The sequence below is a fragment of the Tursiops truncatus genome, chromosome 8 (assembly GCF_011762595.2).
Source record: "Tursiops truncatus isolate mTurTru1 chromosome 8, mTurTru1.mat.Y, whole genome shotgun sequence".
In the NCBI taxonomy this organism is placed as follows: Eukaryota; Metazoa; Chordata; class Mammalia; order Artiodactyla; family Delphinidae; genus Tursiops; species Tursiops truncatus.
This window is the reverse complement of record NC_047041.1, coordinates 103,986,887-104,046,276: the sequence shown is the minus strand read 5'-3', so window position 1 is coordinate 104,046,276 and position 59,390 is coordinate 103,986,887. Positions and strand designations below refer to the sequence as shown.

The 59,390-nt window shown below is 52.3% G+C and overlaps 2 protein-coding genes and 1 long non-coding RNA gene across 12 annotated transcripts; all 3 read left to right on the top strand.

Moving 5' to 3' along the window:
* The first annotated feature begins 20,124 nt into the window (after window positions 1-20,124).
* Window positions 20,125-26,725, top strand: LOC141279421 (uncharacterized). Of its 3 annotated transcripts, XR_012333637.1 has the most exons (4): window positions 20,125-20,341; window positions 24,027-24,376; window positions 24,571-24,665; window positions 25,041-26,725. It is a non-coding gene; the product is annotated as an uncharacterized lncRNA (long non-coding RNA). The 3 variants fall into 3 exon arrangements; XR_012333636.1 differs by having other exon boundaries at window positions 20,125-24,376; XR_012333638.1 differs by having other exon boundaries at window positions 20,125-24,376; window positions 24,571-24,803.
* Window positions 26,726-27,196: 471 nt separating this feature from the next.
* Window positions 27,197-35,366, top strand: MRGPRF (MAS related GPR family member F). Of its 8 annotated transcripts, none has more exons than XM_073809308.1 (4): window positions 27,197-27,417; window positions 29,956-30,138; window positions 30,470-30,583; window positions 33,325-35,366. In XM_073809308.1, exons 3-4 carry the CDS (start codon window positions 30,536-30,538, stop codon window positions 34,540-34,542), a joined length of 1,266 nt encoding a protein of 421 aa, XP_073665409.1. In that variant the 5' UTR covers window positions 27,197-27,417; window positions 29,956-30,138; window positions 30,470-30,535; the 3' UTR covers window positions 34,543-35,366. The 8 variants fall into 8 exon arrangements, with proteins under 8 accessions (XP_073665409.1, XP_073665407.1, XP_073665405.1 ...); XM_073809306.1 differs by lacking the exon at window positions 29,956-30,138 and adding an exon at window positions 28,079-28,231; XM_033861341.2 differs by lacking the exon at window positions 29,956-30,138 and adding an exon at window positions 28,079-28,231 and having other exon boundaries at window positions 27,210-27,417; window positions 33,559-35,366.
* A 14,845-nt stretch (window positions 35,367-50,211) lies between these two features.
* On the top strand, window positions 50,212-50,931 carry MRGPRD (MAS related GPR family member D). Its single transcript, XM_073809452.1, has one exon. The coding sequence runs from the start codon at window positions 50,359-50,361 to the stop codon at window positions 50,929-50,931; it is 573 nt and encodes a 190-aa protein (XP_073665553.1). The 5' UTR covers window positions 50,212-50,358.
* The last annotated feature ends 8,459 nt before the right edge of the window (window positions 50,932-59,390 follow it).

The window sequence follows — 59,390 nt, the reverse complement described above, 5'->3', positions numbered from 1 at the left end:
ACCTTTCCCCCACCAAAAAGAGAAAAAAGACAAACACACCTAAAATACCTGAGCAGAACGGTAAAAACAAAAGAAATTAAATAAATAAATAAAACCCAGGAAAAAGTAAGACATGTTTGTTCTGAAAAAGGAAATAATAGATGCACACAGCCCTTTGCAAAAATGGCCCATCCCCCAAGGACTTGTCTTTACTGCAGTTAAAGAGTTCCTTTGATGTTTGTACAAACTCATGAGGCCCGAGTGGAAAGCAGTGCTGTGTAAGCATTTGCACGGACTTTCTGGAGTCAGTCAAGGCTGGTTTGGATGCAGGTGGGGTTAACAGAAGGAGTGCTCATAAAAGGGGAGAGAGAAACAAGGTTTCTCAGATGCCAGTGCATGCCCCTGTACAAACAAACTGACCCTGGGGTGCAGACACATGGCCTCTGCGCCATGTCCACTACTAGCTTTCAGTAAGTCAGCCTCGGGAGGTGCCCGTGGGGAGAGAAAGGGCTGGCGGGGCCCTCTGGGTAGCCGGGTCCTCACGACAGCCTGGTGGTCCCATGTGTGGGTCTCCTGGAGCCCAGGGCACTGACTGAGGGGGACAGGACCAAGGGAGCAGAGCTGGTCTGGGAGTGAAACCAGAGGGGCACCAGCCTGGCCTCGATGTGACCTCAGGCAAGTCACAGCCCTTCTGCGTGCCTCAGTTTCCTCTTCTGTGAAGTGGGATCATAACAAACCCAAGACCGCTGTGAGGCATGAAGGAGATGGCACTGGCCCTCAGGACTCTCTGGGCATACACAGCCCCCCTAGCGGCAATGTAACCCCCGCTGAGGTCCAGCCCCCGGGTGAGCTGCCTCCTCAAAGTCCAGCCGCTCTGTGAGGTTGACCAAGAGCCACCACTCAGCCAGTCCTGCCCAGCAAGTGTCTACCGAGCACCTACTGCCTGCCAGACACCAGGCCGGGCGCTGGGATAACCAGTCTGGGCGCTGGGATACAGCAGCGAACAAAACAGGTGCTTTGGGATGCCAGCATCCTGACTCTGCTACTTCTGCTCCTAGGCTGGCCCAGCTCTGAGGATGTAGGCGTGTCATGCCCCTCTCTGAGCCTGTTTCCCCATCTGTAAAGTGGGGGTGGGGGGAGAATTACACCAGCCTCACACGGCTGTTGAGAGGATACAAGCAAGGTGACACGTGTCAGGCGCTGGGCAGAGGGAGGCACTCAGTGTCAGGGGCCAGCTGGCCCTCGGAGCTCCTCGTCTGTCTGGTCCAGTGGAGGACACAGACGGAACTGGGAAAGAGGATGCTGTGACAGGCTTGGAGGAAGGGATGTGCACTCAGTGGGCTCTGGCCACACCCCCCAAAAGGCCATGGGATGGGGAAACTGAGACCAGAGGTGACAAAGGCTCTGCCAACATCTCCCCTTGTCTGTGGCTGACGTTGGATGAGGTCACCAGGCCTCCTCCTAGCTCTGCCCATGGGTCTTTCTGGTGCCGCAGACCAGGAAGCAGGCCTGCAGGAAACCCGGGGTGTGACAGTGACGTCATCTGACACCCCTACCCCCATCTTCCTCTCTCCTTCCCCTTCCTCCCATGGACCTACTGTCCCTCCTCAGTCCACAGGCAGGTGACGGCCACAGCCAGAAGTTGCCCTAGGGACTTCCCTGGCAGTCCAGCGGTTAGGACTCTGTGCTCTCACGGCCGAGGGCATGGGCTCAATCCCTGGTCGGGGAACTAAGATCCCACAAGCCGCGTGGTGTGGCCAAAAAAAATTTTTAATAAAATAAAATTTAAAAAAGAAGCTGTCCTAGAACCAGGGTTCCCAGATCCTTGGTCCCCTCAACCCACTGGACACTGGGCAACAGCAAAGAGGCCACAGAGCCACTCCTCCCCCCTTGGGGATGCTGCACCCTGCGTAGGCTGTGGAAGGGGGCAGTAACCGGGGTGATCTCCTGTGCAGCCTCCCCTCAGCAGAGCAGAACTCAGCCTGGGAAGAGGCAGTCCTTGTGGCACCCTGTAGACAGCTGCACCCAGACACAACCCAGAATTACCTCTGAACACACCTGCTGTGGCATCAGTGACCCTCCCGCCAATATCTCAGTGCTCTCGGAACTTCAGTCAGTCATCTCCTTCCTCCTCCCGATTTCTGCCGTCCCACACCCATCTGTACGTTTATTTACCTTATGGTTCTCTTCAACCTGATTTAAATGGGTTGCTTTTCCCTGCTTAGTGTCGTTGCGAGCAATAAATGTCCCAAACCCAATTTCACGTGCTACTTATGTTTTTCCTAAGACACATTCAATGAAATCTTTGTATTGGTTATCTATGGCTGCATAACAAGTAACCCCAAAACATTATGGTTTGAAATGATGTTTGCTGTCTCCCAGTTTCTCCCAGACTGGAATCCGAATACAGCTTAGCTGGATGGCTGCCTGCGTCTCTCCAGGCTGCAGTCAAGGTGTGGCAGGGGCTGCAGACCTCTCCAGGGACCGGGCTCACTGAGCCCCAGCGGCTGTGGGCTGGGTGCAGTTACTCACGGGCTGATAGACCAAGGGTCTCAGTTCCCTGCCCCATGGCCTCTCCATAAGGCAGCTCACAACAGGGCAGCCGGCTTCGTCAGAACAAGAAAGTGAGAAAAGTCGGAGAGGACTAACGCGATGGAGATCACCGTCCTCTAGAACCTAATCTTGGAAGCAACATCCATCACTCCTGCAACGGGGCAGTCACAGAGCCGCTGGTTTACAAAGCAGATGAGAAAGGGCATCCTTGGCACAAACTCTGTTCCCTGCCCTGCGCCCAGGCAAGGAAACAGACCTGAGATTCATAAGGGGCCAGCGTCCTCCTGTCTCCTGCCACCCCCTACCCCACATACACCGTAAACGGACGAGGAATCCACCCCCCACCCCCCGCAGCTGCCTTTGCAGCGTTGCTCTTGTGGTCCTTGTCCCCGGAACCTGCAGTGGAGGAAGATGTCCTCTTGGTGGGGACACTGGCTTTGAGTCAGCCTGGGCATCCTTCATGCCATACCAGGGCCACTGTTGGCGGCTCGCAGCATCAACAGAGAGCTTTCTCTCCCGAGATACCCGCCCGCGGGATGCACCAAATGTGGTTCGAACGTCAGAGATGCCCCCACGGCTCCCGAACGCTGGCCCCCAGCAGTGTTATTTTGGGCAACGTGCCAACCGTGTTGGCACATTTCTGCATTGTTTTATAGGGTTATAGGGTTAGAGGCTGCCAGGGCATGGAGGAGACCCCAGAGGGGCCCAAACGTCTTCCCAGCCTGGGCCCATGACCGTCAGAGGTCGGGCACCCTGGGCCTGCTCGTGACGCTGCTTGATCTCATCCATTTCCTTCCTGGTCAGTTCAGGCCAACGCCCACCATGGGGCTAGGTCTCCCCTGTCACCTGCAGGAGCAGAAGACATGTGCCCACGGTTTATGTGCCCATGAAGCCAACGTAGCTTTATAGTTTAATTCATTCACTCACTCATTCATCCATGCATCTACTGAGGGCCTCCTGCATGCCAGGAACCGGCCTGGGTACTACTGAATAAGACAAAAGTTGCTCCTCGTAACAGTTTCAAATGATTTCTAAAAGCACATGGAAAAAAAATTTAAATCACCCGTCCTCACGGCTACAAGGGAAAATCATGGGCCTGGAATCATGCAGATCTGAATTCATATCCTGCCCACGACCAGCTTCCTGAGCTCGGGCAGCCCCACCCCCTTGCTGAGCCTCGGTCTCTGCCTGCATAAAACGCAGATAATGATGGCAGCAACTCCCATCTGCAGCGACAAGGGACACGCAACAGGGCCTCAGACCCTGTCCCTGCTCTCCTGGTCCCTCCCTTCTATACCATCTCTGGGAGAAACATGACGCAGTGTTTTAAGATCACCAAGAACTCTCAAGTCCCTCGTCATACTTCAGTCTTGAAATGACCACCAAGATTAGCGCAGCGACGATCCTCCTGTTGCACTTGGGGAAACTGAGGCTGAGAGAGGCCACGTGCTTTGTCCACAGTCACACGGCGAGTGAGGGACACAGTGGACATCAAGCCTGCCCAAGCGTGGGAAGAGAGCACATCAGCTGAGCACGGGGCCAAAAGTAGGGGCGTTGGTGACCAAGACCTCGTCTGTGCCCTGGGGACCAACCCCTGGGAAAACCAGATCCTTCCCAGGCAGGGCACAGGCCGCACTGGCTATTTTGAGTTCTCCCACACATGACACAAGCAACAGGAATCTGGGGAGACCCGGATCACTGGTCGCATCGGGAACCGAGCTGCTCGGGTGGCGGCCAAGGGATGGGCTGAGGGTGACAAGGGTCTGCGGGGCGGGGGCTGGAGAGCAGAGCCCAGTTGCCTTCAGGGTTGGGGTACCTGCTGGAGAGAAGGCCCGTGGGGAGCTGGAGTGAGAGCCTGGGAGAGGCGGGGGCCGTGTCAGCCTGGGGAGGAATCTGGGGCCTTTCCAGGTCAGGCAGGCACATCCGTGTCCTCCTGGGCTGGGATCCTGAGACAGAGTTTGAGCAGTGTGTTTGGATGGCAATCCCAGAAGCAGGTCAGGGAAGGGAAGGAAGCCATAGAAGGTGCCCCATCAGCCCGTAGCAGCCAGGCTCAGTCTCCGTGGGGACCTCAAAGAAAAAACCTCAGGGTGTCCCCGCCTCCTCGGGGCGAGGAAGCCTAGATGCTCCCCCAACTCCCCCGCGACAAGGCCATTGGCTGGAGCCATTCCTAGGGTGTGAGTCTCCCGCGCAGAAAGGCACAGGTGCTGGCGGGAGGGTATCGCTGACCTGGCCTGGATCCGTGGGTCCACAGCGCTACCAGCCGCCATCCACTGAGACAAGGCAGGGCGGAGCTCAGACCATCCCACTCGGGGCGCCCTATTCACCGAGGACCCCGGTGCACCCAGCCCTGGCCACGCACCGAGGCACGGCCAGGAGCACGCAGTCAGGGCCTCTCTCTCGGAGACCGTGTCTCATCAAAGAGACCAAAAGTGAGAAGAGCACCGTGGGGAAATGAAAAGCATAGGCTGGATTCGCGCACAAAGGGAGTGAGGGACGGAGGAACAACACGTGGCAGATCCACACGAGGGCATGTTATTCAGCCGTAAAAAGGAATGAGGCGCTGAATGACGGTAAATACGCTAAGTGGAAGAATCAGATACAAAAGGCCATGTAATGTAGGATTCCACTAATACGACGTGTCCAGAAGAGGTAAGTCCACGGAGACAGAAGGCGGTTGGTGGTGGCAGGGCCTGGGGGAGGGGAGGGTCAGAGAGACTGCCAAGGGGCACGAGGTTTCTTCTCCGGGTGATTAGAGCGCTCTGAAGTTAGACAGTGGTGACGGTGGCACAACCTGGTGAACGTACTGAAAATCATTGCATTTTATACTTTAAAGGGGTGAAGTTTATGGTAAGAGAATTCATTAAATCTCGATCCTAAAAAGCACACCTGGGGACTTCCCTGGCAGCTCAGTGGTTAAGGCTCCACGCTTCCACTGCAGGGGGCCCGAGTTCGATCCCTGGTTGGGGAAGTAAGATCCCACATGCCGTGCAGCGTGGCCAAAAAAAACAGGAATAAATAAAATTTTTTAAAATGAAAAACACACACAGAGGGGTCCTCTTTACATGAGATGGTCAGGGAGGGCCTCTGGGAGGAGGTGACATTTTAGCTGAGGTCTGAAGGATGAGGAGGAAGTGGCCATGGGGCAGGGCAGGAGGGGGTGTGGCACGTAGGGGGAGTGACGGAGGGCTGAGGACAGTGAGCTTGAGGGGAGGGGCCCGAGGTGCAGGGAGGGGGCGGCATCCGTGCTGAGGGGTAGCTTGTTCTGACAGCAGCTGGAGGGGCTCAAGCTTGGGAGAGAAACATGTGGGATTTACGCTTTTAAAGTGTGGTGGCTGGGGCTTCCCTAGTGGCGCAGTGGTTGAGAGTCCGCCTACCGATGCAGAGGACGCGGGTTCGTGCCGCGGTCCAGGAAGATCCCACATGCCGCGGAGCGGCTGGGCCCATGAGCCATGGCCGCTGAGCCTGCGCGTCCGGAGCCTGTGCTCCGCAACGGGAGAGGCCCGCATACTGCAAAAAAATTAAAAAGTGTGATGGCTGGACGGGGTGGACTACAGGGGACAGGAGACAGAACCCCCCAGGAGACCACATGCCTCCTGGGAACCCCTTGGGACTGGGGCTTACCCAGTACAAACCTGTTCTCACCCCCATGCCCTAAGAGGGACTGTGGGTGGGGACACCTTGCTCCGTTGTGGCCATTTGTATCCTGCAGTATCTTAAAGGCACCCTTGCCCTGAGATGATAAACCCCAGGGTGAGGGAGAAAAGGCCGCAGCACAGAAAAGGGGCTGAGCGGGCGCCGCGTCCGGCCGCAGGGAGGGTGAGAGCGAGGCAGCAGGGCAGGGGCAGAAGCAGACCCCGGGGCAGCCTGGGAAGCACCGCGGACTTTGAGCTTGCTGCCCGGCCAGCTGCCCAGGCTCCTCGGGGCGGGGATGGGGGGTTGCGGGGAGCACGGGCCCAAGGGGCAGAGTCCACCAGGACCAGGAAACCTGACGGGGAGGGACTGGTGGTCTTCCGGGCTGGAGACGGCCGTCCTGCCAAGGATCTAAGCCAGGCCAGCGGATCTGGCAGGTCACACTCAAGGTTTGTTCTGAGGGTGGAGGGGAAGTCCCCACACGACTCAGCAACATGTGAGCTCCTCAGAGAGCCAGCGACGTCCCAGCAGCTGGAACAGGGAAGCATCTGGGAGAAGGATGTCAAGGGAACTTCGCTGCCCTTCAGAGCTGGCTGAGGGAGTCACACTGGACCCATTCATCCCTCATCAAGTGCCTTCGGTGTGCCAAGTCCTGGCAGGGCTTCATGGGAAGGCTTCCTGGAGGAGGTGACATTTGAACCGGGCCCTGAAGGATAGTGGGAGTTTTCCAAAGAACAGCAGGTAGAGAGAACACACAAGCACAGACCTAGAGGTTGGAAAAGGCCTGCACCAACCAGGGAACCGAGCAGCCCTTGCCTGGGCAGGGGTTGGAAAGTTGGGGGTACTCCTCCAGGAGGGGGGTAAGCCTAGGGTCTCTCTGCCAGGAGCCCCCTCGAGCTGGGCCAAGCTAGGATGGGCCAGCGACTCCCTACTTGGTTGATTCCTTTGACTCTCCCGGCTTTGCTTGTCCACCTGCCCCCCCATCCCTGAGACCCTTCCCCAGGTGAGGATGCAGGTGGCAAGGTGACCACAGATGTGAGGGAACCCCACATTTCTGCTGGGAGGGATTTGGTACAGTTCAGAGCCAAGAGGGCGTGCATTCACCTTGGCAACGGCTCCCACCATCTCAGGGAGAGGCCACTTTGCTGACCCCCTTGTAGGGAATCCCACCGCGGAAAGAGGCCTTAAAGACAGGCAGTCACGCCCTCCCTATGGTCGGGGAAACCCCCAGCACACAGGGTGCATTCTCAGGGTGGAGGCTGCAGCCCCGGGACGGGACCCAGGGCTCGTACATGAGCTGGAATTCAGTCCCACTTGCCCTGTCAGCCAAGTGCACGGAGGACATGTGACCCAGAGACAGTGCCTGGTGGCCCCGCTCGCAGCTCTCTCCGCCAGGCCTCAGGGTCTGGTGACAGGGGCCCAGGCGTCATGCTCTGCTCTTTGGTGCTCTTGTTTCTATTGAGAAACAGCCCACCTCGAGCTGCCGTCAAGCCTGGGACTTTCAGAGCAGACACTTCTGCTGCTATCTCAAGAGAGCTTGAAGGCCGTCTGGGGAAGACGGAAGGGTGACGCATCTCTTTTGATCTCTCCAAATTCCCCTAGAGAAATGGACAGAGCACCTAGGATAACAAAACCCAAAACTCATGGGTTGCAGCCAGGATGGAACTAGACGACCAGGAGGCCACGGCAGGCAAGGAGGTGGAGATGAATCCCCAACGGGTGCTGGAGTCACGTGGCGTCAGCCTCTGCAAGGGAGGACGGGGAGGCAAGTCAACGGGGCTCTGATGGTCCTGAGAACTGAGGACCCCTCACCCCAGCTGCCAACAGTTCTCACTGCAGAGCGCGGTGGTCCCATCCGAGAGCAGACGTCAGTACCTCACGGGCAGGCTTCTATCTGTGGTGACCGCAGGAGGACGGCAATGGGGTCACACGGTGCTGGGGCAGTCTGGACCCTGAACCCATGACCAAGTTATTAAAGTACCAGAAAACTTCCATGACTGCCCTTCAAAAGTCCACATCTCTTGTAATCACAGGGTGAAGGTTTTCGAAAACCAGACCCAAACTCTGACCCCGTGGGGTCAGCACGGCCGTTTGAAATCGTAGCTACACGGGTTCCCTGGGGTGAATCAGGGTACCTATGGGAAAGAGGGGAACCCCAAACATTGGAACAGATCCCATTTGGAAAGACTGCGGTGCTGCTGGACCTCCAAATCCCTCAGACACTCTGTTGCCTGCAGAAGCCGTCCCGAGTCCCCCCTCCATCACTCCTAAGGGAGACGCTTCCTCTAGGGCCTGCCACCACCTCTTGCTTCTGGATCTGAACTCGAATCGCAGGAACAGGGGTATAAAATCTGACCCAGGGGGACTTCCCTGGCGGTCCAGTGGTTAGGACTCCTCGCTTTCACTGCCGAGGGCACGGGTTCAATCCCTGGTTGGGAACTAAGATCCCGCAAGCTACACGGCACAGCCAAAACACAAAACCTCTGACCCAGGAAGATGTACTGCATACGACAAAAGAACTGACAGGCATCACCAGCTTCCATTGGCAGAAACCTCGGGAATAAGCACGGCAACGGCCCTGCGGGTGTCAGGCCAGCATGGAAGAAACGTGATGTTTTCTGATACGGATGCAATCGCCCATCCCAGACTCGAATAACCCAGAGCTGGGCGTGGCTCTAATAGAATGCTCGTGACTTCATGTCATCGACTGGAGTCTGGACCCAGAAGTGGCTCCTCTTTTTTGTTTTTCCAAAATTTAACTATTTTTTTCAATTAAAAGAAAGATTCTTTCAATTCTACAGCGCTTTACAATTTTCAAAGATTTCACACACATACTCAGCCATAAAAAAGAACGAAATGATGCCATTTGCAGCAACATGGATGCAACTAGAGATTATCATAGTGAGTGAAGTCAGTCAGAAAGAGAAAGAAAAATACCATATGATATCACTTATATGTGGAATCTAAAATATGGCACAAATGAAATTATCTACAAAACAGAAACAGACTCACAGACATAGAGAACAGACTTGTGGCTGCCAAGGGGGAAAGGGGGAGGGAGAGGGAGGGACTGGGAGTTTGGGGTTAGCAGATGCAAACTGTTACATTTAGAATGGATAAACAACAGGGTCCTACTGTATAGCACAGGGAACTATATCCAGTCTCCTGGGATAAACCATATGGAAAAGAATATTTTAAAAGAATGTATATATGTGTAACTGAGTCACTTTGCTGTACAGCAGAAATTAACACAACATGGTAAATCAACTATACTTCAATTCAAAAAACTGAAAAAAAAATTTCACACACATGGTTTCATATAGTCTCAGAATAACCCTTTCCCTCCCCATCCCCTACGCTGCCCCTCCCCCAGCCCTCTCCCCACTGGTAACCACTAGTTTGTTCTCTATCTCTGTGAATCTGCCTCTTTTTTGTTTCATTCACTAGTTTGTTGTATTTTTTTAGATTCCACATATAAGTGATATCGTACAGTATTTGTCTTTCTCTGTCTGGCTTATTTCACTTAGTATAATGCCTTCCAAGTCCATCCATGTTTCTGCAAATGGCAAAATTCTGGTGGTTTTTTTTTTTTTTTAATGGCTGAGTAGTATACATTGTATGTATGTACCACGCCTTCTTTATCCATTCATCTGTTGATGGACGCTTAGGTTGCTTCCATACCTTGGCTATTGTAAATAACGCTGCTGTGAACATTGGGGTGCGTGTATCTTTTTGAATTCGTGTTTTTCTTTTTTTCAGATATATTCCCAGGAGTGGAATTGCTGGGTCACATGGTAGTTCTATTTTTGGTTTTCCACAGTGGCTGCACCAATTTACATTCAGTGGTGGCCCATTTGAGATGGAGATGAGATTATGGGATTCCCTTGGTAAACTGTAAAGGACAGTTTTTTAACTTTGGCACTTTTGATATTTGGGACAAGATAATGCTTTTTGTTGGGGGAGGCTCTTAGGGGGGGTGCTTGGTGGCATCCCTGGTCCACTAGATGCTAGTAACACACCCCTCCCAGTTGTAACAACCAAAAATGTCTCTAGACATGGCTAAATGTCCCCAGGTTGGCGGGCGGTATGTGGTAGCAAAATCCTCCCTGACTGAGAACCCCTGCTGTAGAGAAAGTTCTCCAAACACTTGGGGAAATAGGAATATTGGGGTGGATTCATTATATACAACCCACTCACCCACGCCCCAACCATGCCCCAAGAGGGCCCTTCACCAAAGCTTTGAGAAATACAGTTGGGAGGGGAACACAGTGTGTGGAAAGTCTTCGTGGCTGTTCTCTGCGGGCTAGGAATGACCTTGGGAGACGCTGCCATTGAAACAGGCTTCCTGAATTCCATGAGGATGAAGGAATCCCAACACAGCAGGGGCCAAGGAGACAAGAAGGGTGTAGTTACCATCACGGAAACATGAATGACCAGCGGAGCTCTTTGGTAGCGGCTAATTGCTCAGGAAGTACCTGGGACTGAAACGTTTGGTTTAACCCCATAAAATTGGTGATAGGCAACCATTTTTGACCTGAACTACCATTTAACATGGTTCAGACTCATAAAGGAGCAGCTAACTGAGATTTACTTGATTGGAATAAGCAAAGAAAACCCTCTAGATCCGATTCACAGGACAACAAACTGACCCACCATATCGATGACATCGGGCAGATTGGACCCAATGAGCCAGAAACATAAACCCTCCAGAAATCTTGGTCAGACACATGCATGTCAGGGGGTGAGAAGTGATCCCCACAAAATGCAATGAAACTTCTAGAAGGACAATGGTCTGGGACGTGTTGAGGTAGCCTCGCCAAAAGAAAATACAAGTTGCTAGACCAGCCAGCTCCTACTGCTAGGAAAGTCCCACAATGCCTGGCGAGCCTCTTTAGATCTTGGACACAACATACATCTTATAAAGTGTGCTCGTCCAACTGGTCTACCCGTAAGGCTGCCTGTGACATGTAAGGCAGGTGTGAGTAGATGCCAGGACAAGAGAAGGCTCTGGGATGCACCCAGGATGCAGCGGAAGCTACTCCGCTGCTCAGGCCAAATGACCCAGCAGATCCGATGGAACATAGGTGTCAGGAGATGGGGGGATTCTGTGGGAAGTCTTCAGCAGGCTCCTACTGGGGTATTGCAGAACAGACCGTTCAAATTTTGGAGCAAAGCACATCTTCTTCTGAAAAGAACTCTTCTCCTTTTGAGAAGACAGCTCCTGGCTTGCCTCTGGGCCCTAATAGAGACTAAACGTGTGAACACAGGTTGCAAAGTTACCATCGATCTGAGCTGTCCATCCCGAACTAGGTGTTACCCAATCCAGCAAGATAGACACTGAGATGCCCACCACGGCTCTCCACGGTCAAGGGGAAGTGAGATACAGCAGATCAGACCTGAAAGCACAAGTCATTGCAGAAGCAGATGCTAGACTCCCACGGTACCTCCTTTGCTGTGTCAGCCCCTCTCCCTCCATCCACGCAAATGATCTCCCGGGAGTTCCTTAGGACCAGCTGACAGGAAGAAAGACTTCAGGCCCGCACGGTAAGCTGGCATCGTCTGAGGGTGGACAGCTGCAGCTCTGCGGCTCCAGGGAGGTGGTCCTGAAGGGTCTGGGGCCACATTTTCAGACATGTGCCTGGTTTTTCCTTTTACCTGGAAGGAGAGAGGGTCAGAGGTATGGGTCTACACTGACATGTCTGCAGGACCTAATGGATGGTCAGGGACCCAAAAGGAACAGGATTGGGGGACTTCCCTGGTGGTCCAGTGGTTAGGACTCCGCACTTCCACTGCAGGGGGCATGGGTTCGATCCCTGGTCAGGGAGCTAAGGTCCCACGTGCCGCACGGCACAACCAAAAAATAAAAAGAAAGGAACAGGATTGGATGATTGGTCACAGGAGGTCAGGAGAAGAGGCCTGAGGAAGAACCTCTTGGAGTAGGTGCAAGGGAGCCAGGTAGAGATTAGCATCCCATGTAAATACTCAGCAGAGGCCAGCTTCACAGAGGAGACTCAGTGTCATCAGATGGACAAGATGGCCTGTCTGATGGCATCAGCCAGCCTGTGTCCCCAGCCACCCTGCTTTGCATGGGCTCAGCAACCCAAGCTTCCCTACTCCAAAGCTGACCCAGCTCAGTCACTGCTGTGAGCCCAGGGACCCCCAGCAGACACCATTCCCCGGGGGACAGCCAGCCACCTGGTTGTGGATTGATTTCACTGGACCACTTCCATCATGAAAGGGGCAGTGATTCGATTTTTCTGGAGTTATGACTGCTCTGAACATGAATTTGCCTTCCCTGCCTGGAAGTCTTCTGCCAAAACCACCACCCATGGACATACGGAATCTCCTTGGTCATTACTAAACCCCACAACACTGCTTCTCACCAAGGAGCTCATTTCTCCACAAATGAAGGTGCATCACCAGGCTTGAGCCCACTGGCTCCTTGGCCTGACCATGTTCCCCATCGTCCTAAGCATCGTTGAATGAAGGGATGGCCTTTTAATGCCTGGGTGATGATACTTTGCTGTTTCTAAGATACGGCCTAGGCTCTGAACCAAGAGACGAAGAAGGGGGTTATTGTACCCGCCGGCATGACTGGTCCTGGTTCAGAGGGGGAATGCAGTGGAGAGACTATGCCCAGGGTCCAGAAGATTCTCTGGGGCTCTAGGCACGTGGGCTTCAGTAGCTGTGGCACACGGGCTTAGTTGCTCCGTAGCATGTGGGATCTTCCCGGACCGGGGCTCAAACCCATGTCCCCTGCATTGTCAGGCGGATTCTTAATCCCTGCACTACCAGGGAAGTCCCATGCATCTCCGTTTTTGGAGGGAGGATTAGTGTGTCTTTGGTTGAACAGGGGACAATGGAGTTCTGTTAGTTCTTTTTTTTCCATTGGAGTATGATTGCTTTACAACATTGTGTTCGTTTCTGCTGTACGACAAAGTGAATCAGCTATATGTATACATATATCCCCTCCCTCTGGAGTCTCCTTCCCACCCCTCTAAGTCATCACAGAGCACTGAGCTGAGCTCCCTGTGCTATGCAGCTGCTTCCCACTAGCTATCTAGTTTACACTTGGTAGTGTATATATGTCAATGCTACTCTCTCAGTTCATCCCACCCTCCCCTCCCCGCCACTGTGTCCACAAGTCCATTCTCTACATCTGCGTCTCTTTTCCTGCGCTGGAAATGGGTTCATCCGTACCATTTTTCTAGATTCCACACACATGTGATAATATATGATATTTGTTTTTCTCTTTTCGACTTACTTCACTCTGCATGACAGACTCTAGGTTCATCCACATCACTACAAATGACCCAGTTTCATTCCTAGAAAGATAATATTGTTTTCTTTATTTAAAAGTTACGTGAAGGGACCCCCTCACACCCATTAGGATGGCTACTGTGAAAAAAGTATAGAAAATAACCGGTGTTGCTGAGGGTATGGAGAAACTGGAACCTTTGTGCACTGTTGATAGGAATGTAAAATGGGGAATGAAAACAGTATGATGGTTCCTCAAAAAAATTAGAAAGAGGACAACCATAAGATCCAGCGATTCTGGGTACAACCCCAAAAGAACTGAATGCAAGGTCTCAAAGAGGGATTTGCAACCCACACACAGAAGCAACCCAATTGTCCATCAGCGGATGAATGCATAAACAAAGTGTGGTCCATCCGTACAATGGAATACCATTCAGCCTTAAAAGGGAAGGAGATTCTGACACATGCTACCATACGGATGAAGTTTGAGGGCATTATGCTCAGTGAAATAAGCCAGTCGCAAAGAGACAAATACTGTGTGATTCCACTCAGAGGAGGTCCCTAGAAGAGTCACATTGATAGAGACGGAAAGTAGGATGGTGGTTGCCAGGGGGTGGGGGAGGGGAAGAGGAGTGTTTAACGGGGACAGATGTTCAGCGTCACTAGATAAAGGGTTTTGCAGATGGTTGCTGGTGATGGTTGCACAACAATGTGAATGTACTCATTGCCAAAGAACCTAGAAATGGTTAAAATGGCAAGTTTTCTGCTAGGTGTATTTCACCACAATTTATTTGAAAAGATCCTGGAATTTAAAAAAAAAATTTTTTTTTAAATGAGTGGAAAGACACGCACATACCAATCAGTGTAATCTGTTCAGCTGGCCCGGGCCTCGGGGGGAAAATTCCAGTTCCAACAGCTGAGGGGCTAAACAGTTCTGAGTTTTATCTGGAAAACAGCTACTTCTGCCAGAAAGTTTAGGAAACATGGCCTCCCATAAACAGGAGACAACAGAGCAGTCAGACTGGAGAACAACTCTGCAATTTTGCACTTGTTTCATGGAAAACTGTGACTAATTCATGTGGGGATCAAGGCATATTTTGTTGTTGCTGTTGTTTTGGGGTTTTTGGTTTGTTTGTTTTGAATTTTATTTTATTTTTTCATACAGCAGGTTCTTATCAGTTATCCATTTTATGCATATTAGTGTATACATGTCAATCCCAATCTCCCAATTCATCACACCACCACCACACCCGCCGCTTTCTCCCCTTGGTGTCCATACGTTTGTTCTCTACATCTGTGTCTCTATTTCTGCCCTGCAAACCGGTTCATCTGTACCATTTTTCTAAGGTTCCACATACATGCATTAATATACGATATTTGTTTTTTCTCTTTCTGACTTACTTCACTCTGTGTGACGGTCTCTAGATCCATCCACGTCTCTACAAATGACCCAACTTCATTCCTATTTATGGCTGAGTAATATCCCATTGTATATATGTACCACATCTTCTTTATCCATTCATCTGTCGATGGGCATTTAGGTTAATTCCATAACCTGGCTATTGTAAATAGTGCTGCAGTGAACATTGGGGTGCATATGTCGTTTTGAATCATGGTTTTCTCTGGGTATATGCCCAGTAGTGGGATTGCTGGGTCATATGGTAATTCTATTTTTAGTTTTTTTAAGGAACCTCCATACTGTTCTCCAGAGTGGCTGTATCAATTTACATTCCCACCAACAGGGCAAGAGGGTTCCCTTTTCTCCACACCCTCTCCAGCATTTGTTGTTTGTAGATTTTCTGATGCTGCCCATTCTAACTGGTGTGAGGTAATACCTCATTGTAGTTTTGATTTGCATTTCTCTAATGATTAGTGATATTGAGCAGCTTTTCATGCGCTTCTCGGACATCTGTATGTCTTCTTTGGAGAAATGTCTATTTAGGTCTTCTGCCCATTTTTGGATTGGGTTGTTTGTTTTTTTAATATCGAGCTGCATGAGCTGTTTATATATTTTGGAGATTAATCCTTTGTCCGATGATTCATTTGCAAATATTTTCTCCCATTCTGAGGGTTGTCTTTTCATCTTGTTTATAGTTTCCTTTGCTGTGCAAAAGATTTTAAGTTTCATTAGGTCCCATTTGTTTATTTTTATTTCCATTGCTCTAGGAGGTGGATCAAAAAAGACCTTGCTGTGATTTATGTCAAAGAGTGTTCTTCCTATGTTTTCCTCTAAGAGTTTTATAGTGTCCAGTCTTACATTTAGGTCTCTAATCCATTTTGAGTTTATTTTTGTGTATGGTGTTAGGGAGTGTTCTAATTTCATTCTTTTACATGTAGCTGTCCAGTTCTCCCAGCACCACTTATTGAAGAGACTGTCTTTTCTCCATTGTATATCCTTGCCTCCTTTGTCATAGATTAGTTGACCATAGGTATGTGGGTTTATCTCTGGGCTTTCTATCCTGTTCCATTGATCTATATTTCTGTTTTTGTGCCAGTACCATACTATCTTGATTAGTGTAGCTTTGTAGTATAGTCTGAAGTCCAGTGGCCTGATTCTTCCAGCTCCATTTTATTCCCTCAAGACTGGTTTGGCTATTCGGGGTCTTTTGTGTCTCCATACAAATTTTAAGATTTTTTGCTCTAGTTCTGTAAAAAATGCCATTGGTAATTTGATAGGGATTGCATTGAATCTGTAGGTTGCTTTGGGTAGTATAGTCCTTTTCACAATATTGATTCTTCCAATCCAAGAACATGGTATATCTCCCCATCTGTTTGTGTCATCTTTACTTTCTTTCATCAGTGTCTTATAGTTTTCTGCATACAGGTCTTCTGTCTCACTAGGTAGGTTTATTCCTAGGTATTTTATTCTTTTTGTTGCAGTGGTAAGTGGGAGTGTTTCCTTAATTTCTCTTTCAGATTTTTCATCATTAGTGTATGGGAATGCAAGAGATTTCTGTGCATTAATTTTGTATCCTGCAACTTTACCAAATTCATTGATTAGCTCTAGTAGTTTTCTGGTGGCATCTTTAGGATTCTCTATGTATAGTATCATGTCATCTGCAAACAGTGACAGTTTTACTTCTTCTTTTCCAATTTGTATTTACTTTTATTTCTTTTTCTTCTCTGATTGCTGTGGCTAGGGCTTCCAAAACTATGTTGAATAATAGTGGTGGGAGTGGCCATCCTTGTCTTGATCCTGATCTTAGAGGAAATGCTTTCAGTTTTTCACCATTGAGAACGATGTCGGCTGTGGGTTTGTTGTACATGGCTTTATTATGTTGAGGTAGGTTCCCTCTATGCCCACTTTCTAGAGAGTTTTTATCATAAATGGGTGTTGAATTTTGTCAAAAGCTTTTTCTGCATCTATTGAGATGATCATATGATTTTTATTGTTCAGTTTGTTAATATGGTGTATCACATTGATTGATTTGCATATATTGAAGAATCCTTGCATCCCTGGGATAAATCCCACTTGATCATGGTGTATGATCCTTTTAATGTGTTGTTGGATTCTGTTTGCTAGTATTTTGTTGAGGATTTTTGCATCTCTATTCATCAGTGATATTGGTCTGTAATTTTCTTTTTTTGTAGTATCTTTTTCTGGTTTTGGTATCACGGTGATGGTGGCCTCGTAGAATGACTTTGGGAGTGTTCCTTCCTCTGCAATTTTAAGGAAGAGTTTGAGAAAGATGGGTGTTAACTCTTCTCTAAATATTTGATAGAGTTCACGTGTGAAGCCATCTGGTCCTGGACTTTTGTTTGTTGGAAGATTTTTTATTTTTTGAAACTTTTTCTTTTTTTATTTTATAAATTTATTTATTTTTTGGCTGTATTGTGTCTTTGTTGCTGTGTGCGTGCTTTCTCTAGTTGCTGCGAGTGGGGGCTACTCTTCATTGTGGTGCTCTGGCTTCTCATTGCGGTGGCTTCTCTTGTTGTGGAGCTCAGGCTCTAGGCACGCAGACTTCAGTAGTTGTGGCATACGGGCTCAGTAGATGCGGCTCGCAGGCTCTAGAGCGCAGGCTCAGCAGTTGTGGGTTTAGTTGCTCTGAGGCATGTGAGATCTTCCCAGACCAGGACTTGAACTCGTGTTGCCTGCATTGGCAGGCAGATTCCCAACCACTGTGCCACCAGGGAAGCCCTGTTGGAAGATTTTTAATCACAGTTTCAGCTTCATTACTTGTGATTGGTCCGTTCATATTTTCTATTTCTTCCTGCTTCAGTCTTGGAAGGTTATACCTTTCTAAAAATGTGTCCATTTCTTCCAGGTTGTCCATTTTATTGGTATAGAGTTGCTTGTAGTAGTCTCTTATGATGCTTTGTATTTCTCTGCTGTCTGTTGTAACTTCTCCTTTTTCATTTCTAATTTTATTGATTTGAGTCCTCTCCCTCTTTTTCTTGATGAGTCTGGCTAACGGTTTATCAATTTTGTTTATCTTCTCAAAGAACCAGCTTTTAGTTTTATTGATCTTTGCTATTGTTTTCTTTCTTTCTATTTCATTTATTTCTGCTCTGATCTTTATGATTTTTTTTCCTTCTACTAACTTTGGGTTTTGTTTGTTCTTCTTTCTGTAGTTCCTTTAGGTGTCAGGTTAGATTGTTTATTTGAAATTTTTCTTGTTTCTTGAGGTAGGCTTGTATTGCTATAAACTTCCCTCTTAGAACTCCTTTTGCTGCATCCCGTAGGTTTTGGATCATCATGTTTTCATTGTCATTTGTTTCTAGGTATTTTTTTATTTCCTCTTCGATTTCTTCAGTGATCTCTTGGTTATTTAGTAATGTATTGTTCAGTCTCCACTAGTTTGTATTTTTTACAGATTTTTTCCTTTAATTGATGTCTAGTCTCACAGCATTGTGGTCAGAAAAGATACTTGATATGATTTCAATTTTCTTAAATTTACCAAGTCTTGATTTGTGACCCAAGATATGATCTATCCTGGAAAATATTCCATGCGCACTTGAGAAGAATGTGTCATCTGCTGTTTCTGGATGGAATGTCCTATAAATATCAATTAAATCTATCTGGTCTATTGTGTCATTTAAAGCTTGTGTTTCTTTATTAATTTTCTGTTTGGATGATCTGTCCATTGGTGTAAGTGAGGTGTTAAAGTCCCCCAGTATTATTGTGTTACTGTCAATTTCCTCTTTTAGAGCTGTTAGCAGTTGCCTTATGTATTGAGGTGCTCCTATGTTGGGTGCATATATATTTATAATTGTTATATATTTTTCTTGGATTCATCCCTTGATCATTATGTAGTGTCCTTCCTTGTCTCTTGTAACATTCTTTATTTTAAAGTCTATTTTATCTGATATGAGTATTACTACTCCATCTTTCTTTTGATTTCCATTTGTACAGACTATCTTTTTCCATCCCCTTACTTTCAGTCTGTATGTGTCTCTAGGTCTAAAGTGGATCTCTTGTAGACAGCATATATACAGGTCTTGTCTTTGTATCCATTCAGTGAGACTGTGTCTTTTGGTTGGAGCATTTAATCCATTCACCATTTAAGGTAATTATCAATATGTATGTTCCTATTACCATTTTTTTATTTGTTATGGGTTTGTTTTTGTAAGTCCTTTTCTTCTCTTGTGTTTCCCACTTAGAGAAGTTCCTTTAGCATTTGTTGTAGAGCTGGTTTGGTGGTGCTGAGTTCTCTTAGCTTTTGCTTGTCTGTAGAGCTTTTGATTTCTCCATCGAATTTGAATGAGATCCTTGCTGGGTAGAGTAATCTTGGTTGTAGGTTCTCCCTTTCATCACTTTAAGTATATCATGCTACTCCCTTCTGGCTTGTTGAGTTTCTGCTGAGAAATCAGCTGTTAACCTTATGGGAGTTCCCTTGTATGTTATTTGTCGTTTTTCCCTTGCTGCTTTCAATAATTTTTCTTTGTCTTTAATTTTTGTCAGTTTGATTACTATGTGTCTCAGTGTGTTTCTCCTTAGGTTTATCCTGCCTAGGACTCTCTGCGCTTCCTGGACTTGGGTGGCTATTTCCTTTCCCATGTTAGGGAAGTTTTTGTCTATAATCTCTTCAAATATTTTCTCAGGTCCTTTCTCTCTCTCTCTTCTCCTTCTGGGACCCCTATAATGTGAATGTTGTTGCGTTTAATGTTGTCCCAGAGGTCTCTTAGACTGTCTTCATTTCTTTTCATTCTTTTTTCTTTATTCTGTTCCGCAGCAGTGAATTCCACCATTCTGTCTTCCAGGTCACTTATCCGTTCTTCTGCCTCAGTTATTCTGCTATTGATTCCTTCTAGTGTATTTTTCATTTCAGTTATTGTATTGTTCATCTCTGTTTGTTTGTTCTTTAATTCTTCTAGATCTTTGTTAAACATTTCTTGCATCTCCTCGATCTTTGCCTCCATTCTTTTTCCGAGGTTCTGGATCATCTTCACTATCATTATTCTGAATTCTTTTTCTGGAAGGTTGCCTATCTCCACTTCATTTAGTTGTTTTTCTAGGGTTTTATCTTGTTCCTTCATCTGGTACATAGCTCTCTGCCTTTTCATCTTGTCTATCTTTCTGTGAATGTGGTTTTTGTTCCACAGGCTGCAGGATTGTGGTTCTTCTTGCTTCTGCTGTCTGCCCTCTGGTGGATGAGGCTATCTAAGAGGCTTGTGCAAGTTTCCTGATGGGAGGGACTGGTGGTTGGTAGAGCTGGGTGTTGCTCTGGTGGGCAGAGCTCAGTAAAACCTTAATCTGCTTGTCTGATGATGGGTGGGGCTGGGTTCCCTCCCTGCTGGTTGTTTGTCCTGAGGCGACTCAGCACTGGAGCCTGCCCAGCTCTTTGGTGGGGCTAATGGAGGACTCTGAGAGGGCTCATGCCAAGGAGTACTTCCCAGAACTTCTGCTGCCAGTGTCCTTGTCCTCACGGTGAGACACAGCCACCCCACCCCCCCTCTGCAGGAGACCCTCCAACACCAGCAGGTAGGTCTGGTTCAGTCTCCTATGGGGTCACTGCTCCTTCCCAAGTCCCGATGCGCACACTACTTTGTGTGTGCCCTCCAAGAGTGGAGTCTCTGTTTCCCCCAGTCCTGTTGAAGTCCTGCAGTCACATCTCGCTAGCCTTCAAAGTCTGATTCTCTAGGAATTCCTCCTCCCGTTGCCGGACCCCCAGGTTGGGAAGCCTGACGTGGGGCTCAGAACCTTCCCTCCAGTGGGTGGACTTCTGTGGTATAAGTGTTCTCCAGTTTGTGAGTCACCCACCCAGCAGTTATGGGATTGATTTTATTGTGATTGCGCCCCTCCTACCGTCTCATTGTGGCTTCTCCTTTGTCTTTGGATGTGGGGTATCTTTTCTGGTGAGTTCCAGTGTCTTCCTGTCAATGATTGTTCAGCAGTCAGTTGTGATTCTGGTGCTCTCGCAAGAGGGAGGGAGCGCACGTCCTTCTTCTCTGCCATCTTGAACCAATCCTCCAAGGCATATTTTTATCTTATGTGTCCACATGCACCAACGGCAGGCCCAGTGGAAACACAGAGCCTAGTGCAACATCATCCCTTGCCTACCTCCCTCCTGTCCCCCCAGATCAGGAGTGGGTTTACACCAGTCTCCCCCCAACTACTGGACTCAGCCTGTCTCCTCCCGCTCAAGCCACCCTCCCTGGGGTACCTGCCTATGTCTTGCAATTGTCACAACAGCACACTGATGGAGGCTGGGGCGCTGGTGAGCTGACGGAGGACCAGACCTCTCAAAGCCAGGCAGGAGTGAACTCTCAGGGTTTTCTTCCTTCTCTGCCTCACTTCTCCATCTTTGTGTAGTGCTTTCTGGGATCATCTCCCACATAAATGACTTGCAGCCCCCCAAGAAGTTAAGAATAGTTAAAGGGGTGGGGAGTGGGCTGGGCTGGAGTGTCTTCCGCTGCACCATGTCCTCTCTGAGTGATACTGGGTCAGCACTTCCCCAGCTTCTGCCCCGGCACCAGTGGGTGAGTGGCCAGTATCCTGAAGGCTAGTGACTGCTTCTCCCATCCTCTGGTTCCAGTCTTCCAGAATTCCATGGCCCAGCCCCACCCACATTCCTGTATGAAACCCCTTATTTCCCTGATAGTGTGGTGTGTCTGTTTCCTGATCCAACTCAGAGAGAGAGAGACAGAGACAGAGACAGAGAGAGATGCTGCAGGGGAACCTATAGTTGAAAATAGGGGAAAAGAAGCATATCAACCAGTGCATCTAGTTGGATCCTGATTCACACACACAATCCTGTAAATAAACCAATAAATAAATGAATATGGACACTGCATATTTGTTGATTTTAAGGAATTATCGTTCATGACTTTTAGAAATGATCATGTTGGACTTCTAAAATGAAAATGTGGCCTTTGAAAAGTTTCCTTATTTTTCAATCCCATGCTGAAATGGTCACGGGTCAAATGATGTGATAACTGGGATTTGGTCCCAGGATGCAGACGTGAAGGGAAGGGAGCAGGGACGGACCACAGCTGGTGTCAAGGCTGACCGAGGAGTTTAAGGTGGGCAGGGCGGCGGGGCAACGATGCTGGCGGTCCCTACTGGCTGAGTGACCCACATTAAGGAGTCTGATGAGTGAGCAGAATGCACAGAGGGACAGTGCAGTGGTCGTGGTGCAGCCAGGAGTCCAGGTGGGAGGTACAACGGGCCCGCACCAGCATAGTGGCCGTGGGGAGGGAGAGAAGTGGACACGGCTGGAAAATGTCTGAGCAGCAGGAAAGTGAGGAATTGGAAGCCGGACAGAGAGCCTCAAACTAGGAAGATGGGAAACCAGCCAAGGCCCTGTTGCTGGGACATCCCGTCTCGGGCGCCAGGAGATGGCTCTGCCCCTGGGCTTGCAGGGGCTGGAGGCCCCGCCCACCTCCCCAGCCTCATCACACACACCCTCCCATTACTGCCCTCCTACCTCCCTTTCTGTTCTTTTATTTTTTAATTTATTTTTTGGCTGCATTGGGTCTTCATTGCTGTGCGCAGGCTTTCTCTAGTTGCGGCGAGCGGGGGCTACTCTTCATCATGGTGCGCAGGCTTCTCATTGCGGTGGCTTCTCTTGTTGTGGAGCACGGGCTCTAGGCATGCAGGCCTCAGAAGTTGCAGCACGCGGGCTCAGTAGTTGCGGCATGCAGGCCCTAGAGCGCCCGGGCTTCAGTAGTTGTGGCGTGGGCTCAGTAGTTGTGGCTCACGGGCTGCAGAGCACAGGCTCAGTAGCTGTGGCGTACGGGCTTAGTTGCTCCGCGGCATGTGAGATCCTCCCAGATCAGGGATTGAACCCGTGTCCCCTGCATTGGCAGGTGGATTCTCAACCACTGCACCACCAGGGAAGTCCCCCTTTCTGTTCTTCTAACACACCAAATCCTTTCCTACCTCAGGGCCTTTACACCTGCTGTTTTTTATCCTGGACTATTCCTGTGGACTCAGTGGGTATCTGGAGCCTCTCCTCTCCTTCCTCAGGCCTCAGCTCAAGCAGAAAGAGCTTTCAGCCTGGCCTTGCTGAAAAGGCTTATCTACCACTCTTAGTTTTTCTGTTGCTGCTGTACCCGATGCCCACAAGCTTGGTGGCTTAAGTCAACACACATTTATTCTCTCTCTTTTCTTTTTTTTTTTTTTTTTTTGGCTGCGGTGTGGCATGCATGTGGGAACTTAGTTCCCCGACCAGGGATCAAACACATGCCCCGTGCAGCGGGAGTGCCAGAGAAGTCCCCACACATTTATTCTCTTGTAGTTCTAGAGATCAGAAGCCTAAACTCAAGGTGTCGGCAGGGCTGGAGCCCCTAGGGTACAATCCATTTCCCTGTCTTTTTCAGCTTCTAGAGGTTACTGCATCCTCAGTCCATGGCCCCTTTTTCACATCCCTCCAACCTCTTTCTTCACTCATCACATCACCTGACTGATCTCCTGATCATCTTCCATCATCACATCTCACGCTGACCCTCCTGCCTCCCTCTTGTAAGGACCATTGCGATTATACAGGGCCCACCCAGATAACCCTGGATAATCTCTCCTTCTCAGGATCCTTAACTTCAGCACATCTGCAAAGTCTCTTTTGCCACATAAGTTCCTATAGGCTCAGGATCTGGGGATTGGGATTTCAACATCTTTAGGGAGCCATTATTCCACCTACATCACACCCTCTCTTCTGCTACCACATAATTTTCTATCACCACACCTGTTCATTATCCTCACTGCACTGATTCCGGTTGGAATTCTTGTGTTCATTTGTTTCTATTTATCACCCGTTCTTCTCTTCCTTCATGTCTGATTCCTCCACAATTCTTTCCCCAGCCCCAACTTTGTTGGTGTTCAGTAAATACGTGTTGAATGAAGGTAAGAATGGATGGATAGATGGACGGATGGATGGACGGACGGATGGATGGATGGTGGATGGATGGATGGGTGATGGATGAATGGATGTTGGATGGATTATGGATGGAAGGATGGATGGATGAAAGGATGGAGGTAAAATGCATGATGGATGGATGGATGAAGGATGGATGGATGTAAGACGGATTATGGATGGATGGATAATGGGTGGATTGATGGATGGATGATGGATGGATGGATAAATGAACAAATGAATAGTCTTCCACATGCAGGACAAAGGAGAATGTAGGCTTCTGCAGAGATTCGTAAGATGCACATTCCATCACAGGTGCTCCATCCTGGCTGGAGGAGGTGTCCTCCTCACTCTTCCCCATCAGGAGAACAGGCTAGACCTTGGAGAGACCTTTTTAATCTCAAGGGTTGAAACCAAATGGCCTCAGGAATTAACCTGGGACACCCAGACCATGTACACATTTGCCTTGTCTCCTGGAGGACCTTAGCCAAGCAGAAGAGAAAGGGGTTTTGGACCCTAGAGAACCAGCCTATCACCGTAAAAAGGAACGCAGCGCTGATATGCGAATTCACAACATGTAAGAACCTTGAAAACTTTACGCTGAGTGAAAGGATCAAGACACAGAAGACCTGTGTGATTTCATTTCTGTGAAATGTCCGGAACAGGTAAATCCATAGAGACAGAAATTAGATGAGTAGTGACCAGGGGCTGCGGAGGCTGCCAATAAGTATGGGGTTCTTTTAGGCGGTGAAAGCAACATTCTAAAATTAGATGGTGGTCATGGTTGCACAACTCTCTGAATACACTCAAACCATTGAATTGTACACTTTTTTTTTTTTTTTTTGACCACACCGAGCAGCAAGCGGGATCTTCGTTCCCCGACCTGGGATCAAACCCATGCCCACTGCATTGGGAGCACGGAGTCTTAACCACTGGACCACCAGGAAAGTCCCGGTAAATGTGTGTTGAATGAAGGTGTAAAATGGGCGATGCTGTGAGGATAAAACGATCCCATTTATGCAGCCCTGGCTCAGAGGACACAGCAACAGGCAGATGTAATTGTCATCATCCTCACTGCACTTGTCCCCTGAGGTGAGAACAGGACACAGAGGGCGAGATTCTGGGCCAGGAAGGGCCAGTCAGAGCTGCCCACTTGGGGGCCTCATCCAGGTCTCTGCCCTCTCTGCCTCCCCCCGGCCTCATCCAGCCCCCCATTCACTGGTGAAGCACGCCTCCTGCCTCAGGGCCTTTGCTCATGCAGTTTCCTCTGCTGGGGATGTCTTCCTTACCCTTCTCACCTGAGTTGCTCCTGCCCAACTTTCCCCACAGGCTCCCTCATCACCTCCTCCAGGAAGCCGTCCTGATCTCCCTGGCATGCTGGTGCCTTCTGTTCAGCTGTGGTTTTACGTATGTCTGGGTCATCTGATTCTGGTCTGCCTCCCAGCTTGATGGCAGCTCCGGGAGGGCAGAGACCTCATCTGCCTGTATCAGCCCAGAGCACAGTGCACGGTACCCGGCAGGCACTCTGCAGTGTGTGCGGGTCTGCCTGGGAGGCTCTGCGCCCTCCCTGCTGGCTCGGAGGGTCCGACTCGGAGCAGCTGGGCAACGAGGGGCCACAGGAGGGCCCAGCAGAGGAGGGTCCTGGCCTGCACCCTTGTAGGGGGCCTGGGGTGGGGGTGAGACCAGAGTCCACCTGTGAGGCCCATGGCACTGGACCACTAAAAATAAACTTCCCTTCTCCTGGGAGGGGTGGAGGAGGGCCACTGACGGCAGGGTGGTGGCTGTTCAGGGCATGAGGACAGAACATGAGGGTTGGAAGTGCAGGGACAGTGTCTCACGGGGCCAACACTGGGCCGGCCCCCTCCAAGTCACCCTAAGCCTTGTGAGGGGAGAGAGGGAATGAATGACACAGTGTTTCTGGGGTCACAAAGAGCTTTCTTACCCGGGACATGATTCCTTTCTCACTGCTACTCCGAGAGTCATTATTCTTCCCACCTGACAGATGAGGAACCGAGTCCCAGGGTCACCCAAGATCGGAGGCAGCCATGGGAGCCATGTCCCTGCAGAAGCCTGGCCTCCAGGCCAGAGGACAGTGGGTGGCAATGGGACGCAGCAAACCCAAGCAAAGAATGGCTTTCCCATTTACAAGCACCTCTCATTAGTTTTGAAAGAAACCGATTTCCATACCAAATAAGGCGGTGGACTTCAGAGCCGCTGCCCACTTCACACAATTCCTTTTAAGAGTCCAGATGCAATTACACTTGGAACTTGCCTGGACTGGCCTCCCCCGGCCTCCCCACGTAAACAAGCAGCCCAGCTGGGCCCCAGCTGGCCGGCCTGGGAGAGGAGGGGAGGGTCCCCACCTCTGCCTGCTGCCAGCCCAGCCTCGGGCGTGGCCGTGACCGTCAGCATCCTCGAGCCCTCCCCCAACCCCTCCCTAAAAACAAAGGCCCCGGGAGGCCAGCTGGACCCAGCAGGGAACAATCTGAGCCCCTTCTGAGGTTCGCATGTGGCCAGGGACATGGAGCTCCTCCCGGCACAGGAGGGCTGCAGCTCCCGGGCAGGTGCAGGGGAAGCTCTATTTCTGGTTTCTCTTTAAGATGCCCACAGAGGCACCCCCCAACCCCAATCTGGGCATCATGTGCTCCCACAGGGAAAACATTGCTCAGAATTCCCTCAGGCTCCCTGGGCCATGAGAAAGTTGGTCCAGGGCAGGGAGCTTTCCCTGGTGGCTCCTGGGAAGCCACTGCTCACCACCCCCGTCCTCACGGCCACCCCTCTGGCCCCTGCACCGCCCCCCAGGCTTTGGCTGGGTGCCCCAGGACCCTGTGGGGACTCGCCGGGGTTGGGGGAGGCTGACTCATCCTCCCGCGCGGCGCACACACCAGGCACCACGGCCGCCAATTTCCCCGCTCAGCCCAGTCCCCGGGCGAGCGCTGTGATTTTCCACTTGCGCCATCTGACTGCTATTAGGGCTGGAGAAAAGGGAATTCCTGGCTCCAGAAGCCCGCAAGGGACCCTGGGCAGATTCCGGGGTGGAAGGGGGTGTGGGGTACCACCTGGGTGGCACTGCTGTCCAGCCACCCGTTCTGCCCTCCAAAACACCTGCACCGCCCCCTCACTGGAGCCCTCACCCTGCGGCCTCCAGGCTTTTCCATCACAGCCCCTGGGGACAATTAAAACACCAGGTGGGGACCCGCCCCTCCCAGGCCTCCGCGCCCCGAAATGCCCAGAGGGGGCCGAGGGAAAGCATCGGGCAAGTGGACAGCCTGACACTCCTCCCTCCCGGGCAGCGGGCAGCCCCACGGAGCTGCAGATTCGCAGCTGGACTCGGGTCGCAGTGCTCGGGCCAACACGACGTCATCAGGCGGAGAGCTGAGTTCCCAGCGGGGCTCCGGGGGGGCTCCTGAGCGGGGCATTCCTTCCCAGAGCCTCATCCGGGCTCAGCCCCTCCCCCCCTCGTCTTCCCCGTCCCCGCCCCCCTCCTGCCGGGCCTGGAGTTGGGTTTGGGGCGGGTTACACTGCCAAAGCGTCTCCTCCAGCAGGCAGGCGAGGGCTCTCCTCCACCCCGAGCTTGCGTTTCCTGAGGCTCCAGGCAGTGCTCTGCGCTGGCCTGCTGCCCTGCTGGTGGGTGACCAGAGGTGGGCATCACGGGAAGAGCCCTCCACGAAGGGGAGGCCCCTGAGGATCAGGCCAGCAGCTGCAGGTAGCTCCGCGGTGCCCGGGGCCCAGGGGAGGGCGTCCCGGGAGCCGGGGCTGCAGGGTGAAAGCCGGGCAGGGAAGGAGAAGAAGGCAGGCACCCTCGAGGCTGGCAGCCCCGGACATCACACGGCCCCAAGCAGGAGCCTGAGACGGCAGAGCAGCGCTCTCACCGCCAGAGGAGCCCCCCAAGGCCCCAGAGCCCCAGGGTCATCGGGCCGCTTTGAGAGTCCCCGTCCTGTGTGGCAGGCCCAGGCACCCTGGTGATTGCTGACCCCCCCCAGCTGTCCTCTGCTTCCAGCTCCTGCTCTGTCCTCCTGTGGGTGGGGGCTCCCCCTCTATCCCTCCCCACCCTCGCCAGCCATCCAAGCGTGCTTTCTGGAAGGGCAGGAAGGGGAACACCCAGCAGGCAGCACCCCAAGTGCAACAGCTCCCACCGCCGTCACGCACGCTGACAGCAGCCCCCTCCTTCCCCGGGCCGAGCTCCGGCAGCTTGGGGCCAGCCCTGGGATGGACACCGAGGGGTCAGCCTCGGCAGCCACCGGAGGTTGGGTGGCTGCGTCCCACCTTCTCCCCGGTGGGCGGTGCCTGATGGGGTGTTGGCGTTGGGTGAAGGCTGTTCGTGAGACATTTTGAAAGTTGTCCCCTGTGTCTGGGGGGAATGACAGCCACAAGCTCACCCCGTGGCCAGTGCTCTCAGACCCAGCCCAGGCGGCAGCCCCGGGACAAGGAGAGGGGCTGGGAACACCGACAGGAGAATTGGAGTCTGACGGTTCCCACCGAGGCCTCTTGGTGCAAAGTCCTGTCTAGCGGGGACCCAGGTGGGTTTGGAGCTGGGCGTGGTGGGCGGTGGTGACTTCCTGAGGCGGCAGACAGGTGGCTGGGGGCCCGTCCTTGGCCTTGTGCTTTGAGGGGAGGGTCAGCAGTGAGCTGAGCTGGCAGGGTTTTTGTCTGCTTTAGCCCAAGCTAGTTCTGTCACACGTCAGATCCTGACGTGAGGGGCACACGCACTCACACGCACTCACGTACGTCCCATACACATGTCACACACACGTCTTTCTATGGCGCACGTGGGGTCCAGCTTGGCTTCCAGATCTCTCTGCACGGAAGTGCAGTAGCTTTTCAGATGGCCCGTGGCAGGACAGCAAGGGCTCAGACACACAGGGACACCCACACCTCGAATAACCACTACATGCCCAGCCCCAGTCGGACCTTATGGGCAGGCCCCAGCCAGCTGTCCTGGGGGCATGTGTGTCCTTGGGGGTCTAGCCTGGCAGAGGTGAACGGAAGAGGCTCTCAGAGTCAGGACATTCCTGGGGGCCAAGCCTGGGGCCCAGACCTAGGGGTGATGTGTGTCTGGAAGGGCGACCAAGAAGACAGAGAACGGTGTAGGAAGAGGAGGGTGGAAGGGGGAGTATCCCAGGCCAGGAGGGGTGAGGGAGAGGCAGGCAGTTTGGGGGTTGCAGGCACGCGGAGAGCTTGGACAAGCCCCAGAGTGTGGAGAAGCTTGAGGTCTGTCCGTGGCAATGGGGACAGTGGCCCAACTAGAGTCAAGACTGTCACGGGGGAGGGGTGGGAGGTACACAGTAATATGCACACCTCCTAGCCCCCCGCCGTCTGCAAACCCACACTGCACACGCCTCACGAGCTGGCTCACTTGTTCTCACGCATAAGCGCCGCCCCCCTCCGCGACGCGCAGCCACCTGGGGCTCCGGCGCAAGCCCCACGCCCTGCGGGGCTGCAGTCCGGAGACGCGCCGTCCGCATCCCGGGCGCCGCCCGCTGCCGCTCCGGGCGGCCCTGTGCCGCTGGCTCCGGGAGGCTGAGGGTTAAAGAGGGGCGGGCAGTGAGCGGGGACCGCCTTCCCGCGCAGCCAATGACCGGCGCCTGCCCGGCCCGGGGCTGCGGGGCGCGCGCGTGGCGGCCTAGGATGGAATGCCGGGGGAGTCCGGAGGAGGAGGGGCACGGCAGCCTGTGGCCAGGCTGTGCCCCCGCAAGGCTCCTCCTCCGCTGACAGCCTCAGTTTCCCGCCTGCACAGTGGGAGGGATGGGTGCTTGCGGTCAGGTTGGGGGACCGGAGTCAATTCGAGTGCACCCGGGGCAGGCGGACCAGTGAGCTCTGCCGGAGGAGGGCGGACAGGTCTCAGGCAGGGACGCCCCCTCCCCGGCCTGTCACTACTTCTCCCAGGCCTCCCACCTGCAGTCCTGGCCGAGTCCAGCTGCCCCTGCTCCAGCCTGGAGCCGGGGCCACCATAGCGGCCTCGAGGCTGGTGCCGCCTCCAGCCCTCCTGTCTCTGCAGCCGCTCTAGTCCTGCAGGTACACAAATCGGCAAAGCTGCAGTGTGTGTGGCAGTTATAGGGTGCGCCCTGGGCAGGTGACCTCACCTCCCTGCCCTCATCACAGGGGAGTGACTACACCTGCCTCATAGCTGGTACCCAGGACCGAAAAGGAGGATGGGGTGTAAGCGAGCAGGCACTCACTGACACGGGGTTGATGGTGGTGACAGCGATGCTGATGCTAACGATCAGGGTGCCCTGCCTTCCAGGCATGTGTAGGGGAAAGACCAGACACCTTATATGTTACAAACACAAGGCCCGGGCAAAAGCCTCCTCCTCCAGGAAGCCTCCTTGCCGGAAATGATCTTTCCTCCCCCACTCTCCTGTCTGGGACTGAACCCCTGTCCCACCCCTGGCTGGACACAAAGGTGGTGTCCAAGAAATGTGTGCAGGTAAATAAAAGATATCTCCAGAAGCCGTCTGGCTCCAGAAATCTCAGAACAAGCGGGGAAGGAGAGGGGCTTCTTCCCCAGGAGGTGTCCCTAGGGTGTCAGCAGCGGGGAGAATGTGGGCCCCGGAGAAGGAGGGGGTGGTACACACAGACGCCTCCTGCTCTGGACTCAGCAGGAAGCCGGGTGCCTCCCACAAGGCCCTGCCTCTAAGGCAGCCAGGGGATGGCTCATCAGCCTGCCCTCCAAGGGGAGAGCCCTGAGGGCCTGGGGAGGGGTCTGCGAGGGAGGGGAGAACACTGCCGCCCTCATGTGACTCTTTCTGCCTGGCCAGGTGGGCTGTGCAGGCCAGTGAGCTGTGAGCAGAGCCGTAAGGAATCTGGACTCACCAGGCCTGGGGATGGCTGGAAACTGCTCCTGGGAGGCCCATCCCACCAACAGGAACAAGGCAAGTACCGCCATCAGCTCCCCGACCCGGGTCTGCAGGATGGTGTGGTGGGAGGGGGCAGACCCCGCCCAGCACCCCCTTCTCACACACACTCTGCCGCCCAGGCCCCATCCTCTAGCTCGGGACAGACAGGCGGGCAGCAGGGCCCCTCTGGGCTACGTGGCCTGGCACTGGTTACCGGTCACCTCGGATCCCCAGTGTCTTCATCACCGGACGCCCTCGAATCCTATCCTGTGCAGACCTTGGGGCATCTGTTACCAACCTCCAGAGGCCTTGTCACCTCTTCCCTGGGGAGATGGGGCGGTCAGCTATTTCCCATGGCCAGGCCCTGCCAGGAGGCCCTGCGAGGGTGGCTCCAAGGGGGCCCCGGTGTCACGAGCCTCCGTGGGGCTCTGGGCCACCCTGCCAGCGTCGCCCAACACCAGGGTCCGTCAGTCCCGGTTTACCCTCTGCCTCCAGGCACTAGCCATGGCTGAGACTCTGAGGACCCATCAGGCTGACCCACCCCTTCTGCCCTCCCCCGCTCCCGCCCCCTACTTCTCTGAGGCCTTTGCACACTCTGGAATTCCCTCCTGAATCCCGGGGAAAACCCTCTCAAGTTGGAAGGACCCCTGAGTTTACCAAGCGCAACCTTTGAGGAAACGAGGCTCACGCCAGTGTAGTAGCTTGACTGCGGTGAGTCCGGAGGTCGGGGCAGAGCCAGGACCCCAGCCCCCGGCATTTCCCCACCATGCCTGCAGCCCTGATGGTGACCACTGCAAGATGGCAGCCACAGGAGACAGAGAAGGAACTGGCTTGGGAGTCCCCAGAAATCCCCGGAGAAAAGGCAGAGCCCAGGGAGGGCACCAGAGCAGGCATTGTACAAGGTGCTGTGTGGCCGGGATGGCAGCCACGCGTCCAGTGACTCCCCGGCCCTCCCGCTCTGACTCTGAGGGGAGGATTGCAGACTTCTTCCAGCCTGCGAGAGGCACTGAGGGACCTGACCTGTCAGATGCAGCCCCTGCCACCCAGTTCCCTCCAGCGCTAGCGCTGGTCCTCCATGGACTTGTTTAGACACTGGATCTTGTAAATTTCTGAGTCTGCTCCCCAGCTGAGAAGAGGAAAGCTGAGTAAAGAGCGAGCTCAGGGGTTTGAGAGTTGACGGACAGACAGACAGATGTGGGGTCAATAAATACATTTAGAGGATAGGATGCCGGGTAGTGACCGGGACCCCCATGCCCTGACCTTCTAGGGTTTCCCCAAAGTTTGCCAGCACCCTCCAGTCCCTGCTTGCAGGGTCCCCTTGACCGGAGCCAGGCCAGAGGTCCCTCCCTTTGTTATGGGGTGTCAGGCCCAGAGAGCAGTCTTTCGGGACCCAGCTTTCTGCCGGAGCTGGGGCCCATCTGGAAAGTAACAGAATAGTCCTGCCTCAAGAACCTTCTGGTTTGTTTTTCAGTTTTGTTTTGGGTTTTGGAGGGAGAGTCATGAGCAATGGGTACTGACACCCAGCCTTAGATTAGGGGGAGGCCAGGTTCGGGCTCTGTGGGAAAGAGTGCTGGGATGGATTAGTGATGTCTGCCGGGGTGTGGGCAGGGCAGTGACAGTGCTCTGGGCAGCCTCCGCCACTGGGGATGGGAGGTCAAACTCCAGAGCCTGAGCACCGAATCCAGCTTGTAGATGTGTTATGTTTGGCCCACAGCGTGTTTTTTAAATGTCAGCATTTAAAGATCAGGATAGCTTACATTACCATCTCGAGTTCTGGCTTCTCTGGGGAGAGGGAAAAGGATGAATAAGAGCCACTCAGCCCGCTGGTCCCACTGGCGCCCACCGGCTGGAGCAGGGCACCGCCGACTCGCTTAGGACGGGTGCCCTCCGGTTTGCCACTGCCCCCCCCACACTTGTCAGCTTCTTGCACATGGCCCACGTTCATGCAGTTATATGCCAGCCCAGACCCTGCAGGCAAGACTGTCATTTAGCCAGATGGACTCACACGGCCAGACCAATTGTCACAATACACAGCTCTGTGAATAGCCACTGCCTCAGTGTCTCACCCTCTAGGGACCCCCTTGGGCCAGATCCAGATCCCTCACGATCCAGAAACCCAGAGTTTCACCCTGGCCCAGCAGGGAACCAACTCTGATTCCCCAGGTCTCTCTGATTCCACTATAGGTCTGGGTCCACTTTGGTTTTGTTTTGGTAACTTACAAGTGATTTTGTTTTTTAAAATAAATATTTTCATGTTTCAGTGTGAAAAATTGCAAGTTTTGTAACTTTGCATACACCTTCACCGATTCATTAATCGTTAGCCTGTTGCCACATGTGCTTTCCCTCTAGTATCTCTTTTTTTAAAAAATAAATCTTGATTATCTCTTGATAGGTACTTTCTTTCCCAGAGCTCTTTGAAAGTAAATTGCAGACACCAAACCCCTTTGCACCCAAACAGTTTGTATCTTCTAAGAACAAGGACATAGCCACGGTACATTTTCCTCTTCAGAAAGTGTAACGTTGGTACAATATATAGTCCACGTTCCCGTTTCCCACTCATCCCCCTAATAGCCTCTATAGTGATGGTTAGATCCACTCTACAATCCACGCTTACAGCCCTGCGTTAATTAGTCATGTCTCTTTAGTTTCCTTCGATATGGAAAGCTTCCTCAGTTTTTCTTTATCTTGCACAACATGTACATTTTCTGGCCGGTGGACCACCCGGTACCTTTATGAGGGACCGATGCTCTTCACCATTTTTACTATCACTCCTGTAGGCTGCGAGCTCCAGACTCTGGGGCACAGCCTGGCAGCACTATGTCAGATCAAGGGTGTCTCTGCTCCAGCTGGAGCCCATTCATTGCTCCAGAGCCATGTCTGTAATCAGGACCAACACACCTGGGCTCAGCTGCAGGTTTGGGGGCGGAGCCCAGCACACCTGGATGCAGGTGCGGGTTTGGGGATGGAGCCCAGCCAGTATCACCGCGTGTCTCCCCTCCACGCCTGCGCAGATGTGTCCGGGAGTGAGCGAGGCCCCGGAGCTCTACGGCCGCGGCTTCCTGACCATCGCGCAGATCGCCATGCTGCCCCCGCCAGCTGTCATGAACTACATCTTCCTGCTTCTCTGTCTGTGCGGCCTGGTGGGCAACGGGCTGGTCCTCTGGTTTTTCGGCTTCTCCATCAAAAGGAGCCCCTTCTCCATCTACTTTCTGCACTTGGCCAGCGCGGACGTCGGCTACCTCTTTAGCAAGGCCGTGTTCTCCATCCTGAACACGGGGGGCTTCCTGGGCTCGTTTGCCGACTACGTCCGCGCGGTGTCCCGGATCCTGGGGCTCTGCATGTTCGTCACCAGCGTGAGCCTCCTGCCAGCCGTCAGCTCAGAGCGCTGCCTGTCGGTCATCTTTCCCTCCTGGTACTGGCGCCGTCGGCCCAAGCGCCTGTCGGCCGTGGTGTGCTCGCTGCTCTGGAGCCTGTCGCTCCTGGTCACCAGCATCCACGGCTACTTCTGCGTGTTCCTGGGCCGCCAGGCGTCTGGGCCGGGCTGCGGGCACGTGGACACCTTCCTGGGCATCCTGCTGTTCCTGGTCTTCTGTCCGCTCATGGTGCTGCCCTGTCTGGCGCTCGTCCTGCACGTGGAGTGCCGGGCCCGGCGGCGCCAGCGCTCGGCCAAGCTCAACCACGTCATCCTGGCCATGGTCTCGGTTTTCCTCGTGTCCTCCATCTACTTAGGGATCGACTGGTTCCTCTTCTGGGTCTTCCAGATCCCGGCCCCCTTCCCCGAGTACGTCACCGACCTGTGTATCTGCATCAACAGCAGCGCCAAGCCTGTCGTCTACTTCCTGGCCGGCAGGGACAAGTCACAGCGGCTGTGGGAGCCCCTCAGGGTGGTCTTCCAGCGGGCCCTGCGAGACGGGGCCGAGCCGGGGGAGGCGGGGGGCAGCACGCCCAACACGGTCACCATGGAGATGCAGTGCGCCTCGGGGAATGCCTCGTGAGAGGCCAGCTGCTGGAGGGGAGGCGGCGGCCAGCTGGAGTGGCCTCCAGAGACCCTTTGCAGGAGTCAGGAGTTGGGCAGCAGCCCCGGGGCCCGAGTGCAAGGAGGAAAATCCGCTCCCCGCCCGCGAGCCGCCTTCTCCCGGGGCAGAGGCTCTGGGCGTGGCCGAGAGACAGAAAAGCCACTTCCAAACAGACCCCATGGCCTCACCAGGCTCCCCCCAGCTATCCTCCTTCCGTGACCCACTGCAGAAGTTGCCCCCGCGCGGTGGGCCGGGTGTGGGGCTCCTCCCCGCCCCAGGATGTCCAGGAAAGGAGAGGAGGGGGTCACGCAGCCCATCCACCTCCTGCCCCATCAGCCAGCCCTCCTGAGAACAGCCAGCCCATCGCCCGTCGGGCCAGCATCTTTGTCCTGCTGTTGGGACACCTGCTGTCTCCTTTCTGCCCTGTCAAGGCAAGGGTGCTACCTGGGAGACGCTTCTCCTTAACCCGCCTGGGAGCCCAGTCTTTCTGCACATGACGTTCCCTTTGGTGGCTGAAATGGGGGAGCCTCTGGCACGGCAAGTGCCTGGACGCAGGAAAAGCCGTCGGCTGGCTTGAGTGGCTCACTCTCGTTTCTGACTCCATGCCAGCCGGCATGTCTGAGCTGCCGTCCGCCTGGTCTGAGGGGCTCCGGAAGGCCGTCCAGGCAGTCTCTGGGCTATAGCCCCACCCAAAAGTGGGCACTGGCTCTACCTGGCCACCTCAGCCCACCTACAAGCACGGTGGCCCAGTTTGATGAAAGATAATACGTGTATATCAATAAACGTTTTCTATCTCGCAGCGAGGAAGGCTTCCTGCCCTCTGTCCTGTCTGTGATCTTGTTCTCACAGTGAGGACCCCACTGGCATCCGAAGCCCAGACGGGCAGCCTTTCCACGCCGCCCCCCGTGCAGCCCACTCTGTACCCCAGTTCCCGTGCCGCCTCTCCCGGCTGGCCGGTCTACACACCGGCGTGCTCCCTCTCCTGCTAGGGTGTCCACTCCTCTGCCGGAGGGAGCTTGGTCCCCACGCTACGCTCTGTTGGCTAACCCCCATGCACTTTTCACCCACCCAGGGCCCCCCCACTCCCCCCGGGAACCTTAGTTTTCATCACACCTACTGGGTTCTAGGCTCTCTGCTGGCTACTAATACAGTCCCTGCCCATGAAGAACACAGTGTGCGGGCTTCCTTGGTGGCGCAGTGGTTGAGAATCCGCCTGCCGATGCAGGAGACACGGGTTCGAGCCCTGGTCCGGGAAGATCCCACACGCTGCGGAGCAACTAAGCCCGTGCACCACAATCACTGAGCCTGCGCTCTAGAGCCCGCGAGCCACAACTGCTGAAGCCCGCGTGCCTAGATCCTGTGCTCCGCAACAAGAGAAGCCACTGCAATGAGAAGCCCGTGCACTGCAACGAAGAGTAGCCACAACTAGAGAAAGCCCATGCACAGCAACAAAGACCCAACGCAGCCAAAAATAAATAAATAAATAAGTTTAAATAATAATAATAATAATAAAAGAACACAGTGTGTCCACACAGAGACCCCCGGGGTGGCTGCTGCACCCTCGGCGATATTGCACCCCCTGCCCCACCCAGAACTCTCTGTCCTAAGCTCTCTGAGGCAGGGCTGGCGCCCCTGTGCCTGTCACTTCCCGAACCCCAGCCATAGGCTGAAGCCCCTCCCAGAAGACAGCCTCCACTAGAGCCGGGCCGGACGGCTCCCTGGCCAGCGCCTCGCCTCCGGCAGCCCCAGGAACAGGCCCATCTTGGCCTCCTGATGCCCAGCCTGGGACCCCCGCCACTTTGGGGGACGACCTGGGAAAACTGCTCACTGCATAGGCCCGGGGAGAGACCAGGGCAGGGGCGTCCGGGGTCCGGGGCAGGAGCAGGGCGCCCCTCTTCTGTGGAGAGCCAGGAGATGGCAGGGTGGGCGGGGCGGCTGACGGAGGGAACTGCCCGTCCAGGAGGCAGTACCGCCTGGTGGCTGGCATTCTGCCTGCAGAGCACTGGTGATCGCGGAGAAGGACTGCAGCACCACCGTCGGGCCGGCTGACCCCCAAGTGCATTGCCCTGACGACCAGGGCCCGGCAGCCCGGCTCCCTTTGCTCACAGCCCCAGCTGCTGCCCCAGGAAGGCCACCGCTCTGTGTGGTCCAGTGGCGAAGTTTCCAGGAGCTTCGGGTGATGAAGCCGGGGCGCCCACCCGCCCCTTTCCCAGCCCCTGGGGTGCACCCTCCCCAGCCTCTCCTCCACACACCAGTCAGAGAATCCCGGGAAAGCAGAGCTGGAGGCCACCACAGCTGACACTTCTGGGGACTCGAGAAACCAAGTGGGGTCCTGACGACGCGCGTCAGGGGGTGGGGTCGGGACCACTGGCTGGAAAGCTCCCAGAGGTGCAGGCCTCCCTCCACACGGCGGAACGGCTTCCCAGGCCTGCAGGTGCCCCAGGGGGCCATCCAAGGCCTGGTTCCTCGGGGCGCAGTGCATCCCAGCCCCTGGGGCTCCCCTCTTCCTCAGGAGCCCCGAGCCCCCCGTGGGGAGCTGACCCCCCACCCGGGAGCTCTACGGCGCCTTCCTGCCTCTGCCACGGCTCAGAACCCAGGCCCGGTGGGTGGGTGGGCAGCCCTCACCAACTAACAGGGCCTGGAGGTCAGGACAGGGCTGGGCCTTGTATGAACGTACACGTGCCCCTGGCAGACGCTAAGCCCAGAAGGGCGGGGGCCGAACTCCAGGAATGGGGCCTCTCCCGGCCCCAGGACCTTTCTCCCTGAAGTCTTGCTAGAGAGTCAGACCTCTTCTCCTTTCTGCCACTCCAGCCCCCGGGCAGCGTCCAGGCACAACCTGCCCACGCCCTGACCACCTCGCTTCTGTGCTAGTGGTTCTGTGCTGCTGGTGGGGAAAAGGCCCACATACCCACAAGCAGAAGCCTCAGGCCCTCGACCACTTTCCTCCTCCCTCCTTTGGTATTTAATTACTGAAGGGGCCACGGAGCCCACTGCAGGGGTGGGGTGATGCGCCTCTGCTATCCCCACGCCCCTAAAACGGCATATCCGGGCCCCCCCCCCGTGGTGACCAAAAGCCTCCTTCTTCCTGGGTGTCCCATAAAGGCAGGAAGTCAAGGGTCCCCAAACATCACAGATTTCCACCCTGAAACTGCCTGGGGCAAGGGCTCTAGCCATTCTCCTTTGACACCTGCTGGTCAACAGAGTCATAGAATCGTGATTCGGGGAGTGAAGTCCCGTACCTACCAGGCAGCTTCTAGGCGGCTGGACAAAGAAACAACACTTGTTCCCCCGTCCCCCAATGGGACGTGAGGGAGGGGAGAGCCACGGGCAGGACAGAGCTCTCCACGTTTTCATACTTCTTGTCACCGCTGTCTCTACAGACGTGAGCAAGTGGGGAAACACACTCTTAGGTACACACGGGATACACACGGTCAAACTTGGAAAGCCAGAGCCAGCCTCAGGGAGGCCAGGGACCGCCACCCATGAGCCGTGGGACCTCGGTCTGCGGTGGCTCCGCGTCGCACACACTACAGTCAGGGCGCAGGGCGGCCACTGAAAGAGGGACATTCTCGGGAAGAGCCAGTACCAGCACTGCTCATCAGGGCAATGACTGTCATTTCTTGACGACCTACTATGCTCAGTGGGCCCTGGGCTGAGAGCTCCACGTGCGAATCTCATTTAATCTTCAGGACAGGGCTCTGCAGTACAGACTGTCAGCGGCCGTGGTGGACACCAGTGCTTACAAATGGCGTTCCTCGTCCAAGGGGGACGGGCCTGGCTGGAGCCCCAGTCATCTTCAGGCACAGTGGTTTTCTGTTTCCCTGGAAGCTCAGGCCTCTGACCTCTGTGCTTCCCATCAGCAAAGCACTGGGAGTTGGGGTTCTGGGGTGATGCATGAAGTAGACAGGGCAAGCCCATCGCCGCCCAAGGACGCCCTGGACCGGCCTTGTTGGATTACACAGTCAATAGAGACCAAAGGAGAGGACAGCCCGGTTTTAGGCTGTAGATGTCTGGAATGGATTGGGGGATGGGAAGGCATGCGTGTTCAACAGACGGCACAGTGAACAGCCTGGAAGCTGATACCTCTTCTGTCTCTTCTTCCATCCTAATAAGAGGAAATGGAATGCCTCTCTGGCATCCGCCCAGCTTTCCTGAGTATCCTGCCAGTATGGTTTTGAGATAACTTGGGGTTTATATTGCATGCCAGAATTTTGCAGCCCAAGATCTTTTCTGCACAGCTTGGTTCAGAACCCTCAGACAAGAAGAGTCCTCTGTCTAGGGAACCAAAGGCTTCCTTTAGAAGGCGAGACAGAGGGATGGGTCCATTTAGGGTCCAGTCTCTCAGTGCTTGGGAGGAAGCTCCAGCCCAAGGAAGTGTGCCCTTAAGCAGGTTGGCTACAAGGCTGGGGAGCTCTGCATATGTGTTGCAGAATCTTCCAGAACCAGGACAACTGAGAACATGAGTACAAAAATATTACATTCTCAGCCAGTGGGGGCTGGAGAGTAGCCAGGAGGGGTTTGGAGAAAACAACAGGACACAGTTCACAAAATTAAAACTCATGGAAAACTCTGCTTCAGTGAGTCAGAATGCCAGCGCCAAGTTTCCTGGCAACTCAGAAGAAGCCTTCCCTAATCAGGCAGATTTTTTTTTTAAATCTTTGTAATTGATTTAATGGCGGTCTAATTGATATACAGTAAGATACATCCATTTAATATGTAGCTCAATGATCTTTGACACATGTGTATATGCTCATGTCATCACCAAATCAATACACAGAATGCTTCCAACCCCCAGAGAAGAACATTTCCATCACCTCCCCCAAAGTTTCCTAACGCATCCAGCCAGTCCTTCCGCCTCTGCCCCCACCCTGAGGCAACCACTCATCTCTGCTTTATGCCAGTCTAAATTCTAGATTACAGATTAGTTTCACAAGCAGATTTTTTTATCAGCCAGGACTTTTGGTGACAAGTCACAGAAACCCCAGTTGAATCTAGTTTTGGTGGAGGGGTGGCTGGTGTAGGTGGAGTGTATGCATGTGTTTGAGGGAATTCACTGACTCACATACCAGGAAAGTTCCAGCGAGCGTGGACTACTCTTCATTGCGGTGTGTGGGCTTCTCATTGCAGTGGCTTCTCTTGCTGTGGAGCACAGGCTCTAGGCACATGGGCTTCAGTAGTTGTGGCACGTGGGCTCAGTAGTTGTGGTTCGAGGGCTCTAGAGCGCAGGCTCAGTAGTTGTGGCGCACGGACTTAGTTGCTCCGTGGCATGTGGGATCTTCCCGGACCAGGGATGGAACCCGTGTCCCTTGCATTGGCAGGCGGATTCTTAACCACTGCGCCACCAGGGAAGCCCCCAGAAGTGATTTTCAATTCAGACATAGCTGGATCTGGGCCCCGAATGATGTTCCCTCAGTTACTTTTCTTTTCTCCGTTTCTCATCTCTGCTTTTATCTGCACTGCCTTTATTCCCAGTGAATCAACTCAACAGCAGGTGACTAGCAGTTCCTGGTTTATATTCGACAAATTCAGCAATCCCAGCAGAAAGAGAGCATCCCTTTCCTGATAATTCTGGCAGAGGCCCCAACCATCACGCTCACTGGCCAGGCCCCAGGCACCAGCCCTCTCCTGGAGCGGGGGGCAGACTGGGGAGGAAGGAGGATGCCCACCTCACCAAAACCCAACAGGCTTAGAGCAGGGAAGATCTGGAGGCTGATACCCCAGCACCGAGCCCAGGATCTGTGGGCCATTTGCATCTCTCTCCATCAGATCCAGAGGCACTTCCCAATCCTAGCGACGGGTACCATCCCTCCAACCCAAATGAAGATGGCCACTCTCAAGACACACAATTCACAGTGGACAGGAGAAAGGAAATAACTATGATCTTTTTTTAATCCCATTTGGAAAAGGAGAGAACAGAAACGGCACACAATGGTAGCGGTCCATAGCATATTCTACGCCGGGCAGGAAGTAGTAAGGACTGGCAACGAGGCAGGTTCTTGATTGGCCAATAAGCATGGTCGCCAGAATCCAAGTTGGCCCCCAACAGTCCACCTCCTGTATCCACAGACTTGTGTAGTCCCAGCTCCGTGAGTGTGGGCTGGACCAGGTAACTTGCTTCTAACCAACAGAATGGAGCAAAGATGATTAGGCTCCATGAGACTGTGACTCCCAACTTGTGAACAGACGCTACCCCGAGCTGGCTTTGAGGAAGGAAGCTGCTGTGTTGCAAGCTGCCTTACTGGGGAGAGCCCGACAGCAAGGGGCTGAGGGTAGCTTCTGACCGACAGCCGGCAACACGCTGAGGCCTTCAGTGCAACAGTCCGCAAGGAACTTCATCCCGCCAACACCTGTGGAAGTCTGGAAGCAGGTAAGACGCCTCCAGAGACCACTTCCTGTTGGTCCCACAGGACGAGCCGTTGCCGCCAGCTCTGGGCAGTGCTGCCCTCTGGACGCCTTCGTGGTGCTTGGTTTCTTTGCTTTCGGTCAGTTCCGTGAGCTGTTAACCAAGCCCAGATTCCTTGCTGAGTCACTCTCCTTGAATCTAAATTCAGGCCCGTGGAATTCTAGCCCTTGGGCACAGTTCTGGGCTCAGTCATCCCTCTGGCCTCAGCTGAATGACCTCTGTGAGACCTCAGAGCCCTGAAAACGGGCGCGCTGGGAGTAGGCAGCAGAGCTGACCTGCCTCCCGGGCAGAGAGTGGGGCTTCCTCGTGGTCATCCCACCGGGACACTCAGGTCCCCTGAGGAGACTGCCCAGGTCTCCAGCTAACAGGTGGCAGAACTCGGACTTGAAACAAGGTCCTGGAGGCCAGACCCGGTGCTCCCTCCCCCCAAGCCTTCCCCAAGCAGAGCGCTGGGAGAGGACATCAGCCAGAGCGCCTCCACGTGGACGTACTGGCCTCTCTCAGCCCACAAGGGCCCCCATTCCCTCCAGAGCCCCACGCTACCCCCCACCGATGGGGCCGCTGATGCTCTGAGGTCGCCTCGGCCGTCCCAGTCGGCCTTCAGGAGGGGGGGCATTGTCAGGAGGGCGTAGGAGAGGGGTGACCCTCCCATCGCTCCTCGTGGGTGTCCAGTCTCATGCTCCATTCCCCTGCAGCCCAGCCGTCCCCCAGGCGGGGAGCTGGGGAGGCCACGCCTGGCCAGGCCCATTAGCCCCCAGCTGGCTCCTCTGCAGGCCTCCCAGGGGGTGAGGCCCATGCCATTCGTGCATCTATACCTCAAGCTCCCCTTCCCGCTTCTCAGAGGGAACCGGGGGAAGGTTCTCTGGGGGCCCCAGGGACCGGGCGCCTCTGAGGCCAGGGTGGGGGGCAGCAGAAGACAGTTCAGAGCATCCCTGCTGAGCCGGGACGGGGGCAGGAGAGACTTGGGGCCTCGGGGCAAAGGGGTGCTGCCGAGATCCGAGCCCCAGAGCGAGGAGGGGGCTGCCACCTTCCCTGAAGGACTGAGCGTCATGTCGGGGAACCAGGGGAGCAGCCCCTGGTTTCTACTCTCCGGGTGGAAGCAGGAGGCCACGCCAGTGACAGGGGATCCCCTGCTAGCCCCAGGTAAGCGTGCAGCCCTGCCAGGTGCAGCTGGATGACGTGGGCAAGTGTTTCAGCTTCTCCAAGACCTCATCTCCTAAAAAAACGAACTAGTGAAGACTACCTTTGAAGTATTTAAAGGGGTGACGAGGGCTTACCACCCTCTGGGGTGCCTGCCACTTGGAGAGCCGCCAGCAATGGTGACAGCAGAGCCAGGACAAAGGTGAGACAGGCAGGTACCATGGGGAAGACGATTTAAGGAGAAGACCTACAATTCGTTTTTGAAGAATCAGCTTATGAAACAACCAGGTGATTTATTCTCATTTATGTAAAAAAAATGTATATGGAAATGCACAGAAAAAAACCTTCAAGGATGTTATCACACAGTAAATGGTGATACCCAGGGCAAAACCTTCTTTCTTCTTTACCATTTGAATCTTTAAAAATAAGACTGTTGGGGCTTCCCTGGTGGCGCAGTGGTTGAGAGTCCGCCTGCCGACGCAGGGGACGCGGGTTCGTGCCCCGGTCCGGGAAGATCCCACGTGCCGCGGAGTGGCTGGGCCCGTGAGCCATGGCCGCTGAGCCTGCGCGTCCGGAGCCTGTGCTCCGCAACGGGAGAGGCCACAACAGTGAGAGGCCTGCGTACTGCAAAAAAAATAAAATAAAAAATAAGACTGTTTGGGTATCTAATCTATGTAAATTTTGTATAGGCGTAAAGTACAAGAAGAAGTGGACGGCAGCATAAGAGTAGTGGGAAATAACACATTTCCGTAAGTCTTTCGTGGAATAGATAAAAATTCACACAAGCCTTTCGAGGACAGGAAGATGAACGCTAACTCGTAGATCCTATATTTTAAACCATCAACAAGCCGCGAGTGAGCATTTACTCCTGCAGGGACTGTGCTGGGGACCAGGGGGCCGTGGAGAGGGATCAAGTTGGACTCAGGCCGGCCTGGGGGGCAGACACGTCAGCTGAACTAGTGTGTAAGGGAAGGAGGGCGAGGGTGTCTGGGGAGCCCACAGCATAGCACTGAGTCTAGGGGCCACTCCACATTTATTGAGTGCCCACCGTGTGCCGGGACCTGACTCAGGGGTAACCAAGATACAGACTCCCCCTGCTGTACAGGGGACCTCACTTCCGTGAAGCCAGGCATCAACAGCAAGCCGTGTACATATTGTTTACTTTTATTTGGAAGTATTCATCATTCATTATTTCCTTTCATGGGTGCATTTGTCTGCTCAGCTGCCATAACAAAATACCTCAAACAGAGGGCATTGAAAAAGCAGACATTTATTTTCTAACAGTTGTGGAGGCTGGAAGCCTGAGATCAAGATGCCAGACAATTCTGTGCCAAGTGATGGCTCTCTTCTTGGCTTGCAGACCGCCGCCTTCTCACTGTCTTCACATGACAGAGGGGTGGGGGACAGGGAGGTGGGGAGAGAGAGAGAGAGAGAGAGAGAGCGCTCTGGCATCTCTTCTTAAAAGGACACCACTCCTACTGGATTAGGGCCCCACCCTTATGACCTCATTTAATCTTAATTATCTCCCTAAAGGCCCTGCTCCCAATACAGTCACATTGGGGATTAGGGTTTCAACAGATGAATTTGGGGGGTGACACCATTCAGCCCTCTTTTTTTCCCTCAGTCCCAATATTTGATCTCCCTTTTATTTTCGCTGATAGAGAAGATACCTTAAAAAGAGCAGCTGCATCTTCCCACCTCGTGTCCTGCACCCATGGCTGGACTCTCCGCTCCCCTCTGGGCTGACACCCCAGCTCCTAGCCGGGCCAATCCCTGGGCTGTACCCGGTCCTATGGGCTCTCACCTCCCCCAGGACCCCTTCCTGCAGCTTTCCTGATCATCAGCTTCCCCCTGTCTGCTGAATCACACCCATCTGCATACAAACAGGCAATAACATCCTTCTTTTAAAATAAGTAAAACCAGGGACTTCCCTGGCGGTCCAGTGGTTAAGACTCTGTGCTTCCACTGCAGGGGTACGGGTTCAATCCCTGGTCGGGGAATTAAGATCCCACATGCCGTGCGGCGCAGCCAAAATAATAATAATAAAATAAAGTGAGTAAAGCCTCTGCCTCCGAATCTCATTTCTCTGCCCTCCCCACCCACCTACCCATTACGTCAAATCCCTTCAAAAAGCCACCCGCACTCCCTGACTCCACCGCTGGCCCCTCAGTGCGTTCAGGGGGTCTCTGCTGCTGATTGCCGCCCCCTTGGAGGGGTCTTCTGGAACCACCAGCCCCTCCCACCCCTGCCCACTCTACCCCTTCCTCCTGCTCTGTTATCTGTGAGAGTCCTATGAACACTCCTGCATAACCGCGGTCACAGTCTCTGTGACAGTTACCGCGTCAGAAGCTGTGTTCTTGCTGACCGACCACTTCCCCTCAGAACCTCAACCCCAGGAGAGAAGCAAGTGTCTGTCTTCTTGTCACTAGCACCCCCAGGACCTGGAGTAGCTTTGGCTCCATCTACCCTCAGTCAGCGTTTGCAGGGTGGATACCTGACGAATGCTAGGAAGAAGCAGGCAGGGGCAGGTGGGGTGGGAGGTGTCGGCCCGTGTGCATCTCCCCCCTCCCCACTCAGCAGGGGCAGGACCCTGTCCTCCCCTCCTGGGAGAGCGGCCCAGCCCAGCTCACTCTGTGTGGCTTGAGTGGATGTGTGTTCACGGAGCCCTGTGGGCAGCAGCCCAGCAGCAGTGGCCTAGGATGGTGGAGGGGTCCCGCTGGCTGGAGAGAGGCCGGGGGAGTGACCGTCTGAGCCCTGGGAGGAGGCTCCTTCGATCCTTCAGGGCACCCCCTCCACCTGGCCTCTCCCAGCTGCCCTCGGACCTCAGTACCTCCCAGCCCCACCCAGCCTCCGAATCCCCACTTTGTTAGTTACCCCCCATCCCCAGTCCATCTCCGTACCCGGCGGCCGGTGTAACTGTCTAACTGTGTATTCCCTACCTCCTGCCAACTGTGAGTTCCGTGAGGACGGGCTCTGTCCATCAGAGTCATTGTTGTACATGTGTTCTGTGTGTGCACGTGTACACGTATATCCATGTCTGGGCATGTTGTGTGTGTGCACATGTACCATGTGTGTATAGTATTGCTGTGATTATATGTGTATTTGTATGTTGTCTGTATGTCTATATGCTATTACATGTGTTTGCTATATGTTTATCTATATGTATATGTATATGTCGTATGTTTATATTGATATATATATATGACACGTGCTGTGTGTGCTGTATGTAGGTACACGTATATGTATATATGCTATTATGTATGTGTATGTGTTCTCTCTATATAGAACTATGTAACTGGCACATAGTATAAATTTGTTAAATATTATTTAAACTTGTGTTGAACCTAAAGGACAGACTTCTGACTGTAGCCACAAGGCACCTTTGGAGGTTGGTATCTGTGTGACATGGTACCACGCTCTCACGGTGGCTACAAAGACATGTGGGAGAAAACAATCTCCTCCCACCCACCCACATAGAATCCAGAGCTGAAAGATGGAAGACGGGAAGGGAAATCTCCAGGTGCCCCAGGAAACTTGCAACTAGAGCTGCTGCCAACGGCCCAAGGTACATCAGACAGGTAGAGGCTCCAGTGGGCAGGAGCTAGGTGGGGCTGGGGCGAGGAAGGGGAGAGGGGCTGAGAGGTAGCCTTGGGGCAAAATAAGGAGAGAGCTTGATCGGGGGAACTCCATGAGGCCAGAACCTGGGAGGACCCCACTGCTTAAAGAAAGCAATGTCCACCCCAATGTCTTTAGGACCTTCTGCCTGCCTTAGGGAGAAGGGGAAGGGAAGGGGGCTGGGTGGAGGGTGAGTGGAGTTGGACACCAATTCGAGTAATCAAAGCCCCAAATTTGTACCATTCACAGGTGTAGAATCTGAATTTACACCAAATCTCCAAGCCAAGAAATTCAGGGGCTTCCCAGGTGACGCAGTGGTTAAGAATCCGCCTGCCAATGCAGGGGACACGGGTTCGAATCCTGGTCCAGGAAGATCCCACATGCCGCCAAGCAACTAAGCCCGTGCACCACAATTACTGAAGCCCTGCGCTCTAGAGCCCGCGAGCCACAACTACTGAAGCCCGCACGCCTAGAGCCTCTGTTCTGCAACAAGAGAAGCCACCGCAATGAGAAGCCCGCGCACCGCAACCAAGGGTACCCCCGCTCGCCACAACTAGAGAAAGCCCGCCTGCAGCAATGAAGACCCAATGCAGCCAAAAATTGTTTTAATTAAAAATTAAAAAAAAAAGAAATTCAACAAAATCCAAGTCTTGGACCAGTGAAATCCTTTGAAATCCCAAAAGAAGTCAATGCCAAATGTATGAGTAGCAAAACTTTGGCAACCTAGTGGGTCTCGCATAAGAAGAAGTAACGTTATTCCTGTAGAAGACAGTCTCGTATTTGCAAAGCACATGGGGAATGAATAGGGAGATTAGGAAACATTAATTAAAAATTGATATCAGATCAAATAAACTTTAAGGCTAAAAAAGTATTAAAGATGAGGAAGGTCACTACATAAAAGGTACAATTCACCAGATCATATAATATTCTTGGACTTGTATACACTTAACAAAGTTTCAAAATAGGTGAAGGAAAGAGAAAAATGACAAACTACAATCATAATTGGTTAATATTTGTAAAAGACAAAAAATTAATCAGGATACAGATCATTTAAACAATGCAATTTTAAAAGCTTAATCAAATAAGTTAATAAAGTAAACAGAGGGACTTCCCTGGAGGTCCAGTGGTTGGGACTTGGCCTTCCAATGCAGGAGATGTGGATTGGATCCCTGGTCAGGGAGCTAAGATCCCACATGCCTCGTGGCCAAAAAAACAAATTCAATAAAGACTTTAAATAAATAAATAAATATGCAGAAATTGGCCATCTCTTATGCTACCAAGTGAGTCTCACAAGTACCAAAAAATTGACCACATTATCTGACCACAACACAATATTAGAAACCAATAATGAGAAGACAGCCAAAGCATGTATTGTAAAATGTATTTCTAAATAATTTATGGAAATTTAAAATTCAAATTTTAAATGTTTTAAATGGTTTTAATTTGTAAAATTTTAGATATCAAAAACAATGAAGACACTACATATCAAAACTCATGAAACATCTAAGGAAATACTTAGTAGCATATTGATAGCCCTAAATACCTATTAGAAAAAGAACATTTGAAAATTAATTACCAGAGAATTCAACACAAGACGCTGCAAAAAGAATCACAGGGTAAATCCAAAGAAAGCAGAAGAAATAAAAGCATAAACTGAGAAAATGGGAAGCAAGGAAACAACAGAGTTGATTTTTTTAAATAATAGTTCTTGAAAACAAACCTCTGGCAAACTGATAAAGAAAAAAAAAGAGCAAAGTCACAAATTTAAAATGGCAAATAGAATTGAGGTTTTAAAAATTGTAAAAGAATACCATGTAAAGTATTATACCAATAAATGTGGAACCAGAAAGCATGAGCAATTTTCTAGAAAAATAACTTTACTTACTTTAACTCAAGAAGAGAATGAAAATCTAAATAAACCTAAAATATTAAATAAATTGGAGTTTGGGGTTTTTTTTTTCCCAAAGCCATGCGTATCCACTAACACTCACATAAAAATTACCAGACCAGATGGTTTTACCTTCTGCCAAGTGTTCAAAGAAAGATAATCCTTACATGACACAAATTGTTCTAGAGGGTAGAGAAAAAGAACTCTCTCTCCAAGTCATTTTATGAAGCAGTATAACCTTACAGCTTTGAAATGAAAAATACACAAAGATAGCACCAGAAGGGAAAATTATGGACCAATTTCACTTATGAACACAGATGAAAATTTTCTAAATAAAATCAGAACAACAGGAGGTTAAAAAAAGAAAAAGACACAGCAAAGTAGAAATGGTTTATCTTAGAAATATAAGGATGAATGAACACCAGAAAATGTATCAATATATATTCACCACATAAATAGACTAAGGGAGAAAAAAGAGAAAATTATTAAGTAGACACCACAGGAAAAAATCATGATAAATTTCATCATTCATTTATTTAAAAAAACTCTTAAAAAACTAAGAGGGGAACTTTCTCACCTTGATAAAAGATACTACCAAAACCTTAGAGCAAATACCATATCTAATGGAGAAACATTAGACACATTTTCTTTTTAAGATTAGCAGAGAGATAAATGTGCCTGATTCCAGTCATTGTTCAGCATAATGCTAGGTGTTCTGGGCTGTGCTATAAGACATGAAAAAGAAATTAGAGGTATGAGGACAGTTACATAGAAAATCAAAATACTCAACATACAAAGTGATAGAAATGATAAACTAAATGAGGTCATTTGCCTGATTAATAAAAACTACAAAAATCATCAGTGTGTCTCTACACCATCAATAATCAACAGGAAGATATCCTGTAGCCATGACGGAGTAACTGGTACGAGACTAGCCCTCCCAGTGTGAACAACCAAAAAACTAAAGAAAACATAAGAAACAACTGTTTGCAGATATTGGACAAGAGGCATCCCAGGACTACAATCTCTGAGACAAGAGAAATATGAGGTGAGCTCTAGTATCACCCTAGCTTCCTGCTTGGAGCTACTCTCTGGACAGTGGTACAGGAAGTGGGGAAAGCCAGGCAGAGCATGGTGGTCTCCGAGTTAAAGATAAAGAAGTCAGACTTTGGGGAGATTGAAGTGGCTGGAATTTGTGAGATGGAGTACCAGAGAAGGGAGCCAGCTACTCAGAGAAAGAACTGCAAAAATCTGCAGAGGGTCCCCTTGAGTCTTTGGTGGAAAATCAGGCTGGGCATAGAAGGATGAAACTCCATGAAACTGGCAGAGAAAAACTACCTAGTAGCTGTCAGTTAAAAAACCCTGGGGGGTTCACACAAAGCCACATATACTTTATTTTTTCTTTAATATTTATTTATTTGGCTGCACGTAGCCTTAGTTGTGGCACACCGGATCATTGTTGCAGCATGCGGGATCTTTTTTTAGCTGCGGCTTGCAAACTCTTAGTTGCGGCATGTGGTATCTAATTCCCTGACCTGGGATGGAACCCAGGTCCCCTGCATTTGGAGCACAGAGTCTTAGCCACTGGACCACCAGGGAAGTGCCCTGCCACATATACTTTAAAAACAACAACAGTGTGTTGATGTTGTAGGGACAGACAAACCAATGACACAGAATGGAGACTTCAAAAACAGTCCCATGTATAAATGAGAATATCCTAAAAACATACTGTTGAGTAAAAAAAACAAAAACCAAAAAAATAGCACAAATTCTAAATCTCAACATTTATGTAAATTAAAAATACTTTATGGGCAACCACCTGTTTTGAAAGATAATTAAATGTCTAAGGACGTATGTTAAACAGGTTAGAACAGGTGTGGGAAGGGAGGGGAGAAAGAGGATGGAATGAAGCGGGTAACTGAAACCAATAAATGATTTTATTTGATTTTCAGTGGCCTGATGATCCTTGTGCGCCATAAAGTCAGGGTATAACTAAACTGTTCTTCGCACCTGAGGTCCAGTTTAAAAAAATTAATTCACAGGGCTTCCCTGGTGGCGCAGTGGTTGAGAGTCTGCCTGCCGATGCAGGGGACACGGGTTCGTGCCCTGGTCTGGGAAGATCCCACATGCCGTGGAGCGGCTGGGCCTGTGATCCACGGCCGCTGAGCCTGCACGTCCGGAGCCTGTGCTCCGCAACGGGAGAGGCCACAACAGTGAGAGGCCCTCGTACCAAAAAAAAAAAAAAAATTAATTCTCAGAATTTGAAGATTTTGGGACAAAGGGCATCTGTAACAACTTGGCATCTGCAGTGGTGGACCTACTGGCAGATCCAGGCAGGGTGGGAGCCATGGGGAACGGGTCATGGTCTGTTGCAGAAAGAACCCACGTGAGAGTCCTGAAAGAGAAAAATCGGGTGGGGGGCTCCCAGGAGTCCCCCGGGGTCCAAGTGACACAGAATCTCACGCTGGTCTATCTCCCTTCCATAGGATGAACAAGACTCTGAACAGCGGCCAGACCCCGGCAGCAAACTGGAACCGCCCCGGGGTGCATGTGCTGGGCACGGCCCACTGGGTGCTGGCGCCCTGGTCATGTTCACCTGCGTGGGCAGCATCGTGGGCAACGGCCTGGTGGTCTGGCTGCTGGGCTTCCATGGGCAGAGGGGTCCCTACAAAGTCTGCATCCTCCACCTGGCCGTGGCCGACCTCCTCGTCCTCCAGGCTCAGCCTAGAAAGCAACCCACTGGGAGGGGATGGGCCACGCATGGCCCACACGGGCCACGTGGCCGACCCACGAGGTGGTGGCCCAGGTGGCTGGCCTGAGCCTGCTGACGGCCATCAGCACACAGCGCTGCCTCTCTGTCCTCCTCCCCGTCTGGTACAAGTGTCACCGGCCCCGGCACCTGCCAGGCACGGTGTGCGTCCCGCTCTGGGCGCCGTCCCTCCTGCTGAGCACACTGGCCTCGCTCTGCGGCAGCTTCTGGCACCGGGACGAATGGCAGTGCTTCACGGTGGACCTGATCGTCAGCATCTTCATCACGGGGACCTTCACGCCTGCGACGGCCACGGCCAGCCTCACCCTCTGCACGCAGGTGCAAAGATGCTCCCAGCAGCACCGGCCCACGTGGCTGTACACGGCCATCCTGGCCTCCGTCCTGGTGTTCGTCTGCGTCCTGCCCCTCGGCGTCTCCGGGTTCCTCCTCTACTGGCTGGACCTGCCCCAGCGGATGAAGACTCTGTTCAGTCGCTTCGCCCGCCTCTCCCTGTCCGTGAGGAGTAGTGCCAACCCGGTCATCTACCTCCTGGTGGGCAGTCAGGGCGGCTGAGCCTGCGGGAGCCCCTGGGGGCCGTGCTGCGCAGGGCGCTGTGGAAGGAGCCCGAGCTGGAGGAGGGGCAGACGCTCTCCACTGGCACCAACGACGAGGCGGGGGTCTGAGAGCACCGCGCCCTGGACGCCGCCTGCCTGGCTGGCCGGCTGTTGGGAGCCCCGCAGGCTTTGCGTCTCACCCTCTCGGGGTCCCCTTCCTACCTGCCAGGCTCCCCCACTGAATGTCATGTCCCAGATCTCACAGTGCAACTCAGCTGGGAAGATGAAACGTAACTTTTTCGCTTGGGGAGGATGTTCTGGCTAGAGGGCAGATGTTAGCGTTCAGCCCTGGCCTGTTTGATGCTAATTATCTAAATCGTCTCTACAGGTGGGTAGCATGTTTCCCATTTGGGTGGGAAGGGGCGCCCTCCCAGCCTCCTCCCCCTAAGACAGTATCTTAGTACAGGAGGTGGGATGTGGCTTGTGTGACCCTGTGGCCCCAGGCTGGTCCTTGGGCATGTGCTGGTAGCAGCTGGCCGCAGGGTGGTGCCCCTGGTCCACCTTCCACCAGGTGTCTGGCTGACCCCCTCCACCCCTGCAGGCTGCAGCCAGTCTACTGTGTTGCCACTGCTGACCCGGCTCCCGCTGGCCGCGGGTCATGAGATGGCCTTGTCCTCCATGTGGCCCCTGGGCGGCACCTGACCCCTGGCCTTTGCCTTCGGGTCGCCTTGCACCCACGGCAGGTCTGATTGCTTTCCCCCAGGAGGCCACACTGCAGCCGGAGAGCCCCTGGCCGACCCCTCTGGAGAGGGACAGTTGTTGAGGGGACGGTGCCCCAGGAGGCGGGGGCAGCCTGGAGGCAGCTTCATCCCAGAGACCCACGTGACTAGCAGAACGAGAGTCTGTGCTCCAAATGATTGCCCCCCACCAGGGTCTCCCTCAGCTTGCCCCAAACACTTCTCCCTTTCCCGTGCCAAAGTGCAAAGAGGGAAAATTGGGGGCGATGCCCTTCTCCCCACCCTCCCTCTTTTCTTCCCACCAGCTCCTGGGTCCAGGACAAGAGTGGATGCATCACACCCTTTGCTACCGTCCAGTGTCCAGCCTCGTGCCTGGGGGCTTGGGTGCAAAGGGGGCGTCATGGGAGGTCCATGATGGGAAAGCATAGAGAGGAGGGGGGAGGAAAGACAGGAAGTGGAAAGGGCAGTTCCCAGGACCCCAGCCCCACCCGCACAGCGGCATCTTGTCGTGTGATCCTATTCTGTGTATCAGTAGCGGAAGAATACTTCATTCCTTCTCTTGGCATCCTTCCGAAGCAGTTCCCAAGCTCCTCCTGAAACATGGAGGCTTCGAGCCAGATGGGGCGAAGGTCAGAGCTTCAGAAAGGAAGAGAAAAGCTCGATGATAATCTATAAAAAGTACAGTATCGCAGCAAATCTCTGAGTCTAGAACTGGGAGTCCTGGGAACTAGTGTGTGTGGAGCTGGGGCCCATCGTCCTCGCCTCTGCTGCCCGCCCCACCCCTGCCCCCGCCAACCCCTGTCCTGGCCTCCCCGTGGCATTCACTGAACTGAGCTGAGGACTGCGCGGCCCCTGGAAGCAGGTGTGCTCTGAGTGCCCTCTGTTCCCTGGGCCACCTGCTTTCTCAGCTCAGACCCCCAGGTCTGCGTGTCCCAGGGAGGCGTGAGAGGTGGAGGCTCTTTATCAGTCATCCCAGGCACCTTACGGAGCACCCAGCACCAGTTTGGACCTCGCATGCCATAAGCACTAATAAGCGCTCATTTGCTTAATAAGAATAACTGACACCTGTGTAGTGCTGCATAGCAGCGGGGCTCAGAGAGGCCAATGTTTTGTCCAGCGTCACACAGCTAGCGAACAGAAAGGCTATGATTTAACCCTTATCTTTTGACCACAAGCCCCATCCATGCTCCACAGCCTCCTCTAACCTGGACAGGTACAAAGTGGCCCATCTGAAGCAGATGGTCAGTGACGAGGGAAACCTCACCTCTTGGGGGTAAGTGAGGTGAGGCCCGTCACAGGGCCCCTCAGCTGCATGTGGAAGGACAGGAGCCCTAGAAATTGTTCACACAGTTTTGTTTGTTTGTTTGTTCATTTTTGGCTGCCCCGTGCGGCATGTGGGATCTTAGCTCTCCGACCAGAGGTTGAACCTGCGCGCCCTGCGTTGGAAGGTGGAGTCTTAACCACTGGACTGCCAGGGAAGTCCCCACACAGTTATGTTTTGGTAACATTTACTATATTCTCCATCAGGCCACGTGACGCTGGCGTGTCCAGGGGATCCGGCTAAGGGAAGGTGGAGTTGGTGGCACCTGCAGTGTGGGCTTCGTGGGGAACATTTATGTGATTCACAGCCCCCATTTCTGTGTGTAGCTGTGATCAAGGCAAACCATCTCGGCAAAGGAATGCCTTTCAGGGGTGTTCCCACCACCCACTGTGCCAACTCGCCCGGCATCGTGGAGAAAAATGCAGGCCCAGAGTTGTAAGGAAATCGGAACATCTCCAGAATTGAGTGGGGAGTGGGCAGTGGAGAAGAAATAGGTTTGAAATGTACATAACCGGAAGCTAGTCTGTGGGGAGATTCCGTTCTCACGGATGCCTAGTCGGAACAGTTCTCATCTGTAAGAAATATGCTTGAATTGCCGCATGTATAACCGTAAAACACGCTATACCTTTTTTTTCTACAGGAGACGTGCAAACATGCAATTTATCAGACATCCTGTCCTTGTAGGCGTAATCCTGACTGGCAAAATGTCTGGGTGAAGTTGCATGTGTTATGCATCTCCGCTATTGCTATTGTTAAATAAATCTCATCATTGAGGAGAAACCAAGTTCTCTTTCTACTTTCTCTATAGAAACACTACAAAATGTGCAAAAACAAGAACTTGGGGTCACAGGGTTGGGGTGGGAGGTGCAGCTGGCCTCTGTCACACGTGGGCGGTGCAGGCTCGTCAAGTCACTAAGTCTCTCTGATTCTCCCTGTTCGCATCTGTGAAGTGGGGACAATACTCGTCCCCGTCTCCTGGGTTCACAGAGCGTTCAATGAGTTGATCGTGCTGCGCTTAGCTGTACGTGGCCCACAGCAAGGACTCCGTAAGTGCTGACAAGGATTCAGCGAGTGCTTACTATTTGCATGCGCCGGATCTTTGGGAGGACTGGGGAGGGAGGCACCCAGCCTCTGGCCCCCTTTCCTAGGACCCCGCAATTTACTACTGTCCCTCTTTGCAGGACAACTTGGTTAATCAAGGAGACCTCCACTCCAGAGACCATAGGGGTCCCCTGAGTCTCTCCTATCAGGTCCTCACCATCGCAGAACATCTAAGGGCTGATCTAGGACCTACACTGGCCAGGTCCCTCTCTCCCAGGATGCTGAATCATGAAGTGGGCAGGAGAAGCATCTGGAAGTCATCCATTCCCACAGCGGCAACCTGACACTTAACTCAGATCTCGTCCCGATGCCTGTTCTGTTTTCAAGCTGGTTCTCCAGTCTGGGTGTTGATTGCCCAAGCTCTCCGTTCTCTTTCCAGATGATGTCCTTTATTACTTGACCACAAGAGGTTTTTGTTGCCTGCACCAAGGAACACTAACTTACACAAGAACTCCTATCAGAAATGCAACGGGTCTTCCAGTTAATAACGCAGGGCTCTGAGAACTGAGACCTGGCTGAGGGCGCAAGGCTGGTAAAGCGTGAGCCCCAAAACTCCCCGCCGCGTGGGCTCCCCGTAAGTCCCTGGAGGCGGCCCTGCGCTGTGTCCATGAGGTCATATGTTCGTGGAATTTGCAAGGTGATGTATTTTAACCAGGTCTGGTTACCCCTGATGCCCTATTCCTCACCAACTTCCCTTGTCACTATCCCCTTCATGGCAGTGACGTTGGCGTGGCCACGGAGGGACATTTGGGGGAGGCTGAGTCGGAGATAGCTTCAGTTTGGGTTTAGTGACAGATATTTACGTAGTTCACACTCACTTCTATGTAACGATGGTTCCCAAGTCTGATTAATGGTTTTACCAGTGTCAGGACACAAAGGATCTGGGTGGTGGAGGAGAAATGTACAAGCCAGGAGCCAGGCTATGGGAGAGCCTTCCAATCACCAGATTCATAGCGTTTTAAATGGAGGAATCCGTTCTCCGGGATGCTAAGCTGTAACAAACAATTATGATGCAGCCTGGATCCCATCAGAGAAAAAGCTGTGGCCCACACTGCTGTCGACCTCTGCAGTGTTTCCAGTGGTCATAGGTGTTCCTTCCGAGTTCATCTCGTAATTGGAATATTTTAACACACAGCCCAGCCTGGCTTCTCCTCTTAAAGAGCTATCATAACGAGTGAGTAGCCCATCACAAGCCTTATGTTCAAGCCTTATGTCACGGGGACGGTGCCATTTTCAAGACTCCAAAATATATTTTTGAAAAACCGGCTGACGTGGAAGAAAAACAGAAACTGTAAATAACAAAAAAAGATTGTTCAAATGTGGAAAGATATTTTGGAACGTTTCCAAAAATAGTGAAAAATTATATAAACTCTTGGCTTAAATAGATATGAAAATGACCTTCTCTTGTTATCTTTTTGTTTGTTTGTAAAAGAAGTAAAAGTTCAGATTAAAATGAATGAACTATGGTAAAAAAGGGATAAAGATAACGAAGTCGATAGAAGTTAGTTTGAAACTGAGAGCTGAATGGTAGCCAAAAGTAATTCCCCAAGAGGAAATCATTTTAGGATAGAAGAAATGAATGAGCTCTTGGATCCTGATAATCTGATCGATGAAGAGAAACGTGTCTTAAGAACACATTGGGGGGCTTCCCTGGTGGCGCAGTGGTTAAGAATCTGTCTGCCAATGCAGGGGACACGGGTTCGAGCCCTGGTCCGGGAAGATCCCACATGCCACGGAGCAACTAAGTCTGTGCTACGGAGTCTGTGCTACCACAGCTACGGAGCCTGCGCTCTACAGCCCGCAGTCACAGCTACTGAGTCCGCGTGCCACAACTACTGAAGCCCGTGGGCCTAGAGCCCGTACTCCGCAACACGAGAAGCCACCGCAACGAGGAGCCTGCGCACCACAACGAAGAGCAGCCCCTGCTCGCCGCAACTGGAGAAAGCCCGCGCACAGCAACAAAGACCCAACGCAGCCTAAATAAATAAATAAATAAACGAATTAGTTAAATTAAAATTTTTAAATGTATAGGACATTACCAATAATGAATTGTGGAGCTAAGAAACATTTTTAAACTATTAATATTACAAAATAAATGTTCAGCCATGCTAAAAAAAAAAAGGATTGAATTACCTTTCAGCTCTCTCTATGGAAAATATTCAACACTATTGACGTATTTAAAGGCTATCAAAGAATGTGCAGCCAAAAAAGGTAGGAAAAAACACTGCAGATATTTTTCTCTATTTTGTATTATTTGTGAGCTTTTAAAAATCTGTGATTTGGGCTTCCCTGGTGGCACAGTGGTTGAGAGTCCGCCTGCAGATGCAGGGGACGCAGGTTCGTGCCCCGGTCCGGGAAGATCCCACATGCTGCGGAGCAGCTGGGCCCGTGAGCCATGGCCGCTCAGCCTGCGTGTCCGGAGCCTGTGCTCCGCAAAGGGAGAGGCCACAACAGTGAGAGGCCCGTGTAACGCAAAAAAAAAAAAAAAAAAAATCTTTAATTTGCTGTGATTTCTTTTCCTATTCTAAACAAATATTCGTTGTATCTAACTTTGTTGTAATAATTTTGTATTCTTTTTCTTAAAGAGCACCCCCTTCTCTTTTTTAATTAATTAATTTATTTATTTTGAATTTTTGAATTTTACTTTATTTTTTTATACAGCAGTTTCTTATTATTTATCTATTTTATACACATCAGTGTATACATGTCAATCCCAATCTCCCAATTCATCACAGCACCACACCTGCCACTTTCCCCCCTTGGTGTCCATACGTTTGTTCTCTACGTCTGCTTCTCCATTTCTGCCCTGCAAACTGGTTCATCTGTACCATTTTTCTAGATTCCACACATATGCGTTAATATACGATGTTTGTTTTTCTCTTTCTGACTTACTTCACTCTGTATGACAGTCTCTAGATCCATCCATGTCTCTACAAATGACCCAATTTCGTTCCTTTTCTATGGCTGAGTAATTTTCCATTGTATATATGTACCACATCTTCTCCATCCATTCGTCTGTCGATGGGCACTGAGGTTGCTTCCGTGATCTAGCAAGAGCACCACCTTCTTGTTGATAAGCTTTGGGCCCCACAAAATTTTTCCCTGGATGGAAGGCAGAGGAATTCCCGTTCATACCCTGGCATGGTTAGCAGAACCCCTGGGTCAACAGAGGACAGCCTGAGGGGTGACCACAGAGCTATTTTCATGGAGCCCCATGAAAAGTGGGAGGAGCCCCCAGGAAGAGTGGGAGGAGCCTCAGGACTCCTACTGGGGCTCAGGGAGCTGGGGAGCTGGAGGGCTGCTTCTGACAGCCCAGGTTACCTTAAGTCAACAGAATGACTGCTCCAATCCCTAATTTCTTGTTTTGAAATCTGGACTAAAACTCGGGGAATTTCTATGCCCATGCTGAAAAAAAACACCTTTTTTTTTTTTTTTTTTTTTTTTTTTTTTTTAGTAGCCTGGAGGCTGAGACTGATTTGGAAAACAAGCAAACAAACCAAACAAACTCACCATGTGCTTTTGCAATTTGCTGAATTAGAACCTCTGTTGAATTCACCAAGTCATGGGTCTGTTATTCATTCAACAAACATTTACGATCATTTACTGTGAGCCAGGCATTGCTCATAAGAGGCTGCACTTCTGTCCATGGAGATGTTGAGAAGGTTCCAGAAGACACGGGGCAGACCCCGACCCTGAAGGGCCAAACTCCCTGGAACCACCCATAGGCATCTCTTGCTGGAAGGTTTCCCCTCCTCCTTGTCTCAGGCCACCACTCCCTTCCCTGAGGAGCTGCTGCCTTCCCAGGGGAGCTCTGCTAAGGAACTAGTTCGCAATCCCCTCCGCGTGGACCCTGTAGTCATCCTTACCTTGGACTGGATCCCACCTGAGCCAGGGTGGGTGGAGAGAAGGGAGGGAATTCCATACCCCAAATGAGTAAACATCTGGGTGATTGTTGTGGGGATGGGTTTGGGGGAGCGCTTCACAGAAAAGGGTGCAAAGTTACTTAAGACCAAGTGAAACGGGTCAGTATGTGTGTGTTTATAGAAACCACACAAGGTTGGACGTGGTCCTGGGAGTCTGAGGGCCATTAATACGAATCTGAAACTCGCCTGGGCGGGGTGGGGAGGGACCTCGAAGGACAGAGCCCTCGGCTTAAGGTAGATGGAGGGATCCGAAGACCGCAGAAAATGGGGGAAATCTGGCATGGGAGTCCCACCCTGCCCCGGCCACGGCCCCAGAGAGGACCCAGAGGGACGCGAGACACCCACGGAAAAGGCAGTGCCGGAACATTCCAAGATGCTCCGCGTGATGGGAATGTGTGAATCAGGAGGGGGCGTGTGCCGACGGCCTTGCTCTCTGGGGTGGTCTCACATCCGATCCCTCTTCTACATGAACCAGGATTCCCTGGTAGGAATGGCCTCCCAGTCTTTCTTTTTTCAGGCTGTACCATGGGATTTTTTTAAAGGTGTACAATGGGGTCATTTAATACACGCATACACCCTGAAACGATTACTGCTGTGAGCTTAACCCATCCCTCACCTCCTCACTGCATGGCGTGTGCGGTGGCAACGCATAAGAGCCACTCCCTTAGCAACTTTCCAGTGTGCAGGACAATATTGTTAACCGCAGTCACCGTGCTGGGCAGTCGATCCCCCGAACTCATCCATCTATAACAGCAAGTTTGCTCCCTTCGTCCAGCGTTGACCCCATTTCCCCACCCCCCGCCCCTGGCAACCACAGTTCTACTCTCTGCTTCTGTGAGTTTGGTTTTTCTAGATTCCGCACTCAGGTCAGATGGTCCAGGGTTTGTCCTTCTGTGTCTGGCTTAATCTCAATTAGCACAATGTCCTCCAGGTTCATCCAGGTTGTGGTTAAAGGCAGGATTTCCCTCTTCTGATGGCTGAATAATATTCCACTTTGTGCCTACACCACGTCTGTATCCATCCATCCATCCAGACACTTAGCTTGTTTCCATATCTCGGCTATCGTGAGGGATGTGGTGATGAATGTGGGGGTGCAGATCTCTTCAAGAGGCTGGTTTCATTTCCTTGGGATAAATGTCCAGAAGTGGTCGTTCTGTTTCTAATTTTTTGAGGCACCTCATCGCTGCTTTCCATAACTCCTGTGCCAGCCTCCCAGTCTTGGCCGGTACGGGCCTCCCCCTGTCAGGTGCCGACCCTTCAGTTGCTGGATCATCAGAGAGAGGTCCGGGGGGTCCCAGGCTTGGCAGTTAGGGCAATGAGGGGTCAGGGGGCTCGGGGTAAGAGCAAGTTATCAGCCGTACCAAGATGGTTCTGTGTGTCAACGGCCTCGAGGCCT

Bases quoted from the DNA above. Each gene is read 5' to 3' on its own strand.
- MRGPRF (XM_073809308.1), top strand. From the start codon at position 30,536: ATGGCTGGAAACTGCTCCTGGGAGGCCCATCCCACCAACAGGAACAAG. The intron at 30,584-33,324 runs GCAAGTACCGCC...TCACTCCTGTAG, and splicing joins ATCCCACCAACAGGAACAAG to GCTGCGAGCTCCAGACTCTG.
- MRGPRD (XM_073809452.1), top strand. From the start codon at position 50,359: ATGGGCCACGCATGGCCCACACGGGCCACGTGGCCGACCCACGAGGTG.